Raw genomic sequence first — 72089 nt, forward strand, 5'->3', positions numbered from 1 at the left:
AGGCACCCCCACCCCATAGCAATGACACGCCTTGATGGCAGCAGCCATCCCCAGCAGGATGCAGCCTGACACAGGCACACACACAAAAACGTTTTAGGAACAACTAAAACAAACGTGAAAAACAGCACAAGGTGTTGACCTGGCCTCCAATTTCACTATATCCCAAACAGATCAAGTATGATAAATGTTTATTTGATGGATGAGTAGGGCATTAACATATGCCATAACATAACATATAGCAGATATTTTCAAAGATGGATTTTCTCATTGCAGGTGGCAGTGGATTTTTGTCTGGAAACACATGAAGGGTAAGGTGATTCATACAAAAGTTGCCTTTGATGAACTATAAGCACGTGTGTGTGTGCGTCTGCATTCACCACGATACCTTTTTATTTTACATTGCAAACCGACAGCACGGAGAAAGATATTTTGGCTCGCATCTGCTACGATATCCCGGCACAAGAGAAAGAGTACCTGCAGAAGAGGAAGGCTGTAGTGGTGAAGGCTGTGGAGAAGCTTTTAGGCCTCAACACTCGACTGGAACCCAACAAGGTAGGACGAGGAGTGTGGCTCTTTAAAACCATGAATTAAAGGGTATAACATTAACAAAGATCACACCTTAATTGCTGCAAGGGAGTTTATAAGTAGACAGGAGGGGGGGACTTCAGATACAGAGGGACCCAGCAACTGAGAGCTATGTCTCAGATAGCTTCGGCTCTCTGTCCTCCTGGTCTTTGTAAAAAAGATGGAAGAGGGAGAGAAGAAAGGAGAGGGATGGGGAGGGTGTGGTTGAGAACTGAGACGAACAGAGAAGGAGAGGGTTAAGACACACCTTTATAGGTAAGAGCAGTAGAAGGACATGGGGCATGGTCTTGCTCCTGGACTTAAGATATAATAACTTCATAATATGTCATTTGTAAACCTTTGCTACAGTAGATTTTAACTCAACAACAAGGGGTTTTACCTGGATTAGATGTGAAAAGACAAAGCTTGGTGTCAAGTAAGAGGAAAATCAGTGGCTTTCAGATTTGTGAACACCCTAACAGGACTTTCTGATTTGCTGTACTGAGCTGAAATAATAAAGATATTGCATCCCAGTGTGTGCGTCCTTTGCTGTGCTCTGTGTCCAGGTGCCAACTGTAGCAGTGGTGGCTTCAGGTGGAGGCTCTAGAGCAATGACGAGCCTGTTTGGCAGTCTGAAGGGCCTGAAGGAACTCGGCGTCCTGGATGCTGTCACGTACATCACTGGAGTGTCTGGATCCACCTGGTCAGACAAATATCTGGGTTCCTACACTTTTCAAACATGAACAGGACCAATGATTTCACAGCGAAATAACAGTATTGTCTCCCACTGTCAACAGGGCTATGTCTACTTTGTATCAGGAAGCTAACTGGTCACAGCAGGACATCAACACCTTCATCTCAGCAGTAAGGGAACATCTTGACAGGCCGGTGCTGAGCCTTTTGTGTCGTAAAAAATTACACTATTACTGTGAAGAGCTGAAACAGAAAGCTGATGACGGCTACTCTGTGTCGGCCGTCGATTTGTTCGGTCTGATCTGTGAGCAACTCGTCTTTCAGAAGGTGAGCAGATAAGTACTCAACTATTTCAAACGTTTTGAAAGAAATCAAAAATAAAGCACAAAGCCAATAATCATAATAATGTGTTTGGAAACTGCAGAAACTGACCAGTACCCTGTCAGACCAGCAGATGACAGTGAATGAAGGTCAAAACCCTCTCCCTATATACACTGCTGTCAACATAAAGGACCATACGGGCTGTGAAACAGAAGCAGGTAAATATCCTGGAGACATTAATCCAACTCAGATGAATGTACATGTGAAAACTACTCGATTATTTACACAGGATTGCTTCGCTTTGTGCCTTGTGATTAAAACTGCTGCCTTGAGAGAGGACTCTGACGTGGACTTAGCCAATTACACCTGCTGCGTATTTTTCTATGTCAGCACATTAGTACCACCAAACACTGCAGAATCTTTCTGAAGGATAAACCTGGGGTCATTGGTGAGATGCTATGTGCTCGCTCAGCTGCATTTGTCTCAGGTGATGCTGACTTCTACAACAAGGCAAGATATGACCTGCGTAGAGAAAAGACAGGACAGGTTGATCATGGAGGAAGATTGCGGCATGGTCTTCACAGTGTATCGACAGAAGACACAACGTCCAGTAAAAACTCCCTCCCAGATAAACTTAATAACACTGCACAGATAACATCCTAGTGCGTGTACTCTTTTTTTCACAGACATCTTTAATATGTCCCTTGCTCAGTCCTCAGTGTCAACCTGTTTTTAAGTCTACAATTATTCTGCACCTCCCAAAGAACCTGCCTGAATGAGAACCATCCCATTGCACTCGTCCCAAATTGTTGTGAAGTGCTTTGAGAGGATAGTTATGTTGTACATAATCTAAAATAAAAATGACCTTCCCAGATACTGTGGACACATTACAGTTACAGTACAACTGATGATACTGTCAGCGCTGCTCTCACACACTTGGAGGGTAAGGACACGTATGTCAGAACGCTATTCATTCATTCATTCATATTTAAACTTAAAAAACTTCTGACCCTTGGACTGACTCCCTCTGTAACTGGATGTTGACAGACAGACCTCAGTCAGTCAGTCAAAGTAAGAAACCAGATATTAGACAGCAGGACTGTGAGCATCCGAACCCTTTAGGGGTGTGTGCTCAGTCTGCCACTGTGCACTCTCTTCACCCATGACTGTGTAGCCTCCAACACCAGTATAATAAAGATTGCAGAAGACACCTTGTACATCGGTGAGACTGGTGGGTGAAAACCATTTCTTGGAGTATACAGTACATCAGCAAGGACCTCAGAACACTCAGCAGCTGCTAAAGAAATCCCAATGATGACAACAATGAAATACAGCTTCATTCATTCATTCATACTTAGACTTAAAAAGCTTCTGACCCTTGGACTGACTCCATCTGTAACTGGATGTTGACAGACAGACCTCAGTCAGAGTGGGAAACCAGATATCGGATAGCAGGACTGTGAGCATCGGGACCCCTCAGGAGTGTGTGCTCAGTCTGCTCGGTCACCCATAACTGTGTAGCCTCCCAGACCAACACCAGTATCATAAAGATTGCAGAAGAAACCTTGTACATCAGTAAGACGGAGGTGGAGAGGGTGAAAACCATTTCTCAGACTATACAGTACATCAGCAAGGACACTCAGCAGCTGCTAAAGAAATCCCAATGATGACAACAATGAAATACAGCTGAGAGTGTCATCTGCACCTCGCTCACAGTGTGGTTTGGGGAACTGCACTACTTAGGACAGGAATGCTGCCAATAAAAAAACTGCACAATTCATTATTTTTTTCTTAATTTAACTGATCTTGTTTACAGAGTGGTGTGAGTTCACCCCCTACGAGGTGGGTCTTCAAAAATATGGGGCTTTCATCCAAAGCAAGGACTTAGGAAGCCAGTTCTCCCTGGCCGTGAGACCGTGGAGCTCTCACAGCTCCGCCTCCCTTACCTGATTGGTGAGAACGCTTACCCAGTAAAAAATAAAATGTGTCAACATCCCAGTGGGATAAAAATCCAGTATTTGTGGTGACAGTATCTTTTATTTTATTTTATTTCCATGTCAACCTCATCAGGAATATGGAGCAGTTTCTTCTCTAAAACCATATCTGAGATTTTGCACGAGCACAGTTTGAGCGCCATCATGGAAGAAGATGAGAGCATCACGGGTATTGAATTTAAACATTTAAACACCAACCATGCTCGTAGTTAGTGCACTGTTTTGTATACTGCCATCATTAGTTGCATTTCTTTTTGCAGTGTTGGACTTTGTAGGACTGCGCGTGTGCATGTGCTAGTGTTTAAATAATTTGAAAACAACTGCAGCAAAAAGATGCGACGATTCCCCTCTTAAATCCTGTGCATGTATTCTGTCTTCTTTTGTAGGAGATGACTCAGAACCTACATTTCAAACCAGAAATTTGTTGACAGCATCAGTTTTCAGTTCACTGATCGAGCTCCTCAAGGATCGTCCATTAATCTCTGAGATGCACAATTTCACGCATGGTTTCTTCCTGCGCTCGAACTACGAAGAAAGCAGCTCCTTCCAGGCACATAAAGGTAAAAAAAAAAAAAAAAAAAAAAAAAAGGGCTCATAAAACAGATAGAGCTTAAGCCATATGGCCTCCTCATCATTGACCCATCCTAAAATCATTCTGGTCTCTGCACAGAAAACAACCCGGATGCTTTCCCAAACGAGCTGACCCCCAGTGACACCACTCTGCACATGGTCGATTCTGGCCTTGCCATCAACATCGGCTGTCCACCGATTTTGCGGCCGGAAAGAGACGTGGACGTCATCATAAGCCTGAATTACTCGTGGAATCCGCAGCACATGCTCAATGTAAACAGAAATGTATCCCAAATCCTTAAACCAGGATTAACTCAAAGAGACTTTTCCCATTTTAAACCACAATAACTGAAGCATTTAGTTTAGTGTCAAAGACTGAAAACCTAGTAATGTGAAAAAGTAAGTTAAGTTAGTTGGACACTAACCTCCTTGGTATTCTGGGCCCAATGATTGGTACTTAATAGGAAGTGTCAAATGGAAGCCGCCTTATCTAAACCTCTGACCTCTGGTATCCTCTTTGGTATTGCAGCCTGTATAATCACCATGCCAAGATCTATGGTCTTTAGGGTTAGTGGTTAGGGTTAGGGTTACCTGTGTTTGCAGCCATGTCTGTTAGGAAAAACAACATCAGACCATTTGGGAACATGCTCAGAAGAGATGAATCAAAGATAGGGGTGTTTGGTCACTGTAATATTAGACAGACTGCTTTTCAAAAAGAAAAACCTCACAATGAATTGAGAAGAATGGTCATGGAAAAGTCACGGTATGGGGTTGCTTTGAGTCCCAGAGGACTGGGTAAACCATTCAACACTGAATTCTCCATCCTATAAAAAAGTGCTTAAACATAATAAGGCATTTGGTCTCAAAGTTGAGCTGAAATTGGACCTTTTAACAGGAAAATGGTCCTAAGCATACTGGTAAGTCCACCAAAGAATGAACGAAAAGGAAGAAATGGAGGATTATGGAATGTCATCGTCAAAGGCCCAGATAGGAAATATCTTGCAGCTGAAGGACTTCTGCATGGGTGCTATTAGAGACCAATAAACTATGCACAAGTTATTATTTCTGCTGAATGAGGTTAGTACAAAAGATTATATGACGTTAAAGACCAATTTTCTTGGAGCTTTCTCATATGCATATCACCATAATCTATTGACATGCTTTCAGAGGGTTTGACCATCCAAATACTTCTCCATGGAAGGTTATTACCTTTTCTGTATCCGATTCTGCACTGTAAAAAAAAATATATAACATTCAACAAAAGTCAAATTTAAGTGGAAGAGACTTTAACATTATTCTGTGTAATTTATCAGGTCCTGAAGAAGACGGCAGAATATTGCAAAGAACACAAAATCCCCTTCCCCAATGCTGACTTTGACAGTCTGGAGAAGGAGCCGAAGAAGGAGGTCTACATTTTGGAGGATAAGGAGAATCCCAAGGCCCCCATTGTGATTCACTTCCCACTGGTAAACGTGACGTACAGAGAGTACAAAAGTCCTGGTAAGCTTTTGTTAAATTTACAAAAGTGAGCCAAAATTACATATCAAAGTTGCAAAAGTAAATTCACCTCCAGGATTACAAGTTCTTTCCAAGGCCAAATTAGAGTGCATCTGTTCAGAAGACAAGGATCTCACCCATTCACAACTATGACTGCGTTTACATGGTCTTTAGTATCCCGAATTTAATCGGGATATTGAAGTATCCCGTTTTTGTGTTTGTCCATGTAAACACCATATCCCGAATTCAGAAATCGGGATATGCCCATTTCCCGATTTCAAGAAACCCGGCTTTGCTACCTGGAGTACTCCGATAGAAGCCGGGATACTGAAGCATGTATACACCTTATCCCGATTTCTGACGGCTGCCCACTGTCTGCGCAGGCGCGAGCGACGCCAAGTGACGCACTAGATATACAAACAACATGGCGGCAACGAGAAGGTCTCACTTTTGGAGCGACGAAGAGACAGAATTTTCCCTTAAAGTAATGAAAGAACTAAACATAACGATGTGTTTAGATGGCAGAAAACACCGACATGCTGATGTATTCAAATCTGTTGCGGAAAAGCTACGTGACGCTGGTTTTCCACCTCGCTCCGTTGAACAAGTTAGGTCGCGTTGGAAAACATTGAAAAAGACATAAAACACGCATGCGCAGATAGGATGCAGCGATCGGAAAACGGGATACTGTTATTTATCATGTATACGGGGATATGAATAACCGCGTTTCTCTGTGTTCCATGTAAACACCATATCCCGAATATGCTCAAAGCTGGGATAAGCCTCAAAATTGGGTTACGAAAGACCATGTAAACGCAGTCTATGTGTGTGTTTAATATTTTTTGTAATGCACAGTTAATCCAGCTTTATCATCATCATCATCATCATGCGTCTTTGCAGGCGTGAAACGTGTGACTGAGGAGGAAATAGAAGCCGGGAAGGTGGATGTGGAAAGCCATGATTCTCCATACACCTCCTCCCATCTGTGCTACTCCAAAGAGAATTTCGACGCTCTGGTGGACCTCACCGCTTACAACATCCTGAATAACAGGGACAGCATCCGTGAGGTCCTCCAGAAGGCCCTGAAGAGGAGGAAGTCCAAAGATAGAGAAATAGTTGATATCTGTTCGGTGTGAAACACATCAAGTTACCTTCAAAGCCACCTAGAAAATGGTTGATTGTGAAATCTGAGAGAATCAAGAATCAGGAATCGTTTATTGTCATTATGTGAGGACATAACAAAATTTTGTGCGTTAGCTCCTGGCTTTGACAGTGCAATACAAAGACATGGAATAGAGAAGTTTTTAACCATAAGAATAAAGAATAAAACAAGATAAAAAATAAAAAAAATACAGCTGTACAAATTTATACATAGTAATGAATAGTTAGCAGCAAACCTTGTAAACATAACAGTGCAAACATTGCAATGATTGTAAAGTAACTATGGCGGGGGGTGGGCGGTGTCAGGGGGGGAGGGTTGAGTGTGTGTGTGTGTGCAGGGCGGAAGGGGGGGTGATTGACTTCACAGCTCTGGGGAAGAAGTTGTCTCCCAGTCTGTTGGTTGTGATTTTGATGTTTTTCGTGAAGGAAGAGGTACAAACAGTCCATGGTACGGGTGGGTGGGGTCTGTTGCGATGCCTCTGGCCCTCTTCTGGACTCGTGCAGCATACACAGAGTCCAGATCTGGTAGACGACTGCCCACAGTCCCCTCAGTCCAACAGAAATTGATGTCTTTCTGTGCTTTAACAGATTATTGTTTGTGTGGATAACGGATTAATTTCATTGATTAACCAAATCAAATTCCTTGCAATAAAGTCTTTTCTGATTCTGATTCTATTTAATCTCATCTCTTTATATTGCAACACTGAATCTTCAGTTTATCTATGTATGAGTCTTTGTCGACCAGATGACAGGGAAGAAAACTGTCCTCAGTATTCAGCTTTATTCTTAGAGAATTCTTAAATGAAGGAATGTAATGGTTCACGTTCAAGATTATAATTACTATTATTTTTTAATAAATCGAACACTACGCACATGGAATCTGTGGATTTGGGCAGGCAGTAAAACTGACACAAGGTAAAGGAATAAAAGAATGCACGAGTTACTGCTGACGATTAAAAGGTCTGTAAAGACAGAGGTCTTGGAAGCCAATTAGATTTTAGTTTTCTGTCCTTCCTTTCCTTTTTTTCATGCACAATAAAAGAAAAAGGAATAATCTTATCATATTTAACATAATATACTCTTATGTGTGGGTGCTAGGAGATTACATTTGATATGGAGGGAGTTTTTGATTGGCCCTGGGGCTTGCTGAAACCTTGGAGTCTGATATCAATGCCAAGTCTGCGCTCTAGTGTTCACTACCTGCAAACACATCCTGGAATCATTGCCCTTCATTCAGGAAACAAATCGTATCATGTCAGGTTTAAATGATGGGAAATACGGTGCAACAAAACCTGATTTGTAAAGGTTCACATGCTGGACCACCTGATCAGACAAATATCTGGTTCCTTACACTTTTCAAACATGAAAAGGACCAATGACTTCAGAGTGAAATAACAGTATCATCGTCCACTGTCAACAGGGCTATGTCTACTTTGTATCAGGAAGCTAACTGGTCATGGCAGGATATCAAGACCTTCATCTCAGCAGTGAGGGAACAGATCACCAAGAGCATCCTGAGAAACTCCATTATTACAACACAGAATCAGCAAAGAAAGGCAAGGAGGGCTACTCCGTGTCCCTCATTGATACGTTCAGCCTGTTCTGCGAGCAACTTGTCTTTGGAAAGGTGTGTTTCAGAGATTAAATACTTAAAAATGAAGGAACAGGAAACTAACAAACAAGAAAACATAGAAAATAGAATAAATCTGAAGACAACACTTGAGGCAAGGAAATAGAGCTTAGAACCAAAGAAACAACCAGACAAACTGCCAGAGGACAAAGGGAAAAGGAAGGATTATATATGGACACACTGACTAATGAGACACAGGTGATACTGAAGAAACATTCAAAACAGAAATAGGAAACGCAAGGAAAACCCAAATGGTATCAAAACCATGATGAATTCACAGTTGGTGAAAACACAGCTGTCGATCCAAAGTGGCCATAGACAACCTCACCCCTAATGAACCACCACATGGTTCACTTTGTATTATCTTTCATTCATTCATTCATCTTCTGTAACCCCTTGTACTGTGAAGGGTCGCATGGGGGCTGGAGCCTATCCCAGCTGTCATCGGGCAAGAGGCGGTGTACACCCTGGACAGGTTGCCAGTTTATCGCAGGGCTTATATTATTTTAGCATAAAGTTATATTGACGCACGTACAACTCTCTTGCTGCTTGTTTTGCTGTGTGGATTCCTAGTTAAATTTCATGTATTGCCCATAAACTATAAGGTACATCATGACTAATAATGCTCATTGGTTATAGTTTGTTCAGTAATAATATATATAGAGGTGGGGTAAATCCTGTCTCCACAGGTTTCAGTCAAATTGACAGGGTCAGCTTTGAGATGGGTTGTTTCCCTAATGTGCAAGTCCGTACATTCCTCACTGCACTTAATGGCATAAACTTTTTGTTTTTGAGTAAGTAAGTTAGAATATTTAAGTTTGGAGTATTTTTACAAATAGTACTTTTTAAAAAAAAAAAAATTATTTTTTATTTTTATTTTTTTGTAATGACTTGTTCTGATGCCATGATACTTAATTGATCAACATCTTTAAACTCAAAAAAAAAAATACTGGTTAGTAACCAAAAATATAATTTTACACAGCTCATAAACTACTAATTTTTTAAGTTCAGAATAGTCAAATAATCTTCTTCACACAACAAATGTAGAATATTTCAGTGTTTTTATTCAGATGTCTTTTTCTCCAAACCACTTTGGACACAGCAACAGAACTGTAAGCGTACAAACAACACATACAAACATCTGTATGGGTGTGTTCCTTGCAAACGTGTGTATTACAGATAAGAACAAGAGCACCAGGATCTTCAGTGCTCAATATCAAAAAGTATGGCATCTTAAAATCGTTTATCCATGGCTTACCAACTTCCAAATGACGCTATAAAAGATTTGAATTTTGATTAAACAATAAGGATACCAAAAAATAAAGACTTCAAGTCTATACCATTTGTAAAGACAGGCCAACAAATGCACAATCTGAAAATGTAAACAACCCGTTTGGTTAGCGAAACCTTGCATGTCATGAAAAAGAACCGTAAACACATATACATCCAAGATAAGTCATTGCACATAAATAAAAAAAATAAATTAAATTAATAACCAAAAAGGAAATTTAAAGAATCTATGCCTTTTGAAAAGAGAGGCCAACAAAAACTCAATCAGTTTTTCTCTATGTGAACGAATAAACACACCGTTTATTTCCTGAGTTGCCATGTCAGAAACGTGGAGAACAGTTTGCATCTTGAGGAATAATGAGGAGAGATTATGGCGCAACTGGGCTCTCAACTGGCTGGAGTCACATACACTGTCGTCCTCAGGATTGTCAAATGTGTCTGCATGCTGGGAGAGGGAAATATCTTCACAATAAAGGCCAGCAGCATTTACAGCAGCATTTTCTGTTGAAACGATCTCGTCAGGAAAGTCTGAACTATTTGCATGTATCCTACTTTTGTGTGTATTAAAAGAAGAATACACATTTGTGCTGTAGTTACAGTTTTTAAACGGGCACGTTATCGTCTCACGTTTTTTTTAAACGGCCCCTTAAACGAGTGAACAATGTTTCTTGTGAGAAGGGCTGTTTCAAGTTACACACAGAACATGTAAAAGCTGCCCTTTCTGCTTGTGCTCTGTCACTTGCACTGGGCCCACACACATCTCTGTGAAACCGTGACAAATGACTTTTCAAGGCATTAAAGGACAGAAATGTACAAACACAAGAGTCATGGAGACATGGTCGAGGGCGAACTCGAGAATAATGGCTGCGTTTCAAGCGATAGTGCCGGAATAACTGCGCCCGGGTGTCTGCAGACGCAGTACACAATTTGCACTTCCACTCCATTACTCAAACAAAAGTCGTCTTCAGTGTCTTTCTTTCAAGATCAATGTTTACCATAGAGGTTCTGTGCCATTCACTGGTCTCAGGTGTTTGATCCTGTGGGATGACATAAAATAGTACTCTGAAACCACTCAAATAATGCAGAAAAAACACAGATTGTGAACCCTTTCCAATCTCTTAACAATTAGGGATGACATTTGCCTTCATAGTTATTTCTTTTATCCCTTTAAAGATAGAAAACTGCATTATCGGCATCACCAAGAAACACAGTTAAAAGCAAAGACAGTTATCATCAACATTAAATTTAATGGATACATCTTTAAATTAAAAAATGAATACCTTGTTTGCCAAGGATGCCTTGTGCTGGGTACCAATTCAGCCTGCAGGGAAAGACAAATAATTAGTGATACTTAGTAATACTTCATTAATGCTGGCTCATCATTTTATACAAAATTACTGCAGCATTTTCTCCTTTCATTCTTTATTGCTTCAACTTCATCATCTTCCTTGCACCTGTCTTTTTCCATCTCCTCGTCTCTGACTCCTCCCCTTCTCGTCTCTGACCCCTCCCCTTCCTCGTATCTGACTCCTCCCCTCAACACACAATTCTCTCTCTCTCTCTCTCTCTCTCTCTCTCTCTCTCTCTATCCAAAATAAAGTACACATTTTGACGATCTAATAAAAGGGGTGGGAAGCTCCCCAGGAGAGATAGGAGATAATAACTTACATTTTTAAAGCTGGTTTGTGATTATAACATGAATATGTATCAATTCTGGTTGAAAACTGCATTATCTGGCTCACCAAACAATACAGTTAAAAGCAAAAACAATTATCATCAGCATTCCTGCCCAAACATTAAATTTAATGGATACATCTTACATTAAAAATGAACATAAGCATTACCTTGTTTGCCATGGATGCCTTGTGCTGGGTACCAACTTCAGCCTACAGGGAAAGACAAATAATTAGTATGGAGGTAGGAGAAGTGTGTGTCATTAAAAGGACAATTCCAGGCAAATTCAACCTGGGCCTATAGTTTACTAATATTTTAGGCCTTGTGCAGTGGTTATGTCTGTCCCCGCATCGCCACAGCAGCATATAATGAGAGATCTTAGGACATTTCCATCCCACAAAACCGCATTTATTTCCATAGACAACGTCAGATGGCTCCAAACATACACCAAGGGGGTTTGTTTACTTCAAGAAAGCGGGCATGTTTGGAAACGGAGCTGAACATTACCAGCAGAAAGACATTTATAAAGAACAACAATACCGTCGACTGAAAATACAAACACAAAAAGTACGATTTCGTTGTGGCATTTATGCAATTAAACAACACGCTGATGAGTTTTAGAAGACCTTACCCTTATACTTACAAGCTTTCTTAACTTCAGCAACCGACCGCCACGTTGTTTTGATTTTGCCAACGTAGTGACGCACCGACGTCATTACGTTGCACGCCCACGTGCAGTCAAAGGTTTTGCGTAAGACAGTGATGACTACTCAGTTTACAGGGTTTACAGTGTGCATTGCTCCACCAGAGTTGGTTTCCATAGAAGTCCACAAGTGGTTTAGTTTCCTTGGAACTAACAACACCCTCTTAATACATAGGAAAAAACAGCACAGAGAATGTGTAAGAAATTGACTGAGTACTTGCTTTTGCAATTTTACTCGGTAATATTCATTCATTCATTCATCATCTGTACCAGCTTACTCCTGTTAAGGGTCGCGGGGGTCTGCTGGAGCCTATCCCAGCTGTCATCGGGCGAGCTGTCATCGGGTGAGAGGCGGGGTACACCCTGGACAGGTTGCCGGTCTATCGCAGGGCTAACACAGAGAGACAGACAACCATTCACACTCACACCCACATGTCTTTGGATGGTGGGATGAAGCTGGAGTACCTGGAGGCACAGGGAGAACATGCAAACTCCACACAGAAAGACCCAGTCGGCCCATGGGTTCGATCCTGGGACATTCTCGCTGTGAGGCATCAGTGCTAACCACCTCGCCACTGTGCCGCCCCTACAAGATAATAATATAAGATAAAACCATATAATTGATAAGATCACTAACTCGTTGGATAAAAAGTTTGGTACGGTTGTATGAACTCTCCGAGTGTGTTAGTTTGAATCCTTGTAAATGCTTTTATGAAAACTGAGATGTATATGAAATTTGAAATTTCAAAGAAGAAATCTTTCTTTTGAAATTGTGGTGAATGTACCTTTGCACTCATGTTGCACTGTTCTTTTAGAGGCTGCGGAAGGTTTGTAAAAAAGATCCCGGAGGCAGGGGCACTGATCTAGACCTATTGCTTCCTCTTTGCTCAACTACAGTCCAATCACATGTCATATTTACCAAGTCAGGTGGGATGGAAAGACTGGTCTGTCACTGCTCTGTCACTCTGACACTGTCCATTGACACTGTCCATGTCAAATAATTGGTGTGTTTATTGGGCTACATACCAAGTGTACGTGGCCCTGCCTATAGTATTTTCTGGGTGATTACATGCTATTAAGGTTACAAGGCTATAAGACACAATAATAAAATATAGTTAAAATATAACCATGTAAATGATAAAACAATTAACTAGCAGCAATGAACAACTTAGAAGGATACACACCTGTAACTTTTTTAAATGACTTTCTGCTGTTGCAATGAGCCGGATTCTCCTGCGTCAAAACATGCTGACAAAGTTTTTATTGCATCAGGTCATTTCCCAAGAATTTTTTTTTTCCACTACCTTCATAACAACTGACATACTAATTCCTTGTAATAACAGGTTACCCTCTATAAAAGCAATCACAGCTCAAGCTGAGTACTGTCTAGGACTCATTTGTGAAGAGGACTTAAAGAAAAGGAAAACCTCAAGGAGGTTGGTTTACATTTGCTTTATTTAAGCTTGCTAAAAAATAAGAGATTTTAAGTAATAATGTGATAACTGTCTAATTATTAAGCGTGTTTTAAAATATGCTACAACTTCAGATTTAACGTGTGATTAATCTCATGTAAAAGACTGTAACTCAGTTAGTCTTCATCTATGACAACTTCTCTTGTATCCTGAATATACATTTGGGTTCTTTAAGCCAGATACTACATTGAAATTAAAGGCTGCGGCAGATGAAATGTGACAAACTGCATTTAAAAACAGAAGTCAACACTGCCTGTGTTGTTAGTTGAATACTAATCCACAAACCTAACAGTAATTCCAGTAATTAGTGTTGAGGCAATCTGTAGATCCATCTCAGTTACTGCATGAATTTTGTGACTTCTTCAGTCAGTTATAGTTAAATGTTGCTTTGTGACTTTGATCTCCTCTTTTAATGTTTTCCTTTCATGCTAAAACACCATGTTTTTATTTAAAAGAAATTCATTTAAAAAGCATTTTCTTTTCAGGAAGAAAGGATAGCAAGAGGAATCATCTCAAAGGAGTCATGTTGGGGGTAAAATTTCCAATGTCGTGTCAGAGTTTTAACGGTTGATTACTGTGTCGAGTCCTTTAAAATATTTTGTTGTTAATTCCATTTTAAAATAGTTCAACCAGTGTTGACATGCAGTGCTACTAATGTCAGAACGTCCACATTTTAAATAAAGATTCTCTGTGACAGCAAGCAGCAGAGGTAAAGAAGCAGATTTCTTATTTTTCTAAAACTCGATTTCGTACGTTGGTTCATTCAGCAGAAGGAAACCATCTCCTACTTGACCCTGAACGTCACCATACTGAGGGCCAAAATCAAGTCTCGACATTACTGTGAGTATTGTCTTTAAAAGATAATTAAGAAATTCTCTGTGCATTTCAGTTTTTTCAAACTGCAATCCTTTTTTCTTTTTTTCCTCTTCCTTGGTTTAGTCTCAAAATCTGACTGCTATGTCACTCTCTCGCTGCCTACGGTGTCAACGAGGACCTGGCGCACAAAAACTATTTCAAATGAAAACAACCCTGAGTGGAATGAAACCTTTACCTTTAGGGTCCCCAGCCAATTGAAAGTGAGTCCATTTATATAATGACTTTCCTTATTTTCAAAGTAATCCCAATGGACCAGAACCACAGGCTACTCTGAACATTTGTTTTAATTTTTCTGTGGTAATCTGATGTCAGCTTATCGTAAATTCCTTCGTACAGGCATGTCCTGTCAGTTCTCAACAATAGTGATGTGTTTATTTACACTATGCCACTCTGTCGTTTACACAGAATATTCTGGAGATGAACCTGTTTGATAAGGATACTTTTAGTGCTGATGACCTGATCTCCACGGTTTACTTTGACGTCACAGAGCTCCCTGAAGGGAAGAAGGAGACCAAGTTGTTTCCTTTAAAACCTGAGGTAAAACACTGTAAAACACCAAAGAGCTAAAACAACGCTGGTTACACTGTAAAATTAATTGTGTAAGTAAGGTCAGTGACTCTCTGCTCTTTATATAGCCCATAAATGTGCATTAAGACACAATGACATCGCCTAACCTCAGGCTTACTGACAGCTCTGGAGGCAGAGAGATGCCATCTCTGAAAGTCTGCCTGCAGGTGGAAGATTAGCCATAGCAACACTGTGTAGACACTGGAGATGCTTGCAGACTTTAGGAAGAACCCAGCCCCAACAGTCCCATCATCTTTCAACTTCCTGGGAATCATCATCATTACCCAGGACATCAATTGCGAGCTGTACATCAGCTCTCTGAACAAAAAAACGTACTGCCAAAGACAAAAGACTACATCTCCACCTTTCAAATCATCTCCAATAACCATCTGTTACTGACAATGCCAAAGACCAAGATTGCAGTACGTCATTTATTCAGCTGATAAGGTGATTGGCTGCAATCCCCAGTTCCTCCGGAACATTTATGCTTCCCTTACCCTGAGTTGGACAGGACAGACTTAACAAGAACAGTTCTGTTATTGTAGTTGTTGCAGCATATTTTAACCTCACGTCTTACTGATTGTCTTGTTCACTCTCTTCTAGACCACGGGTGAACTTGTGGTTGAGTTTGAGCTGCTCCCAAGGTATGAGTCACTGAGTTTAGTGTAGTCTATTACGAGTATCTAGCATAAAATATTTCATGTGTCGACCAATACCCAGGCTCAGTAAGGATGATATATTTTCCCCCTCTTGCAGTAAGGAGACCCCATATGACTATGGCACCAACGGCATCCTGATGGTAGGGTTTTCGTCATTTTTTTCTCCCTTGATCACGTATTAAATTTTTCTTTCTCAGCATAATGTTTTTAACTCATATACATATATTAGATATATCTGTGGTTTGTGCATCATTATGCTCCAAGCAATTTTAGTTGTTGGACATCAAAGACAAGTTGAATGTACAGTGTGATTTCATGTAAATTGGTTGACCATAATGAATGTCTTTCTCTCTCTTGGTGTCCCCCAGGCTGGCCCATTCTCTGCCTTGCACATCAAAGTTGACAAGTCACCAAGCTTTGACTGTATGTTGTCAGTTAGACAGAACTATGAAGATTTATTTATTTTAGACATGACATAGCTCCACATTTATTATCATTTTATTTCCCACCAGTGCTTAAAGGAAAGGTGCTGAAAATAAAGGGCGCCAACCCGGAAAACCAGACAATAGAGTCAGAGGACCAGAGCCTGTGTTTTTACATCAATAGAGACTTGGAGACTGAACTTGAACTGGCAGTGAGTTTTAAATATTCTATATAACCAGTAAAACTGATGGAGGAAAAGCAGAAACCAATTAAGTAATTCACAGCAGCTACTGTATCTTCTAAACACTTATTTCAACCAATGCAAACCCCTCATCAAAATCAAATACCACGTATAACACGGTGTGTTATTTCTCTCTTTTGTCTGTCAGTCTTCTGCTGATGCAGACCCTGTTGCTTCCATCAAGCTGCCTCCACTACAGGCCCAACATACAGGAAAAGTTTCTCTTGTCATTGATGAGGTAGGAACTCAGTTTGTGTGCAGTATACATTTTGTAAGCTATATTTTTTCCATTGCTTTGCCAAAAGCTGAATGGATGATTACATACCACAACATTATGACCACTGACAGAAGAAGTAAATAACTAACCATCTTGTCTCAATTCAATGTTGTGTTTGGAAACTTTTTGGCATTTGTGTGGATGTTACTTAGACATGTAGCACCCACCTAGACCAGACCAGGCGCCCCCACCCATAGCACTGACTCCTTCATGGCAGCAGCCATCCCCAGCAGGATGCAGCCTGACACAGGCACACACACAAAAACGGTTTAGGAACAACTAAAAAAAACATGGAAAACAGCACAAGGTGTTGACCTGGCCTCCAATTTCACAAAATCCCAAACCGATCAAGTATGATAAATGTTTATTTGTTGAATGGGTTGGGCATTAACATTGGCAGATGTTTTCAAAGATGCGTTTTCTCATTGCAGGAGACTGTGGATTTTGGTCTGGAAACACATAAAGGGTAAGGTGATACATACAAAACTCGCCTTTGATGACTTATGAGCATATGTGTGTGTGTGTGTGTATTCACCACGATACCTTTTTATTTTATTTTGCAAACTGACAGCACAGAGAAAGATTTTTTCACTCGCATTGGCTATGACATCCCGGCACAAGAGAAAGAGTACCTGCAGAAGAGGAAGGCTGTAGTGGTGAAGGCTGTGGAGAAGCTTTTAGGCCTCAACACTCAACTCAAACCCAACAAGGTAGGACGATGAGTATGGCTCTTTAAAAACATGAATTAAGAAAGATCACGCCTTAATTGCTGCAAGGGAGTATATAGGTAGACAGGATGGAGGGACTTCAGATGCAGAGGGACCCAGCGAGTGAGAGCTATGTCTCAGGTAGCTTCGGCTCTCTGTCCTCCTGGTCCCTTTATAGAAAGATGGAAGAGGAAGAGAAGAAAGGAGAGGGATGGGAACGGTATGGTTGAGAACTGAGACGAACAGAGAAGGAGAGGGTTAAGACACACCTTTATAGGTAAGAGCAGTAGAAGGACATGGGACATGGTCTTGCTCCTGGACTTAAGATATAATAACTTCATAATATGTCATTTGTAAACCTTTGCTACAGTAGATTTCAATTCAACAACAAGGGATTAGATGAGAAAAAAGAAAGCTTGGTGTCAAGTAAGAGGAAAATCAGTGGCTTTCAGATTTGTGAACACCCGAACAGGACTTTCTGATTTGCTGTACTGAGCTGAAATAATAAAATATAAATAATTGATCATGCCTTTTTTGACAATAGCAGTACCGTTCAACACACTCCCAGTATGTAAATCCTTTGCTGTGCTCTGTGTCCAGGTGCCAACTGTCGCAGTGGTGGCTTCAGGTGGAGGCTCTAGAGCAATGACAGGCCTGTTTGGCAGTCTGAAGGGCCTGAAGGAACTCGGCGTCCTGGATGCTGTCACGTACATCACTGGAGTGTCTGGATCCACCTGGTCAGACAAATATCTGGGTCCTTACACTTTTCAAACATGAACAGGACCAATGATTTCACAGTGAAATAACAGTATTATCTCCCACAGGGCTATGTCTAGCTTGTATCAGGAAGCTAACTGGTCACAGCAGGACATCAACACCTTCATCTCAGCAGTCAGGGAACATCTTGACAGGCGGGAGCTGAGCCTTTTCAGTTTGAAAGAATTACAATATTACTGTGAAGAGCTGAAACAGAAAGCTGATGACGGCTATTCTGTGTCGGCCGTCGATTTGTTCGGTCTGATCTGTGAGCAACTCGTCTTTCAGAAGGTGAGCAGATAAGTACTCAACTATTTCAAACCTTTCGAAAGAAATCAAAAATAAAGCACAAAGCCAATAATCATAATAATGTGTTTGGAAACTGCAGAAACTGACCAGTACCCTGTCAGACCAGCAGATGACAGTGAATGAAGGTCAAAACCCTCTCCCTATATACACTGCTGTCAACATAAAGGACCATACGGGCTGTGAAACAGAAAGCGGTAAATATCCTGGAGACATTAATCCAACTCAGATGAATGTACATGTGAAAACTACTTGATTATTTACACAGGACTGCAGCGTGTTGTGCTTTGTGTTTAAAACTGCTGCCTTGAGAGAGGACTCTGACGTGGACTTAGCCATTTACTCCTGCTGCGTATTCTTCTATGTCAGCACGTTAGTCCCACCTAACACTGCAGGATCTTTCTGAAGGATAAACCTAGGTTCATTGGTGAGATACGCTCCATGCTATGTGCTCGCTCAGCTGTATTTGTCTCAGGTGATGATGAATTCTACAACAAGGCAAGATATGACCTGCGTAGAGAAAAGACAGGACAGGTTGATCTTGGAGGGAGATTGCAGCATGGTCTTCAGCGCGTCACAGTGTATCGACAGAAGACAACGTCCAGTAAAACTCCCTCCCAGATAACCTTAATGAGTCTTGTGCTCGCTTTGAGACCTTCAACACCGACCAGCGGACATAGTGGACCCTCTCCATGTCTTTGGGGTAGAAGTGCAGAGGAGAACATAACCAAGGAAGCAACCTCGCTCACAGATAACATCCTCGGGCGTATACTCTTTTTTCAAAGACATCTTTAATATGTCCCTTGCCCAGTGCTCAGTGTCAAACTGTTTTTAAGTCTACAATTATTCTGCACATCCCAAAGAACCTGCCTGAATGAGGACTGTCCCATTGCACTCGTCCCAAATTGAATGAAGTGCTTTGAGAGGATAGTTATGTTGCACATAACCTCAAATAAAAAGACCTTCCCAGATACTGTGGACACATTACAGTTACAGCACAACTGATGATACTGTCAGCGCTACTCTCACACACTTGGAGGGTAAGGACACGTATGTCAGAACGCTATTCATTCATTCATTCATACTTAGACTTAAAAATTGTCTGACCCTTGGACTGACTCCCTCTGTAACTGGATGTTGACCGACAGACAGACCTCAGTCAGTCAGTCAGTCAGTCAAAGTAGGAAATCAGATATAAGACAGCAAGACAGTGAGCATCGGGACCTCCCATGGGTGTATGCTCAATCTGCCACTGTGCACTCTCTTCACTCATGACTGTGTAGCCTCCAACACCAGTATCATAAAGATTGCAAAAGACACCTTGTACATCGGTGAGACTGGTGGGTGAAAACCATTTCTTGGAGTATACAGTACATCAGCAAGGACCTCAGAACACTCAGCAGCTGCTAAAGAAATCCCAATGATGACAACAATGAAATACAGCTGAGAGTGTCATCTGCACCTCGCTCACAGTGTGGTTTGGAGAACTGCACTACTTAGGACAGGAATGATGCTAAAAAACTGCACAATTCATTAATTTTTTCTTAATTTAACTGATCTTGTTTACAGAGTGGTGTGAGTTCACCCCCTACGAGGTGGGTCTTCAAAAATATGGGGCTTTCATCCCAAGCGAGGACTTAGGAAGCCAGTTCCTCCTTGGCCGTGAGACCGTGGAGCTCTCACAGCTCCGCCTCCCTTACCTGATTGGTGAGAACACTTACCCAGTAAAAAATTAAATAATAATAATAATAATAATAATAACTTTATTTATATAGCACTTTTAAAAACAGGGTTTACAAAGTGCTTTGACAAACAAAGCAGAACAAATAAAAGGAACACAGTTAAAATAAAACTCAAAACTTAAAAATTAATGAGTAAAACGAAGACGACATCACAAAAAGGCGAGTCTATAAAATTGAGTTTTAAGAAGTGATTTAAAAGAGGTTACTGATTCTGCAAGCCTTATCTCCTCAGGTAGGTCGTTCCAAAGCCGAGGGGCAATAACAGAAAAAGCTCGGTCACCTTTAGATTTAAGCCTTGACTTTGGAACCACCAGGAGGCCCCCACCCGAGGATCTAAGGCTGCGAACTGGCTCATATGGGATCAACATTTCTGTTATATAGCGTAAATGTGTCAACATCCCAGTGGGATAAAAATCCAGTATTTGTGGTGACAATATCTTTTATTTTAATTTATTTCCATGTCAACCTCATCAGGAATATGGAGCAGTTTCTTCTCTGCAAGCATATCTGAGTTTTTGCACGTGCTCGGTTTGAGCACCATCATGGAAGAACATGAGAGCATCACAGGTATTGAATTTAAACACCAACCATGCTTGTAGTTAGTGCACTGTTTTGTATCCTGCCATCATTAGTTGCATTTCTTTTTGCAGAGTTGGACTTTGTAGGACTGCGCGTGTGCATGTGCTGTTCCTATTTAAATAATTTGAAAACAACTGCAGTAAAATGATTTGACAATTCCCCTCTTAAATCCTGTGCATGTATTCTGTCTTCTTTTGTAGGAGATGACTCAGAACCTACACTTCAAACCAGAAATTTGTCGATAGCATCAATTGTCAGTTCACTGATCGAACTCCTCAAGGATCGTCCATTAATCTCTGAGATGCACAATTTCGTGCATGGTTTCTTCCTGCGCTCGAACTACGAAGAAAGCAGCTCCTTCCAGGCACATAAAGGTAAAAAAAAAAAAAAAGGGCTCACAAAACAGATAGAGCTTAAGCCATATGGCCTCCTCATCATTGCCGCATCCTAAAATCATTCTGGTCTCTGCACAGAAAACCACCCGGATGCCTTCCCAAACGAGCTGACCCCCAGTGACACCACTCTGCATATGATCGATTCTGGCCTTGCCATCAACATTGGCTGTCCACCGATCTTGCGGCCGGAGAGAGACGTGGACATCATCATAAGCCTGAATTACTCCTGGGAACCACAGCACATGCTCAATGTAAACAGAAATGTATCCTAAATCTTTAAACCAGGATTAACTCAAAGAGACTTTTCCCATTTTAAACCATAATAACTGAAGCATTTAGTTTAGTGTCAAAGACTGAAAACCTAGTAATGTGAAAAAGTAGGTTAATTTCGTGGAAACTAACCTCCTTGGCATTCTGGGCCCAATGATTGGTACTTAATAGGAAGTGACAAATGGAAGCTGCCTTATCTAAACCTCTGACCTCTGGTATCCTCTTTAGTATCGCATCATGTATCATCATCATGCCAAGATCTATGGCCTTTAGGGTTAGTGGTTAGGGTTACCTGTGTTTGCAGCCATGTCTGTTAGGAAAAAGAAGATAAGACCATTTGGGACCATGCTCAGAAGAGATGAATCAAAGATGGGGTTGTTTGGTCACTGTAATATTAGACAGATTGCTTTTCAAAAAGAAGAACCTCACACCGAATTGAGAAGAGTGGTGATGGAAAAGTCACGGTATGGGGTTGCTTTGAGTCCCAGAGGACTGGGTAAACCATTCAACACTGAATTCTGCATCCTTTAAAAAAGTGCTTAAACATAATGAGGCATTTCGTCTCAAAGTTGAGCTGTAATTGGACCTTTTAAAAGGAAAATGGTCCTAAGCATACTGGTAAATCCACGAAGGAATGAACCAAAAGGAAGAAATGAAGGATTATGGAATGTCATAGTCAAAGGCCCAGATAGGAAATATCTTGCAGCTGAAGGACTTCTGCATGGGTGCTATTAGAGACCAATAAACTATGCACAAGTTATTATTTCTGCTGAATGAGGTTAGTACCAGTTTCTAGGACCAGAAAAAAATGATATGACGTTAAACACCAACTTTCTTGGTGCTTTCTCATATGCATATCACCATTATCTATTGGCATGCTTTCAGAGGGTTTGAGCATCCAAATAGTTCTCCATGGGAGGTTATTACCTTTTCTGTATCTGATTCTGCACTGTAAAAAAATATATATGTAACATTCAACAAAAGTCAAATTTAAGTGGAAGAGACTTTAACATTATTCTGTGTAATTTATCAGGTCATGAAGAAGACAGCAGAATATTGCCAAGAACACAACATCCCCTTCCCCAATGCCGACTTTGACAGTCTGGAGAAGGAGCCGAAGAAGGAGGTCTACATTTTGGAGGATAAGGAGAATCCCAAGGCCCCCATTGTGATTCACTTCCCGCTGTCCAACGTGACGTACAGAGACTACAAAAGTCCTGGTAAGCTTTTGTTTAATGTAGAAAAGTGAGCCAATATTACATATAAGAAAGTTGCAAAAGTAAATTCACCTCCAGGATTACAAGTTCTTTCCAAGGCCAAATTAGAGTGCATCTGTTCAGAAGACAAGGATCTCACTCATTCACAACAATGTGTGTGTGTTTAATATATTTTGTAATGTACAGTTAATCCAGCTTTATCATCATGCATATTTGCAGGCGTGAAACGTGTGACTGAGGAGGAAATAGAAGCCGGGAAGGTGGACGTGGAGAGCCATGATTCTCCATACACCTCCTCCCATCTGTGCTACTCCAAAGAGAATTTCGACGCTCTGGTGGACCTCACCGCTTACAACATCCTGAATAACAGGGAGAGCATCTGTGAGGTCCTCCAGAAGGCCCTGCAGAGGAGGAAGTCCAAAGATAGATTTCACAATCAACCATTTTCTAAGTGGCTCTGAATGTAACTTGATGTGCTTCACTTGATATCGACTATTTCTCTGAGAGCGTCTCAGTCCAACAGAAATTGATGTCTTTTTGTGCTTTAACAGATTATTGTTTGTGTGGATAACAGATTAATTTATTTAATTTATTGTGAGCAACAACACCAAAGCAAATTCCTTGTATGTACAAACATACTTGGCAATAAAGTCTTTTCTGATTCTCATTTCCATTTGATGTTTTATTTAAAGTCTCATATTTGTATTGCGACACTGAATCTATCTATCTATTATCTATGAGTCTTTGTTGACCAGATGACTGGGGAAGAAAACTGTCCTCAATATTCAGCTTTATTCTTGGAGAATTCTTAAATGTAAGAATGTAATGGTTCACATTCAAGATTATTATTATTATAATTATTGTTATTATTATTTTAATAAATTAAAAACTACGCACAGTGAATCTGGGGATTTGGGTAAGAAGTAAAACTCGCACAAGGTAAAGGATCAGTTTCAAAATAAAAATAAAAGTGACGAGACACTGAGCTCTTTCAAAATCAAAGAAGACACAATGAGTTACTGCTGACGAATAAAAGGTCTGTAAAAAGAGAGGTCTTGGCAGCCAATTAAATGTTTTCTGTCTACCCGTTTATCAGGCACAGTATAAAAAGGAATGATTCTATCATATTTCACGTAATGTGCTCTTATGTGTGGCTGCTGGGATATTACATTTGATATGGAGGGAGATTTTGATTGGCCCTGGGGCTTGCTGAAACCTTGGAGTCTGCTATCAATGCCAAGTCTGCACTCTAGTGTTCACTACCTGAAAACATCCTGGAATCATTGCTCTTCATTCAGGAAACAAATCAAAACATGACAGTTTTTATTGAAGGTTTAAATGGTGGGAAAGACTTCAACGCTGCAACAAAAGCTAATTTCTAAAGGTTCACATCCCAGACCACCTGGTTAGACTAATATCTGGGTCTTTAGACTTTTCAAACATGAAAAGGACCAATGACTTCAGAGTGAAATAACAGTATCATCTCTCACTGTCAACAGGGCTATGTCTACTTTGTATCAGGAAGCTAACTGGTCACAGCAGGCCATCAACACCTGACAGTGAATGAAGGACAAAACTCTTTCCCCATATACACTGCTGTCAACATGAAGGACTGGATAAAGAGCTGTTGAAGTGAAGCTGGTAAATATTGATTGCTTGATGCTGCAAGGACCTGCAACACTGTTGTTTCATGTGATTCCATGAAACTTTGAGAGACTGACTTGTTAATCAATGTAACTGCCGCTTTGATTGGTTTCAATGAACCAACCTGTTACTTCATCTGTAACAGTGGATCATGGACAGCCATGAGAGTCTCTCTCTTTGCTGAGTGTGGATCAATAATGTAAATAATAATCATACACTCAGCAGTTTTTTAAGTGAAAAGGTAGCGAGAAAGAAAGTCAGACTCAAACGAAGACACAAGAGGAGGCAGGAACTGGAAACTAGCAAACAAGAAAACATAGCAGAATAAATCTAAAGAAAATAACAACCAGACAAACTGCCACATGACAAAGGGGAAAGGCAGGAGTATATATAAACACACTGACTAATAAGGAGGCACTACAGGTTCATAAAGCTTCTGTTGCATCAGGTTAATTCTGAGGCATGGCTACCTGTTTTTTTCCCCACTCCCTTTACCGCAACAACCTAACTCACAATTGACATAACAGATACTTCCTTGTAATAGGGATAGGTTGCCTTCTATAAAAGCAAACACAACTCAAGCTGAGTACTGTCTCGGACACATTTGTGAAGAGGACTTAAAGAAGAGGAAAACCCCAAGGAGGTTGGTTTACATTTCATTTATATAAGCTTGCTAAAAAATAAGAGATTTTAAGTAATAATGTAATGACTGTGTTTAATTACTATATAATTGTTATATTATATTTTAAAATATTCTACAGATTCAGACTTAATGTGTGAATAAACTAATCTAAAAGGCTGTAATCCAGTTAGTCTTAATCTATGACAAATTCTCTTGTATCCTGAATATACATGTGGGTTCTTTAATATATCAAAATTAAAGGCTGCGGCAGATGAAATATGAAAAACTGCACTTAAAAACAGAAGTCAACACTGCCTGTGTTGTAAATTGAATACTAATCCACAAGCCTAACAGTAATTCCAGTAATTAGTATTGAGGCAATCTGTGAGGCAATCCATCTCAATTACTGCTCACTCAAGAACAGAACAACATCAACCTTATGTCCTCTTCTTCACAGCCCTGCAGAAATTTTGGGACTTCTTCAGTTGGTAAGTTAAATGTTGCTTTGTGACTTTGATTTCCTCTTTTAATTTTTTGTTTTGATGCTAAAATGCACTATTTTTATTTAAAATAAATTAATTTAAAAAGCATTTGCTTTTCAGGAAGGAAGGATAGCAGACGGGATCGTCTGAAAGGAGTCATGTTGGAGGTAAAATTTCCAGTGTTGTGTTATTAATTTTAAACCAGTTCAACCAGTTTGGATATGCAGTGCTATTTTAAATAAAGATTCTCTGTGACAGCAAGCAGCAGAGGTAAAGAAGCAGATTTCTCATTTTTCTTGAACTCGATTTCGTACGTTGGTTCATTCAGCAGAAGGAAACCGTCTCCTACTTGACCCTTAACGTCACCATACTGAGGGCCAAAACCAAGTCTTACGATTACTGTGAGTATTGTCTTTAAAAGATATTTAAGAAATCCTCTGTGCATTTCAGTTTTTTCAAACTGCAAACCTTTTTTCCTCTTCCTTTGGTTTAGTCTCTGAATCTGACTGCTATGTCACTCTCTCGCTGCCTACGGTGTCGAAGAGGACCTGTCGCACAGAAACTATTTGGAACAATAATAAACCTGAGTGGAATGAAACATTTACCTTTAGGGTCCCCAGCCAATTGAAAGTGAGTCCATTTATATTATGACTGTCCTTATTTTCAAAGTAATCCCACTGGACCAGAACCACAGGCTACTCTGAACATTTGTTTACCTTTTTTTTCTGTGGTAATCTGATGTCAGCTTTTTGTGAACAACTGTTTTATTGAAATTATGCTTTCACATGACAAGGTCAAATAGCACAAACATTTCTAACATATCCCTCCCTCCCTCCCTCCCTCCCCCCCTCCCCCTGGCGGCATCCCCCCTCCCTCCCACCTCCCCTCTCGGTCTAGTGTCTGACCATCCTATTGAGCGCTTTTATTCCGAACTGAGCAGGCCCGTTATAGCCGAAGGTGCTCCCTTCCATGAGTCCAGTGTAGATCTTTTGGCTTTGTTCACCTGCTGTACACAGTTCTAACATGACCACATCCTGAAAGTATTCCAGCCATTTCCTAGCGTACAGTTTGTGAGAGGGTAGCCAGCGTTGTACGATCAGTTTTTTGGCAGCCTTCAAGCCAGCCAACCAAACCTTGCGTTGTTTCTCATTCAGCCCCAAATGTGAATCGTCATTGAGCAAAAGGAGAGTCGGCTCCAGAGGTACAGGCTTGTCAATCATATTAGATAAAGTCACTGTTACCTTCCTCCAAAAGCCATAAACCTCTGGGCAGTCCCATACCATGTGCTTAAATGTTCCTGGTGTGTTCAGGGAGCACAAGTCACAGTTCGGGCTGGTTGACAGCTTCATATGAAATCTCAGAAGTGGTGTCAGATCGGTCTTCTGACACAACTTATAGTGAATCAACTGGTGGTTGGGGTTCTTGGACGCGTGAAATGTGTTCTCCCAGACAGTTTCCTAGTTTATGTCCTCCTCTGCAACCTCCAGGTCTCTAGACCATGCCTTGGCCAGGGGAAGCTCTTTCTGTGTGTGTGTTTGAAGTTGTGAATACACAACTGATACCAGTCCTCTAGTGTTCGTTGTGGATAGCCAGTCTACGACAGGATGTGTCTGCAGCTTAGAGTTCGTCCGCACACCATAGGCGCGAAGAGCTGACCATAGTCGGAGGTACAGAAAGTGATATGTCATTGGCAGATTGAAACGAGAACACAATGTCTGGAAGCTAAGCATACCCCCTGGGTCAAATACATCTCCGAGATTGTATACTCCCTTTGAGGACCATGATGCTGATTCAAACGGCTTATTCCCTGAGATAATATTCTTGTTCCCCCACAGTGGAGTATTCAGATGCCATTTCCAATTCCCCCCCAGACTTTTCTCAACCACCTTGAAATTTCGTATCGAATTTGTCATAACAGGCCCGAAGTGTAACATACATTGGTTGATAGTTCGTCCAGAAAATAAGACCCCTTCAAGTTTATATGGAAGCACTAGCACATCTTCTATATCTCTCCAGGCTACCTGAGAAGAGCGGTCAAGCCATGTCTTAAAAGGGCGCAGCTGAAAGGCCTGATGGTACCTCATAAAATTTGGGAAGGCCAGCCCACCCTCTCTGATGTCAGCTTATTGTAAATTCCTTTGTACAAGCATGTCCTGTTGGTCCTCAATAACAGTCATGTGTTTATTTACACTGTGCAACTCTCTCTTGCGCAGAATATTCTGGAGATGAACCTGTTTGATCAGGATTCTTTTAGTGCCGATGACCTGATCTCTACGATTTACTTTGACGTCATAGAGCTCCCTGTAGGGAAGAAGGAGACCAAAGTGTTCCCCTTAAATCCTGAGGTAAGACACTGTAAAACACTAAAGAGCTAAAATAATACTGGTTCCCCAATAAAATTAATTGTGTGAGTAAGGTCCTTAATTTTCTGCTATTTACATAGCCCATAAATGTGCATTAATACACAATGACTCCTCCAGCTTTGCTGTAAAAGTACATACAGCGGCCAAGTCAAAGAGACAGAGGCGCAGTTTAAGACGGAACAAATACTCCTGATGATCCCAAGATTGACAGCCACAAGTGGCAGCAAAGGCTTCGAAGGATACCAAGTTTGATGTATGTAAAGAGATGAGAGACGACTTGGTTTGTGATCCATAAGCAATCCAAGCATGTCATGGCCTAACCTCAGGCTTACTGACAGCTATGGAGGCAGAGACATGCCTTCTCAGTCATGCTAGCTTATGATTCCCAGGAAGAAATGAATGTGCTAGATCACCTTCTTTGGTTGGACCTCGTTTTAGACTAATCTCGATTCGATAAAGGTCTGAGTGCAGGTGGAAGATTAGCCATAGCAACACTGTGTAGACACTGGAGATGCTTGCAGACTTTAGGAAGAACCCAGCCCCAACAGTCCCATCATCTTTCAGCTTCCTGGGAATCATCTTCATTACCCAGGACATCAATTGCGAGCTGTACATCAGCTCTCTGAAAAAAAAAAAAAAAAGTACTGTAGATGAACTTCCTGCAGAAGCTGGAAAAGCTAAACCTGCCAAAGACAAAAGACTACATCTCCACCTTTCAACTCATCTTCAATAACCATCTGTTACTGACAATGCCAAAGACTAAGACTGCAGTACATCATTTATTCGGCTGATAAGGTGATTGGCTACATTCCCCAATCCCTCCAGAACATTTATGCTTCCCATATCCTGAGTTGGGCAGGAAAGACTTCACAAGAACAGTTCTGTTATTGTAGTTGTTGCAGCATATTTTAACCTCACATCTTACTGATTGTCTTGTTCATTTTCTTCTAGACCACAGGTGAACTTGTGGTTGAGTTTGAGCTGCTCCCAAGGTACGAGTCACTGAGTGTAGTCTATTACTAGTATCTAGCATAAAATATTTCATGTGTCAACCAATACCCAGGCTCAATAAGGAGCATATGTTTTCCCCCTTTTACAGTAAGGAGACCCCATATGACTATGGCACCAACGGCATCCTTATGGTAGGGCTTTCGTCATTTTTTTCTCCCTTGATCACGTATTAAATTTTTCTTTCTCAGCGTGATGATATGCTAACATTACTCTGCTTATTATGGATATGCAATTTTAGTTGTTGGACATCAAAGACAAGTTTAACGTACAATGTGATTTGGTTTAAATGGGTTGACCATTATGAATGTCTTTCTCTCTCTTGGTGTCCCCCAGGCTGGCCCATTCTCTGCCTTGCACATCAAAGTTGACAAGCCACCAAGCTTTGACTGTACGTTGTCAGTTAGACAAAATTATTAAGATTTATTCATTTTAGGCATGACAAACTGTAGCTCCACATGTATTTTACTTTTTCCCCACCAGTGCAAGGGCAGGTGCTGAAAATAAAGGGCGCCTACCCGGAAAGCCAGACAATAGTTTCAGAAGACCAGAGCCTGTGTTTCTATATCAACAGAGACTTGGAGACTGATCTTGAACTGGCAGTGAGTTTTAAATATTCTATACAACCAATAAAACTGATGGAGGAAAAGCAGAAACCAATTAAGTAATTCACAGCAGCTACTGTATCTTCTAAACACTTATTTCAACCAATGCAAACCCCTCGTCAAAATCAAATACCACGTATAACACGGTGTGTTATTTCTCTCTTTTGTCTGTCAGCCTTATGCCGATGCAGACTCTGTTGCTTCCATCAAGCTGCCTCCACTACAGGCCAAACATACAGGAAATGTTTCTCTTGTCGTTGATGAGGTAGGAACTCAGTTTGTGGGCAGTATACATTTTGTAAGCTATATTGACCCTTTTTTCCATTGCATTACCAAAAGCTCGGTCCAAAGAATGGCTGAGTGGTGGCACCAGATCAGCTCTATTAATATCTTTATGGCTGAAGAATTAACAACTGGTCATATTGAAGACCAACCCTGGTCTAGAGGAAATGTGACCAAGACACCCAACAAGGGTGTAACATGGATGTATGTGCAGCATTTGCAGCTGTTAAATGAAAAAAAAAATATATATATATATATGTGCATGACAATTATTACATAAGGGCGGCACAGTGGCGAGGTGGTTAGCACTGATGCCTCACAGCGAGAAGGTCCCAGGTTCAAATACATCAGCCGACTGAGCCTTTCTGTGTGGAGTTTGCATGTTCTCCCTGTGTCTGCATGGGTTTACTCCGGGTACTCAGGCTTCCTCCCACCATCCAAAGACATGTTTGTTAGTTTAATTGGCGATTCTAAATTGGCCGTAGGTGTGAATGTGAATGGTTGCCTGTCTCTCTGTGTTAGCCCTGAGATAGACTGGCGACCTGTCCAGGGTATACCCCGCCTCTTGCCCGATGACAGCTGGGATAGGCTCCAGCAGACCCCGCGACACTTAACAGGACGAGCGGTTATAGAAGATGAATATATGAATGAATTATTACATACACTGATCAGCCACAACATGACCACTGACAGAAGAAGTAAATAACATTAACCATCTTGTCTCAATTCAGTGTTCTTTTTGGAAACTTTTGGACCTGTGTGGATGTTACTTAGACATGTAGCACCCACCTAGACCATATCAGGCAACCCACACCCAATAGCACTGACACTCCTTTATGGCAGCAGCCATCCACAGCAGGATGCAACCTGACACAGGCACACACACAAAAATGGTTTAGGAACAACTAAAAAAAAACATGAAAAAAAGCACAAGGTGTTGAACGGGACTTCAATTTCACTAGATTCCAAACCGATGAAGTATGATAAATGTTTATTTGTTGAATGAGTTGGGCATTAACATTGGCAGATGTTTTCAAAGATTCGTTTTCTCATTGCAGGAGACTGTGGATTTTAGTCTGGAAATTAATGAAGGGTAAGGTGATTTATACAAAGGTTTCCTTTGATGAATTATGAGCATATGTGTGTGTGAATTCACCATGATACTTTTTTCTTTTTAAATTTTTTTTAATTTTACAAACCGGCAGCACAGAGAAAGATTTTTTCACTCGCATTGGCTACGACATCCCGGCACAAGAGAAAGAGTACCTGCAGAAGAGGAAGGCTGTAGTGGCGCAGGCTGTGGAGAAGCTTTTAGGCCTCAACACTCAACTCAAACCCAACAAGGTAGGACGAGGAGTGTGGCTCTTTAAAACCATGAATTAAAGGGTATAACATTAACAAAGATCACACCTTAATTGCTGCAAGGGAGTTTATAAGTAGACAGGATGGAGGGACTTCAGATGCAGAGGGACCCAGTGAGTGAGAGCTATGTCTCAGGAAGTTTCGGCTCTCTGTCCTCCTGGTCCTTGGAAGAGGAAAAGGAAGAGAAGAAAGGAGAGGGATGAGGAGGGTGGGGTTGAGAACTGAGATGAACAGAAAGGGAGAGGGTTAAGACACACCTTTATAGGCAAGAATAACTTCATAATATGTCATTTGTATACCTTTGCTAGAGTAGATTTCAATTCAACAACAAGGGATTAGATGAGAAAAAGACAAACCTTGGTGACGAGTAAGAGGAAAATCAGTGGCTTTCAGATTTGTGAACACCCAAACAGGACTTTCTGATTTGCTGTACTGAGCTGAAATAATAAAAATATAAATAATTGATCATGCCTTTTTTGACAATAGCAGTACCGTTCAACACACTCCCAGTATGTAAATCCTTTGCTGTGTTCTGTGTCCAGGTGCCAACTGTAGCAGTGGTGGCTTCAGGTGGAGGCTCTAGAGCAATGACAGGCACGTTTGGCAGTCTGAAGGGTCTGAAGGAACTCGGCGTCCTGGATGCTGTCACGTACATCACTGGAGTGTCTGGATCCACCTGGTCAGACAAATATCTGGATCCTTACACTTTTCAAACATCAAAAGGACCAATGATTTCACAATGAAATAACAGTATTATCTCCCATGGTCAACAGGGCTATGTCGAGCTTGTATCAGGAAGCTAACTGGTCGCAGCAGGACATCAACACCTTCATCTCAGCAGTAAGGGAACATCTTGACAGGCCGAGCCTTTTCTATTGGAATGAATTATACTATTACTATAACGAGCTGACACAGAAAGCCAATGACGGCTACTCTGTTTCGGCCGTTGATTTGTTCGGTCTGGTCTGTGAGCAACTCATATTTCAGAAGGTGAGCAGATAAGTACTTAACTATTTCAAACCCTTTGAAAGAAATCAAAAATAAAGCACAAAGCCAATAATCATAATAATGTGTTTGGAAACTGCAGAAACTGACCAGTACCCTGTCAGACCAGCAGATGACAGTGAATGAAGGTCAAAACCCTCTCCCTATATACACTGCTGTCAACATAAAGGACCATACGGGCTGTGAAACAGAAAGCGGTAAATATCCTGGAGACATTAATCTAACTCAGATGAATGTACATGTGAAAACTACTCAATTATTTACACAGGATTGCAACGCGTTGTGCTTTGTGTTTAAAACTGCTGCCTTGAGAGAGGACTCTGACGTGGACTTAGCCATTTACACCTGCTGCGTATTTTTCTATGTCAGCACATTATTCCCACCTAACACTGCAGGATCTTTCTGGAGGATAAACCTAGGTTCATTGGTGAGATACGCTCCCTGCTATGTGCTCGCTCAGCTGCATTTGTCCCAGGTGATGCTGGGGTAGATGTGCATGGTCCTGAGGAGAACATAACCAAGGAAGCAACCACGCTTACAAATAACATCCTGGGGTGTATACTCTTTTTTCACAGACATCTTTAATATGTCCCTTGTCTGAAAACCTAGTGATGTGAAAAAGTAAGTTAATTCCATGGAAACTAACCTCCTTGGTATTCTGGGCCCAATGATTGGTACATGATAGGAAGTGACAAGTGGAAGCTGCCTTATCTAAACCTCTGACCTCTGGTATTCTCTTTGGTATTGCAGCCTGTATCATCATCATGCCAAGATCTATGGCCTTAAGGGTTAGGTTTGTGGACAAGGAAGTAACCTTCCTCCCAAAGAGAAGGCTACTTATGCGCAGGCACAGGTTGTCCCATTGCACTCGTCCCAAATTGAATGAAGTGCTTTGATAGGATAGTTATGTTGTACATAACCTAAAATAAAAAAGACCTTCCCAGATACTGTGGACACATTACAGTTACAGCACAACTGATGATACTGTCAGCGCTGCTCTCACACACTCGGAGGGTAAGGACACGTACGTCAGAATGCTATTCATTCATTCATACTTAGACTTAAAAAGCTTCTGACCCTTGGACTGACTCCCTCTGTGACTGGATGTTGACAGACAGACCTCAGTCAGTCAGTCAGTAAGAGTAGGAAACCAGATATCAGACAGCAAGACTGTGAGCATCAGGACCCCTCAGGGGTGTATGCTCAGTCTGCCACTGTGCACTCTCTTCACCCATGACTGTGTAGCCTCCAACATCAGTATCATAAAGATTGCAGAAGACACCTTGTACATCGGTGTGACTGCAGTGGAGAGGGTGAAAACCATTTCTTGGAGTATACAGTACATCAGCAAGGACCTCAGAACACTCAGCAGCTGCTAAAGAAATCCCAATGATGACAACAATGAAATACAGCTGAGAGTGTCATCTGCACCTCGCTCACAGTGTGGTTTGGGGAACTGCACTACTTAGGACAGAAAGGCTGCTAATAAAGAACTGCCCAATTCATTTATTTTTTCTTAATTTAACTGATCTTGTTTACAGAGTGGTGTGAGTTCACCCCCTACGAGGTGGGTCTTCAAAAATATGGGGCTTTCATCCCAAGCGAGGACTTTGGAAGCCAGTTCCTCCTTGGCCGTAAGACCGTGGAGCTCTCACAGCTCCGCCTCCCTTACCTGATTGGTGAGAACACTTACCCAGTAAAAAGTAAAATGTGTCAACATCCCAGTGGGATAAAAATCCAGTATTTGTGGTGACAGTATCTTTTATTTTATTTTATTTCCATGTCAACCTCATCAGGAATATGGAGCAGTTTCTTCTCTGCAAGCACATCTGAGTTTTTGCACGAGCTCGGTTTGAGCGCCATCATGGAAGAACATGAGAGCATCACAGGTATTGAATTTAAACATTTAAACACCAACCATGCTCGTAGTTAGTGCACTGTTTTGTATACTGCCATCATTAGTTGCATTTCTTTTTGCAGAGTTGGACTTTGTAGGACTGCGCGTGTGCATGTGCTGCTACTGTTTAAATAATTTGAAAACAACTGCAGTAAAAAGATTTGACAAGTCCCTTCTTAAATCCTGTGCATGTATTCTGTCTTCTTTTGTAGGAGATGACTCAGAACCTGCATTTCAAACCAAAAATTTGTTGATAGCATCAGTTTTCAGTTCACTGATAGAGCTCCTCAAGGATCGTCCATTAATCTCTGAGATGCACAATTTCGTGCATGGTTTCTTCCTGCACTCGAACTACGAAGAAAGCAGCTCCTTCCAGGCACATAAAGGTAAAAAAAAAAGGGCTCACAAAACAGATTAAACTTAAGCCATATGGCCTCCTCATCATTGACCCATCCTAAAATCATTCTGGTCTCTGCACAGAAAACCACCCGGATGCTTTCCCAAACGAGCTGACCCCCAGTGACACCACTCTGCACATGGTCGATTCTGGCCACGCCATCAACATTGGCTGTCCACCGATCTTGCGGCCGGAGAGAGACGTGGACATCATCATAAGCCTGAATTACTCTTGGGAACCAGAGCACATGCTCAATGTAAACAGAAATGTATCCCAAATTCTTAAACCAGGATTAACTCAAAGAGACTTTTCCTATTTTAAACCATAATAACTGAAGCATTTAGTTTAGTGTCAAAGTCTGAAAACCTAGTGATGTGAAAAATTAAGTTCATTCCATGGAAACTAACCTCCGTGGTATTCTGGGCCCAATGATTGGTACATGATAGGAAGTGTCAAATGGAAGCTGCCTTATCTAAACCTCTGACCTCTGGTATCCTCTTTAGTATTGCAGCCTGTATCATCATCATGCCAAGCTCTATGGCCTTTAGGGTTAGTGGTTAGGGTTAGGGTTACCTGTGTTTGTAGCCATGTCTGTTAGGAAAAAGAACATAAGACCATTTGGGACCATGCTCAGAAGAGATGAAATCAAAGATAGGGTTGTTTGGTCACTGTAATATTAAACAGACTGCTTACTCCTAAAGAGAAGGCTACTTATGCGCAGGCACAGGTTGTATCTTCTACAAGTTGGACCCGGATTGTTAAATTTGCACCTTTTTCTCTAAGTAAATAATAAATAAAAAAGCGTTTCTTTAAAAAAAAAAAAAAGAAAAGAAATTAAAATAATCTGAACAATATTAATCAAAATAACAAAAACAAATACCAAATTATATTCAATATAGGGACCCTCGGGAAGAGTCCAACACAACAGCAGTTAATTAAATCAGTCATAGGGTTCCCAGTATTGGTTAAGGTTAGGTGTAAAGTTCAAAGTCTCGGTTAGGGTTAGGCATATGGTTCGAAATGGTTAGGGTTAGGGTTAGGGTTACCTGTGTTTGCAGCCATGTCTGTTAGGAAAAGGAACATAAGACCATTTGGGACCATGTTCAGAAGAGATGAATCAAAGATAGGGTTGTTTGGTCACTGTAATATTCGTCAGACTGCTTTTCAAAAAGAAGAACCTCACACCGAATTGAGAAGAATGGTGATGGAAAAGTCACGGTATGGGGTTGCTTTGAGTCCCAGAGGACTGGGTGAACCATTCAACACTGAATTCTGCATCCTATCAAAAAGTGCTTAAACATAATGAGGCATTTCGTCTCAAAGTTGAGCTGAAATTGGACCTTTTAACAGGAAAATGGTCCGAAGCATACTAGTAAGTCCACCAAGGAATGAACCACAAGGAAGAAATGGAGGACTAATGAATGTCATAGTCAAAGGCCCAGATAGGAAATATCTTGCAGCTGAAGGACTTCTGCATGGGTGCTATTAGAGACCAATAAACTATGCACAAGTTATTATTTCTGCTGAATGAGGTTAGTACCAGTTTCCAGGACCAGAAAGAAATGATATGACGTTAAACATCAATTTTCTTGGAGCTTTCTCATATGCATATCACCATTATCTATTGGCATGCTTTCAGAGGGTTGGAGCATCCAAATAGTTCTCCATGGGAGGTTTTTACCTTTTCTGTATCTGACTCTGCACTGTAAAAATATACATGTAACATTCAATAAAAGTCAAATTTAAGTGGAAGAGACTTTAACACAATTCTGTGCAATGTCTCAGGTCCTGAAGAAGACGGCAGAATATTGCAAAGAACACAACATCCCCTTCCCCAATGCTGACTGTGACAGTCTGGAGACGGAGCCGAAGAAGGAGGTCTACATTTTGGAGGATAAGGAGAATCCCAAGGCCCCCATTGTGATTCACTTCCCATTAGCAAACGTGACGTACAGAGAGTACAAAAGTCCTGGTAAGCTTTTCTTTAATTTAGAAAAGTGAACCAAAATTACATCTCAGAAAATTGCAAAAGTAAATCCACCTCCAGGATTACAAGTTCTTTCCAAGGCCAAATTAGAGTGCATCTGTTCAGAAGACAAGGACCTCACCTATTCACAACAATGTGTGTGTGTTTAATATATTTTGTAATGTACAGTTAATCCAACTTTATCATCATCATCATCGTCATGCATCTTTGCAGGCGTGAAACGTGTGACTGAGGAGGAAATAGAAGCCGGGAAGGTGGACGTAGAGAGCCATGAATCTCCATACACCTCCCCCCATATGTGCTACTCCAAAGAGAAGTTCGACGTTCTGGTGGACCTCACCGCTTACAACATCCTGAATAACAGGGAGAGCATCTGTGAGGTCCTCCAGAAGGCCCTGCAGAGGAGGGAGTCCGAAGATATATTTCACAATCAACCATTTTCTAAGTGGCTTTGAAGGTAACTTGATGTGCTTCACACCGAGCAGATATCGACTATTTCTCTGAGAGCATCTCAGTCCAACAGAAATTGATGTCTTTTTGTGCTTTAACAGATTATTATTTGTGTGGATAACAGATTAATTTATTTAATTTATTGTGTGCAACAACACCAAAGCAAATTCCTTGTATGTACAAACATACTTGGCAATAAAATCGTTTCTGATTCTGATTCTATTTAATCTCATCTCTTTATATTGCAACACTGAATCTTCAGTTTATGTATGTATGAGTCTTTGTTGACCAGATGACTGGGGAAGAAAACTGTCCTCAGTATTCAGCTTTATTGTTGGAGGATTCTAAAATGAAGGAATGTAATGGTTCACGTTTAAGATTATTATTATTATTATTTTTTAATAAATCGAAAACTACGCACATGGAATCTGTGGATTTGGGCAGGAAGTAAAACTGACACAAGGTAAAGGATAAGTTTCAAAATAGAAATAAACATGACAGGACACAGGGACCTTTTTCCAAATAAAAGAACGCACAATGAGTTACTGCTGATGAAAAGAAGGTCTGTAAAGACAGAGGTCTTGGAAGCCAGTTAGATTTTAGTTATCTGTCTTCCCGTTTATCATGCACAGTATAAAAAGGAATAATTTTATCATATTTAACATAATGTGCTCTTATGTGTGGCTGCTTGGATATTACATTTGATATTGAGGGAGATTTTGATTGGCCCAAGGGCTTGCTGAAACCTTGGAGTCTTATATCAATGCCAAGTCTGCGCTCTAGTGTTCACTACCTGAAAACACATCCTGGAATCATTGCTCTTCATTCAGGAAACAAATCAAAACATGTCAGTTATTATTGAAGGTTTAAATGGTGGGAAAGACTTCAACGCTGCAACAAAAGCTAATTTCTAAAGGTTCACATGCCCGACCACCTGGTTAGACTAATATCTGGGTCTTTAGAGTTTTCAAACATGAAAAGGACCAATGATTTCAGAGTGAAATAACAGTATCATCTCTCACTGTCAACAGGGCTATGTCTACTTTGTATCAGGAAGCTAACTGGTCACAGCAGGCCATCAACACCTGACAGTGAATGAAGGACAAAACTCTTTCCCCATATACACTGCTGTCAGCATGGATAAAGAGCTGTTGAAGTGAAGCTGGTAAATATTGATTGCTTGATGCTCCAAGTTGATGCTCAATAATGTAAATAACAATCATACACTCAGCAGTTTTTTAAGTGAAAAGGTAGCGAGAAAGAAAGTCAGACTCAAATGCAGACACAAGAGGAGGCAGGAACTGGAAACTAGCAAACAAGAAAACATAGTAGAATAAATTTAAAGAAAATAACAACCAGACAAACTGCCAGATGACAAAGGGGAAAGGCAGGAGTATATATGAACACACTGACTAATAATGAGACACAGGTGAGACTGAGGGTGGAGTACACAAGGTGAGACCAATTAAATAATCAGTGGAGGGAAAACAGAGGAAGGAAAGACACCAGGGAAGAAACATTCAAAACAGAAACAGGAAACGCAAGGAAAACCCAAATGGTATCAACACCATGATGAATTCACAGTTAATATGTTGGTGAAAACACAGCTGTGGATCCTAAGTGGCCATAGACAACCCACCCCTAATGATGTTTCTCACCTTTTTCCTCACTTCAACTGATCCCGTCAACAGAGTGGTGTGAGTTTACCCCCTAACGAGGTGGGCCTCCAAAAATTCAGGCATATTGCACTTACTACCTTGTAAGCCCTCTTCTTGTTTTCCCTCCTCCCTTCCCATCTCCATGTCTTGTTGTTTTTATTGAATTGTGCTTTCTAGTGCACAAGAAATCAACCTTTATCATCTTCAGGCGTAAAACGAGAGACCAAGGAGTAAATAGAAGCTGGGAAGGTGGATGTGAGCAGCAGCAAATCTCCATACACCAAAAGAGGGTTTTGACGCTCTGGTGGACCTCGCCACTTATAACGTTCTTGAACAACAAGGAGAGCATCCACAAGGTCCTCCAGAAGGCTCTGCAGAGGAAGGAGTCCAAGATAAAGCAATAGGAATGACATTTGCCCAACTCACTAAGTGACCTAAGTTAATATCTGGTCTCTCTTGAACATTTCAAGTTACCCCCAAGTGACTTTGAAAACGCCACATGTAAAGGCTGAAAACCCTTATAGGATGGCAACCAGGCCCTGTGCAGACAATTGCAAACCGAAATGTAGCAACAAAGAAATTTATACATTTGTTAAATAGCAAAAAACTGAATCAGGGGTTCCTATTAAATCATGAATAAATGTTGATTTAATAGTTCATTTTCAACAATGTTACTTCTTTAATACATCTGCAAATCGTATCAGTTTAACTATTATATTATCTTACTAATAGTGCTTACTGGTTGTAGTTTATTCAGTAATGACATAGAATGGTGTGGTAAACCCTTTTCAAGTATTTTAATGTAATAAATTAAATGAATGATAAGTATTCTGGCTCATTTTCATTTGAGTCCCTCAATCAGTTGTATTACTGTCTCTCAAAGGTGTACATAGAAGCACTTTCCAAATATGTCTCTACAGGTTTCAGTCAAATTGAAGACAGGGCCAGTTTTGATTCCTGTTCAAGAGCCCAGAACCAAAATCAGCTGGAGGTGGTGAATTCAGACCCCTTATTACCAATCAATCGTGGTTTGAATGCCAGGGCGTACACTATATTGCTCTGCCAGAGTTGCTTTCCATGGAATTCCACAAGTTGTTTATTTTCCTTGAAACTAACTACACACTCTTGATATGTGGTCCTTTGCATGCACATTCTATGTGGCCCTGCTTATAGTTTTTTTCTGGGTGCTTACATGCTATTAAGGTTACAAGGCCATAAGACACAATAACAAAATATAGTTAAAATATAACCATGTAAATGACAATGAACTCGCAGCAGTGAACAACTTAGGAGGATACACATTTGTAACTTTTTTAAATGACTTTCTGCTATTGCAAGGAGTTGGATTCTCCTGCTTTGCTTGACTCCAGAGTGTGTCAATCGAAAAAATCCCAAGTGGCTTTGTAGCGCGTTCGTAGAAAGAAAGCTTCTATTATTAGAAGTAATGCTACGCACTATGTAACGCAACTGACTGACTTCAGAGTCAAAACCTGTCACTACAGGTTCATAAAGCTTCTGTTGTACCAGGTGAATTCCGAGGCATGATTACCTGTTTTTTTTTTCTCCACTCCCTTCACCGCAACAATCTAAATCACAATTGACATAACAGATACTTCCTTGTTACAGGGATGCGTTGTCCTCTATAAAAGCAAACACAACTCAAGCTGAGTACTGTCTCGGACACATTTGTGAAGAGGACTTAAAGAAGGAAACCCCAAGGAGGTTGGTTTACATTTGATTTATTTAAGCTTGCTAAAAAATAAGAGATTTTAAGTAATAATGTAATGACTGTGTTTAATTACTATATAATTGTTATATTTTAAGATATGCTACAGATTCAGACTTGATGTGTGAATAAGCTAATCTAAAATGCTGTAACCCAGTTACTGTTAATCTATGACAAATTCTCTTGTGTCCTGAATATACCTTTGGATTCTTTAATCCAGATATTATATCAAAATTAAAGGCTGCGGCAGATGAAATGTGAAAAACTGCACTTAAAAACAGAAGTCAAAACTGCCTGTGTTGTAAGTTGAATACTAATCCACAAATGAACAGTAATTCCAGTAATTAGTATTGAGGCAATCTGTGAGGCAATCCATTTCGAGAACTGCTCACTGCTGAACAGAACAACATAAACCTTATGTCCTCTTCTTCACAGCCCTGCAGAAATTTTGGGACTTCTTCAATTGGTAAGTTAAATGTTGCTTTGTGACTTTGATTTCCTCTTTTATTTTTTTGTTTTGATGCTAAAATGCAGTGTTTTTATTTAAAATAAAATAATTTAAAAAGCATTTTCTTTTCAGGAAGGAAGGATAGCAAACTGGATCATCTCAAAGGAGTCATGTTGGGGGTAAAATTTCCAATATTGTGTTATTAATTTTAAACCAGTTCAACCAGTTTGGACATGCAGCACTACTAATGTCAGAACATCCACATTTTAAATAAAGATTCTCTGTAACATCAAGCAGCAGATGTAAAGAAGCAGATTTCTTATTTTTCTTAAACTCGATTTCGTACGTTGGTTCATTCAGCAGAAGGAAACCGTCTCCTACTTGACCCTGAATGTCACCATACTGAGGGCCAAAACCAAGTCTTACGATTACTGTGAGTATTTTCTTTAAAAGATATTTAAGAAATCCTCTGTGCATTTCAGTTTTTCAAACTGCAAACCTTTTTTCTTTTTTTCCTCTTCCTTGGTTTAGTCTCTAAATCTGACTGCTATGTCACTCTCTCACTGCCTACGTCGTCAACGAGGACCTGGCGCACAAAAACTATTTCAAATGAAAACAAACCTGAGTGGAATGAAACATTTACCTTTAGGGTCCCCAGCCAATTGAAAGTGAGTCCATTTATATAATGACTGTCCTTATTTTCAAAGTAATCCCACTGGACCAGAACCACAGGCTACTCTGAACATTTGTTTACCTTTTTTTTTCTGTGGTAATCTGATGTCAGCTTATTGTAAATTCCTTCATGCAGGCATGTCCTGATAGTCCTCAACAGTCATGTGTTGATTTACATTGTGCAACTCTCTCTCTTGCGCAGAATATCCTGGAGATGAACCTGTTTGATCAGGATTCTTATAGTGCTGATGATCTGATCTCCACAGTTTACTTTAATGTCACAGAGCTCCCTGTAGGGAAGAAGGAGACCAAGGTGTTTCCTTTAAAACCTGAGGTAAGACACTGTAAAACACCAAAGAGCTAAAATAATACCGGTTCCCCAATAAAATTAATTGTGTGGGTAAGGTCCTTAATTCTCTGCTCTTTACATAGCCCATAAATGTGCATTGATACACAATGACTCTTCCAGCTTTGTTGTAAAAGTACATACAGCGGCCAAGTCAAAGAGACAGAGGTGCAGTTTAAGTCAGCCAATGATGGAACAAATAATCCTGATTGACCGAGATTGACAGCCACAAGTGGCAGCAAAGGCTCCGAAGGATACCAAGTTCGATGTATGTAAAGAGATGAGAGATGACTTGGTTTGTGATCCATAAGCAATCCAAGCATGTCATGGCCTAACCTCAGGCTTACTGACAGCTATGGAGGCAGAGAGATGCCTTCTCAGACTGGCATGCTTGCTTATGATTCCCAGGAAGAAATGTCCTTGATAACCTGATGTTGATTTCTTTGGTTGGACCTCGTTTTAGGCTAATCTCGATTCGATAAAGGTCTGAGTGCAGGTGGAAGATTAGCCATAGCAACACTGTGTAGACACTGGAGATGCTTGCAGAACCCAGCCCCAAGAGTCCCATCATCCTTCAGCTTCCTGGGAATCATCTTCATTACCCAGGACATCAATTGGGAGCTGCACATCAGCTCTCTGAACAAAAAAAAAGTACTGGAGATGAACTTCCTGCAGAAGCTGAAAAAGCTAAACCTGCCAAAAACAAAAGACTACATCTCCACCTTTCAACTCATCTTCAATAACCATCTGTTACTGACAATGCCAAAGACTAAGACTGCAGTACATCATTTATTCGGCTGATAAGGTGATTGGCTGCATTCCCCAATCCCTCCAGAACATTTATGCTTCCCATATCCTGAGTTGGGCAGGAAAGACTTCACAAGAACAGTTCTGTTATTGTAGTTGTTGCGGCATATTTTAACCTCACATGTTACCAATTGTCTTGTTCATTTTCTTCTAGACCACGGGTGAACTTATGGTTGAGTTTGAGCTGCTCCCAAGGTACGACTCACTGAGTGTATTCTATTACTAGTATCCAGCATAAAATATTTCATGTGTCGACCAGTACCTGGCCTCAATAAGGATCATATGTTTTCCCCCTTTTGCAGTAAGGAGACCCCATATGACTATGGCACCAACGGCATCCTGATGGTAGGGTTTTCGTAATTTTTTTCTCCCTTGATCACGTGTTAAATTTTTCTTTCTCAGCGTGATGATATGCTAACATTACTCTACTGTGTCCTTGGTAAAAATGGATGTTTTAAGCTCATATACATATATTAGATATATCTGTGATTTGTGCATGTGTGATGTAAATTGGTTGACCATAATGAATGTCTTTTTTTTTCTCTTGGTGTCCCCCAGGCTGGCCCATTCTCTGCCTTGCATATCAAACTTGACAAGCCACCAAGCTTCGACTGTATGTTGTCAGTTAGACAAAATTATTAAGATTTATTCATTTTAGACATGACAAACTGTAGCTCCACATGTTTTTTATTTTTTCCCCACCAGTGCAAGGGCAGGTGCTGAAAATAAAGGGCGCCTACCCGGAAAGCCAGACAATAGATTCAGAAGACCAGAGCCTGTGTTTCTATATCAACAGAGACTTGGAGACTGAACTTGAACTGGCAGTGAGTTTTAAATATTCTATACAACCAATAAAACTGATGGAGGAAAAGCAGAAACCAATTAAGTAATTCACAGCAGCTACTGTATCTTCTAAACACTTATTTCAACCAATGCAAACCCCTCATCAAAATCAAATACCACGTATAACACGGTGTGTTATTTCTCTCTTTTGTCTGTCAGCCTTATGCCGATGCCGACCCTGTTGCTTCCATCAAGCTGCCTCCACTACAGGCCAAACATACAGGAAACGTTTCTCTTGTTGTTGATGAGGTAGGAACTCAGTTTGTGTGCAGTATCAATTTTCTAAGCTATATTGACCCTTTTTTTCCATTGCATTACCAAAAGCCCGGTCCAAAGAATGGCTGAGTGGTGGCACCAGATCAGCTCTTTTAATATCTTTATGGCTGAAGAATTAACAACTGGTCATATTGAAGACCGACCCTGGTCAAGAGGAAATGTGACAAAGACGCCCAACAAGGGTGTAACGCCTAGACCACACCAGGCACCCCCACACCCCGTAGCACTGACACTCCTTTATGGCAGCAGCCATCCACAGCAGGATGCAGCCTGACACAGGCACACACACAAAAATGGTTTAGGAACAACTAAAAAAAAAACATGAAAAACAGCACAAGGTGTTGACCTGGCCTTCAATTTCACTAGATCCCAAACCGATCAAGTATGATAAATGTTTATTTGTTGAATGAGTAGGGCATTAACATTGGCAGATGTTTTCAAAGATTCATTTTCTCATTGCAGGAGACTGTGGATTTTGGCCTGGAAACACATGAAGGGTAAGGTGGTTTCTACAAAAGTTCCCTTTGATGAACTATGAGCGTGTGTGTGTGCATTCACCATGATACCTTTTTATTTTACTTTGCAAATCGACAGCACGGAGAAAGATTTTTTCATTCGCATTGGCTACGACATCCCGGCACAAGAGAAAGAGTACCTGCAGAAGAGGAAGGTTGTAGTGGCGCAGGCTGTGGAGAAGCTTTTAGGCCTCAACACTCGACTCAAACCCAACAAGGTAGGACGAGGAGTGTGGCTCTTTAAACCATGAATTAAAGGGTATAACATTAACAAAGATCACACCTTAATTGCTGCAAGGGAGTTTATAAGTAGACAGAGTGGAGGGACTTCAGATGCTGAGGGACCCAGCGAGTGAGAGCTATGTCTGAGAAAGCTTCGGCTCTCTGTCCTCCTGGTCCTTGGAAGAGGAAAAGGAAGAGAAAAAAGAAGAGGGATGTGGAGGGTGGGGTTGAGAACTGAGACGAACAGAGAAGGAGATGGTTAAGACACACCTTTGTTGGTGACACACCTTTGCAGGGGCGTGGTCTTTCTCCTGGACTTAAGATATAATAACTTCATAATATGTCATTTGTATACCTTTGCTAAAGTAGATTCCAAGTAAACAACAAGTGATTAGATGAGAAAAAGACAAACCTTGGTGTCAAGTAAGAGGAAAATCAGTGGCTTTCAAATTTGTGAACACCCCAACAGGACTTTCTGATTCGCTGTACCTCTCCAAATTAAAATAAATAAATAAATATAAATAATTGATTGTGCCTTTTTAGAAAACAGTAGTACCGTTCAACACACTCCTAGTATGTGTGCTGTGCTCTGTGTCCAGGTGCCAACTGTAGCAGTGGTGGCTTCAGGTGGAGGGACTAGAGCAATGACAGGCACGTTTGGCAGTCTGAAGGGCCTGAAGGAACTCGGCGTCCTGGATGCTGTCACGTACATCACTGGAGTGTCTGGATCCACCTGGTCAGACAAATATCTGGATCCTTACACTTTTCAAACATCAAAAGGACCAATGATTTCACAATGAAATAACAGTATTATCTCCCATGGTCAACAGGGCTATGTCGAGCTTGTATCAGGAAGCTAACTGGTCACAGCAGGACATCAACACCTTCATCTCAGCAGTAAGGGAACATCTTGACAGGCCAAGCCTTTTCTACTGTGATGAATTATACTATTACTATAACGAGCTGACACAGAAAGCTAATGATGGCTACTCTGTGTCGGCCGTTGATTTGTTCGGCCTGGTCTGTGAGCAGCTCGTCTTTCGGAAGGTGAGCAGATAAGTACTCAACTATTTTCAAACGTTTTGAAAGAAATCATACATAAAACACGAAGCCAATTATCATAATAATGTGTTTTGAATTGCAGAAACTGGAAAGTACCCTGTCAGACCAGCAGATGACAGTGAATGAAGGTCAAAACCCTTTCCCAATATACACTGCTGTCAACATAAAGGACCTTACGGGCTGTGAAACAGAAGCAGGTAAATATCCTGGAGACATTTATCCAACTCAGATTAATGTAAATGTGAAAACTCCTTGACAGTTTATACAGGATTACATCATGTTGTGCCTCAAAGGGTATTTCATAAAGGACACAATGACAGTTGAAGTTTTTAATACAATCTTTAAAGCTCGTCTTTACTTTACTTTCGTTTTGGACAATCACAACACATCTCAGTGTTTTTCTAAGCAGCCTACAGACAACTCCTCAAACAAGTTCCCCCAGTTTTAATTAAGGTGTGGACTGAGGAAACTGTACTGGTGCGTCAGGACTTCATTGAAAGCAAAACCTGGGGCGTGTTTAAAACTGCTGCCTAGAGATAGGACTCTGACGTGGACTTCGAAGAATACACTACGCAGCAGGTGTAACTGGCTATGTCACCACATTATTCCCAGCACGTGAGGTGCGCTTTATGCTATGTACTCACTCGGCTGCATTTGTCTGAGGTGATCCTGACTTACAAGAAGGCAAGATACAACCTGCGTAGAGAAAATATAGGACAGGCTGATCATGGAGGGAGATTGTACTAACGTAGATTCCAGGGGCATGCGGCATGGTTTCAGCACGTCACAGCATACCGTCAAAAGACACAACAACCAGTTAAAACTCCTTCCCAGATAAACTGAATGAGTTCTGTGCTCGCTTTGAGACCTTCAACACCGACCAGAGGACGTACTGGACCCTCTCCGTGTCTTTGGGGTAGGTATGCATGGTTCTGAGGAGAAGCAACCTAGCTCACAGATAACATCCTTGGGCGTATACTCTGTTTTCACTTTAATATGTCCCTCGCCTAGTCCTCAGTGCCAACCCATTTTTAAGTCCACTATTATTGTGCACCTCCCAAAGAACCTGCCTGAATGAGTCCCATTGCACTCGCCCCAAATTGTGGTGAAGCGCTTGAGAGGATAGTTATGATTCACATAGCATAAAACAAAAGACCTTCCCTGATAATGTTGACACATTACAGTTACAGTACAACTGATGATACTGTCAGTGCTGCTCTCACACACTTGGAGGGGAAGGACACATACGTCAGAATGTTATTCGCTGATTAAAGCTCTACTTTTAATACAGTCATACCATACAGACTTAGAATTAAAAAGTTTCTGACCATCCTACTGACACTCTCTTAACTGGATGTTGACAGACAGACCTCAATTAGTCAGTCAGTCACAGAAGGAAACCAGATACCAGGAAGCAGGACTGTGAGCATTGGGACCCCTCATGGGTGTGTGCTCAGTCTGCTGCTGTGCACTTTCAGCCATGACTGTGTGGCCTCCCAGACCAACACCAGTATCATAAAGATTGCAGAAGACACCTTGTACATCGTTGAGACTGAGGTGGAGAGGGTGAAAACCATTTCTCGGAGTATACAGTACTCAGAACACTCAGCTGTATTTCATCGTTGTCATCGTTTCTTTAGCAGTTGCTGAGAGTGTCATCTGCACCGCGCTCACAGTGTGGTTTGGGAAAGTGCACTACTTAGGAGAGGAAAACTGCTAATAAAAAACTGCACAGTTCATTCATTTTTTCTTAATTTAACTGCTCTTGTTGACAGAGTGGTGCGAGTTCACCCCCTACGAGGTGGGTCTCCAAAAATATGGGGCTTTCATCCAAAGCAAGGACTTAGGAAGTCAGTTCCTCCTCGGCCATAAGACCACGGACCACTCACAGCTCCGCCTCCCTTACCTGATTGGTGAGAACGCTTACCCAATAAAAAAATTTGTCGACATCCCAGTGGGATAAAAAGCCAGTATTTGTGGTGACAATATTTTTTTTTATTTTTTATTTTCATGTCAACCTCATCAGGAATATGGAGCAGTTTCTTCTCTGCAAGCATAACTGAGATTTATAACACTGTTGTACAAAATCCGGCCGATTTGAGAGCCTCCATGGAAGAAGATGAGAGCACCTCAGGTAAACATTTAAACACCCACCATGCTTGTTGTTCATGCTTGTAGTGCAATCATCCTCCTTCTGACCTGCACTGTTTTGTATATTGCCATCATTAGTTGCATTTCTTTCTGCAGAGTTGGAGTTTGCAGGACTGTGCGAGTGCATGCACTGCCAGTAAAAAAGATTTGACTATTCCCCTCTTAAATCCTGTGCATGTATGTTGTCTTCTTTTGTAGGAGATGATTCAGAACCTACACTTCAAACCAGAAATTTGTCGACAGAAACTTGCACTTCACTGACCGAACTCCTCAAGGATCGTCCATTAATCTCTGAGATGCACAATTTCACGCATGGTTTCTTCCTGCACTCAAACTACGATGAATACAGCTACTTCAATGCAAAGAAAGGTAAAAGAAAAAAAGAGAGCTTAAGCCATATGGCCTCCTAATCATTGACCCATCCTAACATTCGCCATTTCCTTCTGTTCTCTGCACAGAAAACCACCCGGATGCCTTCCCAAACAAGCTGACCCCCAGTGACACTACTCTGCACATGGTCGATTCTGCCCACGCCATTAACATCGGCTGTCCACCGATCCTGCGGCCTGAGAGAGATGTGGACGTCATCATAAGCCTGAATTACTCTTGGGAACCACAGCGCATGCTCAATGTAAACAGAAAGATGGTCTGAAGGTTTCATTAATAGCAAAGAACTCATCCAGGCTTTTTGTTTTTCTCTTTGTTTGATGTACATGGGTAGAAACTCTAGGTATCCACACCTACTCCTACTTCAGACTTTCCACATCACACTTGTGAGATGCCTTTTGCACCAGGTCTTGTCTCCAGTATCCCAAATCCTTAAACCAGGATTCTAGATTAACTCAAAGAGACTTTCTCCATTTTAAACCATAATAATCAAAGCATTTGGTTTGGCGTCAAAGTCTGAAAACATAGTAATGCGAAACAGTAAGTTAATTCCGTGGAAACTAACCTTCTTGACATTCTTGGTACACAAAAGGAAGTGACAAGTGGAAGCTGCCTCATCTAAACCTCTGACCTCTGGTATCCTCTTTGGTATTGAAGCCTGTATCATCATCATCATCATGGCCTTTAGGGTAAGGGTTAGGGTTACCTGTGTTTGCAGCCAGGATGACATTGCACAAACTTGACCAGCATGAGAGGTCTGTTAGGAAAAAGAACATAAGACCATTTGGGACCATGCTCAGGACAGATCAACCAAAAGATAGGGATGTTTGGTCACTGTAATATTAGACAGACTGTTTTTCAAAAAGAAGAACCTCACCCTGAATTGAGAAGAATGGTAACAATTCAATTCAACACAGAATTCTGCATCCTATCAAAAAATGCTTTAATAATAATAATAATAATAATAATACATTTTATTTATAGGCGCCTTTCACGACACTCAAGGTCACCGTACAAATTGTTTAAAATAAAACACAATTTAATACACAAAATAGTTAAAATAAAACACAATTAAAGTACACATAAGCATAATATAGAACATATAGTTACATACAAATGACAGATAGAATGGGAGATAGAAGTGAGACTATGGAATGGAGTAGGCCTGTCTGAATAAATAAGTTTTGAGCTGAGATTTGAAGGTGGTGACTGAGTCTGAAGTTTTTAAGTGTTCCGGGAGGGCGTTCCACAGGCAGGGGGCTGAATGGGAGAAAGCTCTGAAACCCATGGTGGTCAAGCGAGCAGGTGGGATGGTGAGTTGTTGTGATGAGGATGACCTAAGAGTGCGGGCAGGAATGTTTATTTGGAGCAGGTTAGCAGGTTACTTTAAACATAATGTGACATTTCGTCTCAAAGTTGAGCTGAAATTCAACCTTTTAACAGGAAAATTATCCTGAGAATACTAGTAAATCCACCAAGGAATGACCCAAAAGGAAGAAATGGAGGATTACGGAATGTCATAGTAAAAGGCCCAGATAGGGAACGGTGTCAGAAGATGTATAAATGTCACTTATGGCAAGAAAACTGTTAAACAGCAGCTGAAGGACTTCTGCATGGGTGCTATTAGAGACCAATAAACGTTGCGATGCACAAGTTATTAGTTCGGCTGAAGGAGGTTAGTACCAGAAAAAAATTACATGACAGGAAAGACCAGTTTTCCTGGAGCTCATACGCATATCCCCATTATCTATTGGCATGCTTTTAAAGAGGAAGTTTGAGCATCCAAATAGTTCTCCATGGGAGGTTATTACCTTTTCTGTATCTGATTCTGCACTGTAAAAAATTAAACATTCAAGAAAAGTAAAATTTAACATAATTCTGCTTAATTTATCAGGTCCTGAAGAAGACGGCAGAATACTGCGAAGAACACAACATCCCCTTTCCCAATGCTGACTTTGACAGTCTGGAGAAGGAGACGAAGAAGGAAGTCTACATTTTCGAGGATAAGGAGAATCCCAAGGCCCCCATTGTGATTCACTTCCCACTGTTCAACGTAACTTACAGAGACTACAAAAGTCCTGGTAAGCGTTTGTTTAATGCAGAAAAGTGGGCCAAAAACAGTGATTACATGTCAGAAAAAACTTGTAATCCTGGAGGTGGACTTATTATTGCAACTTTCTAAGGCCAAATTAGAGTGCATCTGTTCAGAAGAGAAGGATATCACCCATTCACAACAAAGTGTGTGTGTGTGTGATTAATATTTTGCGCAATGTACAACTAATCCAGTTTCATAATCATCATCATCATGCATCTTTGCAGGCGTGAAACGTGTGACTAAGGAAGAAATAAAAGCCGGGAAGGTGGACGTGGAAACCGATGAATCTCCATACACCACTCCCAACCTGGTCTACTCCAAAGAGAATTTCGACGCTCTGGTGGACCTCACCGCTTACAACATCCTGAATAACAGGGAGAGCATCTGTGAGGTCCTCCAGAAGGCCCTGCAGAGGAAGGAGTCAAAGATAAAGAAATAGTCATTATATGCTTGGTGTGAAACACATCAAGTTACCTTCAAAGCCAGTTAGAAAACGGTTGATTGAGAAATCTGAGAGCATCTCAGTCCGACAGAAATTGATGTCTTTTTGTGTTTTAATGGATTATTGTTTGTGTAGATAACAGATTAATTTAATTCCAAGTCTTAGATTTATATTGCAACACTGAATCTACAGTTTATTTATATATGAGTCTTTGTTGACCAGATGACTGGGGAAGGAAACTGTCCTCAATATGTAGCGTTATTCTTAAAACAAGAATAGTTGAACTGTTTAACGTGATGAAGGTGGAACTCCAAGATGCCTCAAAAAAAAAAAAAGAAAAAAGAAAAAAAAAGAACGCACAACGAGTTACAAAAGTCCTGACCACACTAAAAAATAATGTCTCCGGCAAATAAAAGGTGTGGATGATTTGAAGTTGATCTCAATCGGTCTGCAGGCAGCTTTCAGCCAATTAGATTTTAATTTTCAGTCTTCCCGTTTATCATGCACCATAAAAAAAAGAATAATTTTATCATATTTAACATAGTATGCTCTTGTGTGAGGCTGCTCGGACATAAAATTTGATATGGAGGGAGATTTGATTGGCCCTTGGGGTCGCTGCAACCTTGCACTCTGATATCAATGCCAAGTCTGCCCTCTAGTGTTCGCTACCATTTATATCCACCCAACTCATAGGAAACCAAGGTGGAACTAATGGGAAGGAGCCAGGTGAATAGCAATCACTATGAAGGGAAAATGCTGACCAGAAATAAAACAGCAAGCAGAAAGAAACCCAAACAGGATTACTGAAAGTGTTCAAAACCCAGTATCAACAGAATAATATAGTGAGCATGACCAGAAAGCTTATACTGTGATTAAACATGTACTATCCTACAGAGCCTTATTGCAAACAACCATTTACAACCACATGATGTAAAATGTCACGTTAAGAAGAAAAACAATTACAAAGAAATGGAAAAGGAGTGACAAAGCCACCACAAAGTGATGCAAAATGACCGCAAAAAGATGCAAAACAACCAAAATGAGATGCATAATCTCCCTGAAGACTTGTAAAACAACCACAAAGAGTGAAATTACCAAATTGAGATGCCAAACATCCAAATCAGCTGAGATGGGGAGCTCAGTGCAATGACATTGGATGTGGACATTTGTATTTGAACAGCAACACACAGCTTTCAGCTACAAATCCCCTTCGTTTATCTGCTAAGGTGTTATTCAAACGCAGCCCAAAATAGGCTGTTTTAAAAACATGATGCTTTTGAAATAATCAGGATTTACAGCTTTTTGCATTTGGGTCTGCCTGTTAGCAGTTGTTCCTCAGTTGGTTGTGCGAACACAGGGCTTTTTTACCCGCTTTCATTGTCTGCATGTGTTTTTAGAGGCCAGTTGTCCTTTACTAGCAAGAAATGGGAAGTTCAAAGATTCTGTTACACAGTTATAAAACAAAACATGTTGGACAATATATTGTGGCCATGCATTCATGTGGCATTCTTGTCTAATGGAATGTCTGTTGCTCACTTATTTAATAGGATTTACCCAGCTAAACTTGTCTAACTGAAACCCTAATCAGTAATAAATATACCTGCCTATTGTCATGAAGGGGTGTATGCAGTCTGCAACAATTCCTAAGATTCAAGATGCAAGTCATGTTTACCACTGCCACGATACGTTAATAAAAACATACAGAGGTGTGAAATACTGTAGCTCCTCCTGCAGTGCTACATACTGTATATGCTGACAAGACACACACAATAACTATTATAATTGCAACTACTGCTGCACTACTCTTTCTACTACTCATACACCGATCAGCCACAACATTAAAACCAGTGACAGGAGAAGTAAATAGCTTTGACCATCTTCTGACAATTCATTGTTCTGGTGGGAAACTTTTGGACCTGACGTTCATTGGTGTGGTTCATGTTACTTATTCATGTACCACCCACCTAGACCAGACCAGGCACCCCACCCCATACCAATGACACTTCTTGATGGCAGCAGCCATCCCAAACAGTGCCTCCAAAATAGTTGTGGGTCATCAGAGAATGGACATAGGCTTTTTGAGTGTGTCCGGTGTTTTCTGATAACTGAATGTTATTAGTGAGGGGCCTTTGGCTCTTATGGGTTGAGGGGAGGGACCTCATCCTACAGATACTTGACTAGCTTCTGTTTTCTACAACACAAATGACTATTCTGCAGCACTGCACAGCATCTGAGTCTCTTTCCATCCTAACTATACCAAAGGTAAAGCAGCTAACATTAGCTCTCATACGAAGAAAGTAAATATGTATTAAATTGATTACGCATTCACAATAAATGGCTTTTTACACAAAAAGCTTTTCTAAGTTACTGTTATGTCTAATAAAAAACCCTCCTCACATATTTGCATCAGTGTTAATTCTTACCTGTGTCTTTTAAATCCTCGAGTATGTCCACGAGGGCTCCAGCTGACTTCAATGATTTAATTTTAAGTGGGGTAGTCTGGGCAGTCCACGGAGCCAACATCATATTAACCTCGTCCACAGTTGTGAAGGAGCCAATCAGAGAAATTGCGCCAAAATTAGCCATGTGTATCAGAAATGGGTATAAAAGTGCAATACTCAAAAAATGGGTAGAGTGCGCTGTTGTATACACTGAGATACACTGGAAATCAGGTCAAGTGCTACCAAAGCACTTTCAAAGAAAAAGAAATTGTTATTTAGACTTAAACAAATAGGAATATGCTGTTTGAAATCTGAGTTGTCCTCAGATTCCTCTAGGTCCTTGGATTGTTGGTGTGTATTCAGGTGAAATGTCCGCCAATACAACAAATACCAACACACATAAACACAGCCTTCCTCCCATGCTTCTGTGTTCGGAGCTGCCACATCCCAACCCCCACCTCCCTGCAACCCTTCTAACTTCCTCCTCCTCCACCTCCACCTCCTCCAATCCCCCTCCCTCCCGGTGGCCAGTTTCCATGGAAGCTGATTGAGAGGGCTGTCTCTGATGTACGTTGGAGCTCCATTCCTGCCGGGAGAAAACAAAGCAATCCAGAGACATAAACTTTAAAAAACAAGTCACTCTGACTCCCACCTTACATGAGACCAATTAATGTATTCATCCTCTATTATCGACCACATTGAAAGACAACATAAATTATTCCTTAATAATGAGTATTTTTGAGGAGGTCCACATTTCTTCCCGTGTTGCATTCGGAGAAGAGAACCTGACAAACCTGAATCTCTTGGATACAACCCTCTGTCCATCCTCGCACGACTATAACGTGAAGACAGAACATTCAGGTTTGAGCATTGCTATAGAAACTATGTCTAGAGGCTTGATAGTGGGGGGTTGGGTGGTTAATCACATATTTTCCAAAGAATCTTTTCTGTATATTGATGTTAACTTTTAGTTTTACATGCTTTTTTTTTTTCACAACATGGAATTGACTGAAAACAAAAAGGTTGTAGGCGGTGTCAAAAGAGCCTACAGCCAGATCAAATGATGTCGAAATTACTATAACAATGGTTGGCAATGTCCAAAAAAAAATGTCTTATTTTTGGGTTAGAGGTTATGCAGCTTCCCAAATTTCTAACATTTTCAATTTCATATTAATAAAAAAATATATATAAAAAAGAGTAGGTACTGGAAATTTTTCATGAGCTCACATGATGACCTCCTAAAGTAAATCGTGTCCATGTAGCATTCAACATTTGTCCCTTTAAAGTTATTTCACTGACAGTATCTTCTACAACAAATGTAATAATTAAGTCTAAGTAGCCCAATTCTCCAATAGCAGATGTTAGATGTTGTGTATGACTAATTGCTGTCACTGTTCTGTCCATCGCTGCATAAAGCCCCGCCCAGATGATTTGATTGGTCCCCCAGATATTTGCTGTTGCATGATTAGATCCCAACAGAGAGACTGCAGACCAACTTCCCTCGACAAAATCTGTGGGTGGTGTTGTTTCCTGTCTAATTCAGCATGTCTATTGACTGTTCATCTATGCAAATCCAAAATGCGGTAACTAGAGGTCACCGAGGCAAGCTAACAGTCTAGCAAGATACAAATACAAAGGCGTAATGAAGGCATGAGGCAAATGAGAATATCAACATTTTCCTCAATATAGCTAAATTAATAAGTGTTACTAGTCTTATTAACCAGGTGTAGCCACTTTGTTGAGAACAAATTCAACTCCATGGTGCTCGTAAGACTAATAACTATGCTCTTGCTATTTTACTAGGTAGCTGCAAGACTATAAGACTCAAAAACAAGATAAGGTAAAACCATATAATTGATAAGATTATTAACTCGGTGGATACACAAAGTTTTGTACGGTTGTATAAACTCTCAAAGTGTGACAGTTTGAAACCTAGTAAATGCTCTTATGAAAACTGGGGTGCACCATCTATTGACACTGGCTATGCCAAATAAATGACACAAATAAAAGATAGGCTTTTTGGCTTATTGTAGGCAACGCAGCAAATCTTGTAAATAGCATTGTGTATTGGACTACACACCAAGTGTACGTGGCCCTGCTAGTTTTTCCGGGTGCTCACGTGTACAGAGGCTTAAGGATACAAGGCCATGAGACACAATAATAAAATATAGTTAAAATATAACCATGTAAATGATTAGACAATTAACGAGCAGGAGTGAATAACTTAAGAAGGATACACATTTGTAACTAAATGACTTTCTGCTGTTGCAAGGAGTTGGATTCTCCTGCTTTGTTTGACTCCAGAGTGTGTCAATCGAAAAGAGCCCAAGTGGTTTCATGAGGGCCAGAGAGTCAAAACCTGTCACTGCAGGTTCATAAAGAATCTGTTGCACCAGGATATTTCCGAGGCATGGCTACCTGCTTTTTTCCCCCACTCCTTTTACTACAACAACCTAAATAGCAGACATAATAAATACTTCCTGTAATAGGGATAGGTTGCACTCTATAAAAGCAAACACAGCTCAAGCTGAATACTGTCTAGGGCACATTTGTGAAGAAGACTTAAAGAAGGAAGGAGGTTGGTTTGCATTTGATTTCTTTAAGCTTCCTACAAAATAAGAGATTTTAAGTAATAATGCAATGACTGTCTAATTATTATATAATTATATTAGATTTTGAAATAAGCTACAAATTCAAACTTAATTTGTGAATAAGCTAATCTAAAAGTCTGTTTACCAGTTAGTCTTCATCTGTGACAACTTCTCTTGTATCCCGAATATACATTTGGGTTCTTTAATCCAGATATTATATCAAAATTAAAGGCTGTGTCAGATGAAATGAAAAACTGCATTTAAAAACAGAAGTCAACACTGCCTATGTTGTTAGTTGAACACTAATCCACAAACCTAACAGTAATTCCAGTAATTAGTATTGAGGCAATCTGTAAATACATCTCAGTTACTGCTCACTGCTGAACAGAACAGCATCAACCTCATGTCCTCTTCTTCACAGCCCTGCAGAAATTTTGGGACTTCCTCAATTGGTAAGTTAAAAGTTGCTTTGTGACTTTGATTTCCGCTTTTAATTTTTTCCTTTCACATCATTTTCATTTTAAAGAAATTAATTTAAAAACCATTTTCTTTTCAGGAAGTAAGGATAGCAGAAGGGACCATCTCAAAAGAGTCATGTTGGGGGTAAAATTTCCAATGTCTTGTTAGAGTTTTAACGGTGGATGACTGTGTGCAGTCCTTTACAACATTTAATTGCTGTTAATTTCATTTTATACTAGTTCAACCAGTTTGGACATGCAGCGCTACTAATGTTAGAACATCCACATTTTAAATAAAGATTCTTTGTGACAGCAAGCAGCAGAGGTAAAGAAGCAGATTTCTTATTTTTCTTAAACTCAGTTTTGTACATTGGTTCAATCAGCAGAAGGAAACCGTCTACTACTTGACCCTGAACGTCACCATACTGAGCGCCAAAATCAAGTCTCGACATTACTGTGAGTATTGTCTTTAAAAGATATTTAAGAAATCCTCTTTGCATTTCTGTTTTTTCAAAATGCAAACCTTTTTTCTTTTTTTCCTGCTCATTCGGTTCAGTCTATAAATCTGACTGCTATGTCACTCTCTCGCTGCCTACGGCGTCGAAGAGGACCTGTCGCACGAAAACTATTTTGAACAATAACAAACCTGAGTGGAATGAAACCTTTACCTTTAGGGTCCCCAGCCAATTGAAAGTGAGTCCATTTATATAATGACTGTCTTTATTTTCAAAGTAATCCCACTGGACCAGAACTCTGAACATTTGTTTTCTTGTTTTCTGTGGTAATCTGATGTCAGCTTATCGTAAATTCCTTCATACAGGCATGTCCTGTCAGTCCTCAACAATAGTGATGTATTTACACTGTGCAACTCTCTCTCGCTTACGCAGAATATTCTGGAGATGAACCTGTTTGATCAGAGTTATTTTATTGCTGATGAGCTGATCTCCACGGTTTACTTTGACATCACAAAACTCCCTGTAGGAGAGAAGGAGACCAAGGTGTTTCCTTTAGAACCTGAGGTAAGACACTGTAGAACACCAAAGAGCTAAAGCAATACTGGTGTATTATAAAATTAATTGTGTAACGTCAGTGATTCTCTGCTCTTTACATAGCCCATAAATGTGCATTAAGACACACCGACTCTTCCAGCTTTGCTGCAAAAGTACATACAATGGCCAACTCAAAGAGACAGAGATGCAGTTTAAGTCAGCCATGACAGAACAAATCAGACTGGCATGCTAGCTTATGATTCCCAGGAAGAAATGTGTCAGATAACCTGATGTTGAAGACGAGCCATAGCAACACTGTGTAGACACTGGAGATGCTTGCAGACTTTAGGAAGAACCCAGCCCCAACAGTCCCATCATCCTTCAGCTTCCTGGGAATCGTCATCATTACCCAGGACATCAATTGGGAGCTGTACATCAGATCTCTGAACAAAAAAAGTACTGGAGATGAACTTCCTGCAGAAGCTGAAGAGGCTAAATGTGCCAAAGACAAAAAACTACATCTCCACCATTCAATCCATCTTCAATAACTGTCTATTACTGACAATGCCAAAGACCAAGATTGCAGTACGTCATTTATTCGGCTAATAAGGTGATTGGCTGCAATCGCTAATACCTCCAGAACATTTATGCTTCCCTTACCCTGAGTTGGGCAGGAAAGACATAACAAGAACAGTTCTGTTATTGTAGTTGTTGCAGCATATTTTAACCTCACATTTTACCAACTGTCTTGTACACTTTCTTCTAGACCACGGGTGAACTTGTGGTTGAGTTTGAGCTGTTTCCAAGGTATGAGTCACTGAGTTTAGTGTATTCTATTACGAGTGTCTAGCATAAAATATTTCAAGTGTCGACCAATACCCAGGCTCAGTAAGGATGATATGTTTTCCCCCTCTTGCAGGGATGAGATCCCTTATGATTATGACACTAATGGCATCCTGATGGTATGGTCGATTTTTCTTTCTCAGCATGGTGATATGCCAACATTAATTATTATGGATAGTTTTTGAGGAAAAATATTTAAAAGAAAAAACTGTGTCCTTGGTAAAATTGGATGTTTTTAGCTCATTTACACATATTAGATATGTCTGTGGTTTGTGCATCATTATGCTCCATGCAGTTTTAGTTGTTGCACACAGACAAGTTTAATGTACAGTGTGATTTGGTTTAAATGGGCCACAATGAATGTCTTTCTCTCTCTTGGTGTCCCCCAGGGTGGCCCATTCTCTGCCTTACAAGTCAAAGTTGACAAGTCACCAAGCTTTGACTGTATGTTGTCAGTTAGACAGAATTATGAAGATTTATTCATTTTAGACATGACATAGCTCCGCATTTATTATCATTTTATTTCCCACCAGTGCTTAAAGGAAAGGTGCTGAAAATAAAGGGCGCCAACCCGGAAAACCAGACAATAAAATCAGAAGACCAGAAACTGTGTTTCCATATCAACAGAGACTTGGAGACTGAACTTGAACTGGCAGTGAGTTTTATATAGTCTATACAACCAATAAAACTGATGGAGGAAAAGCAGAAACCAATTAAGTAATTCACAGCAGTTACTGTATCTTCTAAACACTTATTTCAACCAATGCAAACACCTCATCAAAATCAAATACCACGTATAACACAGTGTGTTATTTGTCTCTTTTGTCTGTCAGCCTTGTGCCGAAGCAGACCCTGTTGCTTCCATCAGGCTGCCTCCACTACAGGCCCAACATACAGGAATCGTTTCTCTTGTCGTTGATGAGGTAGGAACTCAGTTTGTGTGTAGTATATTTTTATCTAAGCTATATTCGCCTTTTTTCCATTGCACAACCAAAAGTCTGGTCCAAAGTGGTGGCACCAGATCAGCTCTATTTCTACCTTTATGGCTGAACAATGAATGAACAACCGGTCATATTGAGGACCAACCCTGGTCTATAGAAAATGTGACAAAGACGCACAACAACGATATAACAAGGACGTATTTGCAGCTGTTAAGTGAAAACTGAATTGTCATAGAAAGTAAAACAAAAAAAAAATAAATGACAATTATTACATACACTGATCAGCCACAATATTATGACAGAAGAAGTAAATAACTTTAACTATCTTGTCTCAATTCATTTGTTCTGTTTGGAAACTTTTGGACCTGGCATTCATGTGGATGTTACTTAGACATGTAGCACCCACCTCGTCCAGACCAGGCACTCCCACCCCATAGCACTGACACTCCTTGATGGCAGCAGCTGAGACAGGCACACACACACACACAAACGGCTTAGGAACACCTAAAAAAAAACATGAAAAACAGCACAAGGTGTTGACCTGGGCTCCAATTTAACTAGATCCCAAACCGATTAAGTATGATAAATGTTTATTTGATGGATGAGTAGGGCATTAACATTGGCAGATGTTTTCAAATATGGATTTTCCTCATTGCAGGTGACAGTGAATTTTTGTCTGGAAACACATGAAGGGTAAGGTGATTCATACAAGAGTTGTCTTTGATGAACTATGAGCATGTGTGTGTGTGTGTCTGCATTCATCATGATACCTTTTTATTTTACTTTGCAAACTAACAGCACAGAGAAAGATATTTTTGCTCGCATCTGCTATGACATCCCGGCACAAGAGAAAGAGTACCTGCAAAAGAGGAAGGCTGTAGTGGTGAAGGCTGTGGAGAAGGTTTTAGGCCTCAACATTCAACTCGAACCCAACAAGGTAGGACGAGGAGTGTGGCTCTTTAAAACCATGAATTAAAGGGTATAACATTAACAAAGATCACGCTTTAATTGCTGGAAGGGAGTTTATAAGTAGACAGGATGGAGGGACTTCAGATGCAGAGGGACTCAGTGAGTGAGAGCTATGTCTCAGGATGCTTCGGCTCTCTGTCCTCCTGGTCCTTGGAAGAGGAAAAGGAAGAGAAAACAAGAAGAGAAAAAAGGAGAGGGATGGGGAGGGTGTGGTTGAGAACTGAGACAAACAGAGAAGGAGAGGGTTAAGACACACCTTTATAGGTAAGAGCAGTAGAAGGACATGGGCCATAGTCTTGATTCTGGACTTAAGATGTAATAACTTCATAATGTGTCATTTGTAAACCTTTGCTACAGTAGATTTCAATTCAACAACAAGGAGTTTTACCTGGATTAGATGAGAAAAGACAAAGCATGGTGTCAAGAGGAAAATCAGTGGCTTTCAGATTTGTGAACACCCTAACAGGACTTTTTGATTTGCTGAGCTGAAATAATAAAAATATAAATAATTGATCATGCCCACACTCCCATTATGTGCATCCTTTGCTGTGTTCTGTGTCCAGGTGCCAACTGTAGCAGTGGTGGCTTCAGGTGGAGGCTCTAGAGCAATGACAGGCCTGTTTGGCAGTCTGAAGGGTCTGAAGGAACTCGGCGTCCTGGATGCTGTCACGTACATCACTGGAGTGTCTGGATCCACCTGGTCAGACAAATATCTGGGTCCTTACACTTTTCAAACATGAACAGGACCAATGATTTCACAGTGAAATAACAGTATCATTTCCCACTGTCAACAGGGCTATGTCTACTTTGTATCAAGAAGCTAACTGGTCACAGCAGGACATCAACACCTTCATCTCAGCAGTAAGGGAACATCTTGACAGGTCGGCGTGGAGCCTTTTGTGTTGTAAAAAATTAAAATATTACTATGAAGAGCTGAAACACAAAGCTAAAGATGGCTACTCTGTGTCGGCCGTCGATTTGTTCGGTCTGATCTGTGAGCAACTCGTCTTTCAGAAGGTGAGCAGATAAGTACTCCACTATTTCAAACCTTTTAAAAGATATCAAACATAAAGCACAAAGCCAATAATCATAATAATGTGTTTGGAAACTGCAGAAACTGACCAGCACCCTGTCAGACCAGCAGATGACAGTGAATGAAGGTCAAAACCCTTTCCCTATATACACTGCTGTTAACATGAAGGACCTTAAGGGCTGTGAAACTGAAGCAGGTAAATATCCTGGAGACATTAATCCAACTCAGATAAGTCTAAGTATCTGAAGGTTAAAGCTAGGTTCATTGGTGAGATACGCTCCATGCTATGTGCTGGCTCGGCTGCATTTGTCTCAGGTGATGCTGACTTCTACAAGAAGGCAAGATACGACCTGCGTAGAGAAAAGACAGGACAGACTGATCATGGAGGGAGATTGCGGCATGGTCTTCAGCACGTCACAGCGTACTGACAGAAGACACAACAACCAGTAAAAACTCCCTCCCAGATAAACTGAATGAGTTCTGTGCTCGCTTTGAGACCTTCAACACTGACCAGAGGACATAGTGGACCCTCTACATGTCTTTGGGGTAGATGTGTATGGTTCTGAGGAGAACATAACCAAGGAAGCAACCACGCTCACAGATAACATCCTAGGGCGTATACTCTTTTTTCACAGACATCTTTAATATGTCCCTTGCTCAATCCTCAGTGTCAACTTGTTTTTAAGTCTGCAATTATTCTGCACCTCCCAAAGAACCTGCCTGAATGAGGACCGTATCATTGCACTCGTCCCAAATTGTTATTTAGTGCTTTGAGAGGATAGTTATGTTGCACATAACCTAAAATAAAAAAAGACCTTCCCAGATACTGTGGACACATTACAGTTACAGTACAACTGATGATACTGTCAGCGCTGCTCTCACACATTTGGAGGGTAAGGACACGTACGTCAGAATGCTTTTTGTTCATTCATTCATACTAAGACTTAAAAAGCTTCTGACCATTGAATCGACTCCCTCTGTAACTGGATGTTGACAGACAGACAGCAGGACTGTGAGCATCAGGACCCCTCAGGGGTGTGTGCTCAGTCTGCCACTGCCACTCTCTTCACCCATGACTGTGTAGCCTCCAACACCAGTATCATAAAGATTGCAGAAGACACCTTGTACATCAGTAAGATGGAGGAGGAGAGGGGGGAAAAAACATTTCTTGGAGTATACAGTACATCAGCAAGGACCTCAGAACACTCAGCAGCTGCTAAAGAAATCCCAATGATGACAACAATGAAATACAGCTGAGAGTGTCATCTGCACCTCGCTCACAGTGTGGTTTGGGGAACTGCACTACTTAGGACAGGAATGCTGCTAATAAAAAACTGCACAATTCATTCATTCTTTCTTAATTTAACTGATCTTGTTTACAGAGTGGTGTGAGTTCACCCCCTACGAGGTGGGTCTCCAAAAATATGGGGCTTTCATCCAAAGCAAGGACTTAGGAAGTCAGTTCCTCCTTGGCCGTGAGATCGAGAAACTGCCAGAACTCCGCCTCCCTTTCCTGATGGGTGAGAACGCTTACCCAGTAAAAAATAAAATGTGTCAACATCCCAGTGGGATGCAAATAGTTTTTCTGGTGACAATATCTTCTATTTCATTTTAGTTTACTTTCATGTCAACCTCATCAGGAATATGGAGCAGTTTCTTCTCTAAAAAAATAACCAAGGTTTTGCACAAGCTTGTCCAAAATCCGGCCAGTTTGGGCGCCACCATGGAAACACATAAGAGCATCACAGGTATTGAATTTGAAACATTTGAACACACAGCATGCTTGTATGTACCTACACCTGAAACCAGAAATTTGTCGACAGAAACTTGCTCTTCACTGATCAAGCTCCTCGAGTATCATCCACTCACCTCTGAGATGCACAATTTCATGCATGGTTTTTTCCTGCGCTTGAACTACGATGAAAGCAGCCACTTCCAGGCACATAAAGGTAAAACAAAAAAGGGGGGGGGGGGGGGGGGGGGGGGGCTCACCAAACAGGTAGAGCTTAAGCCATATGGCCTCCTCATCATTAACCCATCCTAACATTCGCCATGTCCTTCTGTTTTCTGCACAGAAAACCACCCGGATGCCTTCCCAAACGAGCTGACCCCCAGTGACACATCTCTGCACATGGTTGATTCTGGCCACGCCATCAACATCGGCTGTCCACCAATCCTGCGGCCTGAGAGAGACGTGGACGTCATCATAAGCCTGAATTACTCGTGGGAACCGCAGCACATGCTCAATGTAAACAGAAAGATGATCTGAAGGTTTCGTTTATAGGCATTTTGTTTTTCTTTTTGTTTGATGTACATGGGTAGAAACTCTAGGTATCCACACCTACTCCTATTTCAGACTATCCACATCACACTTGTGAGGTGATAACTGAAACAGACTTTCTCCATTTTAAACCATAATAATCAAAGCATTTAGTTTAGTGTAAAAGTCTGACAACAAAGTAATGTAAAAAGCTTGTATCATCACCATGCCAAGATCTATGGCCTTTAGGGTTAGGGTTAGGGCTACCTGTGTTTGCAGCCAGGATCACATTGCACAAACTTGACCAGCATGAGAGGTCTGTTAGGAAAAAGAACATAAGACCATTTGGGACCATGCTCAGGACAGATGAACCAAAGACAGGGTTGTTTGGTCACTGTAATATTAGACAGACTGTTTTTCAAAATGAAGAACGTCACACTGAATTGAGAAGAATGGTGACAATACAATTCAACACTGAATTCTGCATCCTATCAAAAAGTGCTTTAAACATAATGAGGCATTTCGTCTCAAAGTTGAGCTGAAATTCAACCTTTTAACAGGAAAATTATCCTAAGAATACTAGTAAATCCACCAAGGAATGACCCAAAAGGAAGAAATGGAGGATTATGGAATGTCATAGTCAAAGGCCCAGATAGGAAACGGTGTCAGAAGATGTATAAATGTCACTTATGGCAAGAAAACTGTTAAACATCTTACAGTTGAAGGACTTCTACATGGGTGCTATTAGAGACCAATAAACGTTACTATGTACAAGTTATTAGTTCAGCTGAAGGAGGTTAGTACCAGAAAAAAATTATATGACGGAAAAGATCAATTTTCCTGAAGCTCATACGCATATCACCATTATCTATTGGCATGCTTTCAAAGAGGAAGTTTGAGCATCCAAATAGTTCTCCATGGGAGGTTATTACCTTTTCTACATCGGATTTTGCACTGTAAAAAATTAAACATTTAAGAAAAGTAAAATTTAACATAATTCTGTGTAATTTATCAGGTCCTGAAGAAGACGGCAGAATACTGCAAAGAACATAACATTCCCTTCCCCAATGCTGACTTTGACAGTCTGGAGAAGGAGCCGAAGAAGGAGGTCTACATTTTTGAGGATAAGGAGAATCCTAAGGCCCCCATTGTGATTCACTTCCCACTGTTCAACGTGACGTACAGAGAGTACAAAAGTCCTGGTAAGCTTTTGTTTAATGCAGAAAAGTTATATTACATATCAGAAAGTTGCAAAAAGTAAATCCACCTCCAAGATTACAAGTTCCCTCCGATGCCAAATTACAGTGCATCTGTTCAGAAGGCAAGGATCTCACTTGTTCACAACAATGTGTGTGTGTTCAATATTTTTTGTAATGCACAATTAATCCAGCTTTATCATCATCATCATCATCATCATCATGCGTCTTTGCAGGTGTGAAACGTGTGACTAAGGAAGAAATAGAAGCCGGGAAGGTGGACGTGGAGAGCCATGAATCTCCGTACACCTCCTCCCATCTGTGCTACTCCAAAGAGAATTTCGACGCTCTGGTGGACCTCACCGCTTACAACATCCTGAATAACAGGGAGAGCATCTGTGAGGTCCTCCAGAAGGCCCTGCAGAGGAGGGAGTCAAAGATGAAGAAATAGTCGATGTCTGCTTGGTGTGAAACACATCAAGTTACCTTCAAAAGTCTAGACCACACAAAAAAAATAAAAGCTGTACTGTGGAATGTACTGTGTGCAAAATTATACAGAATGTAATTCTACCTGCTCACTTTCTAGATATTAGAGGCAGCAAGGATTACATGACAGCAACACTACTCCAGTTACTGACGTTTTACTTCCTGTCTCATCTTTATTAGAACATAGAAAGCTATCAGACAGTGCCAGAGGACGTGACACTGTAGGGACAGAGGTCTTTTAAGGTGAGGCTGTGTAGGACTGCCATTTTCTAGTAGTTAAAGTTAATCACCTAATGTTGTTGTATTGTATATGGGATAAATATTCTCTTAAACAAGTCAAATAATTCCAAGAAGAGTGGGTCATGATTTGAAGTTGAGAGAAAGGACTGAATCTTTATCTAGATCGGCGTGCAGGCAGCTTTCATCCAATTAGATTTTATTTTCCCGTCTTCCCGTTTATAATGCAGAATAAAAAATAATAATTTTATCATATTTAACATAATATGCTGTTATGTGTGGCTGCTTGTACATTATCTTTGATATGTAGGGAGTTTTTGATTGGCCCTTGGGTTCTTTGCAACCTTGCAGTCTGATATCAATGTCAAGTCTGCCCTCTAGTGTTCACTACCTGAAAACACATCCTGGAATCATTGCCCTTCATTCAAGAAACAAATCAAATCATGTCAGTTTTTATTGAAGGTTGAAATGGTGGGAAAGACTTAAACGCTGCAACAAAAGCTAATTTCTAAAGGTTCACATCAGTGGTAAACACTGCGTATGCACACAGGTGTTGATTCATTGCCTGAAATCATGTTAAAATTGAAATCTAATAAAAGATTTGTTCAACCAGGCTTTTAAAAATAAATTACAGGAATTATCAGGGCATGTCTCACTGGCAGAGACGCTGGAAGACATTACTGGAGCTGCTAACGGACAATTAAAAGGGAGATTAGAAGCAAATTGGCTTCAGTGTTGTCCTTTTAGCGAGTTAATGAGGCTCTGATTTACACCTGTGGTAACAAGCGAGTGCCGTTGCTGTAACTGAACAGCTACCGTGAAACTGAAGCTCAGTTTCACTTACAATTTAAATTGTCTCGAGATGTTTTGCAGACGCGAGAGGGAGCACAGAGGTGACAGGAAACAAGAGCAACAAGTTCGTTCAGGACTAAGGACCCAAACAAGTGTGAAACAGGAGAGTAAGCGAGGGGAAGGTATCAAGAAAATGCAAAAGAAAGGCACTAGAAAACAGTAAAGGAAAAATCAGAGAGAAAAGCACAACAGGTACATTCATGATCAACTGAACATGCAACCTAAAAGACGCAGAGGCAGAACTATATATACCCACCCAACTGATTGGAAACCAAGGTGGAACTAATGAGGAAAGGAGCCAGGTGAGAGCAATCACTATGGAGGGACCAGAAATAAAACAGGAAGCAGAAAGAAACCCAAACAGGGTTACAGAAAGTGTACAAAACCCAACATCACTAAGAAACAGAAAGGTTTAAAACCCGGTATCAGGACATCGGTGGCCAGAAACAAGATGTTAAGACGGGATTTTAAATTGATGGCAGATTATATCTCAGTCCCCCTCCCCATGTTCAGAGAAGAGGGTTTACCAATTTAACATTTATGCCATAACTGATGTTAAAACAAGCAGAGAATCCCCACACTTGTCAGCTTAACTGGAAATAAATAAATGGCTATTCAGTTTCTGACGATATGACCTGATAAATGATGGGTTTTCTGGCTCCTATAAGGTGGCACACATGCTTCATGTCCTGTATTTACTGTAATTCATCCCACAAAGGCAGACAGCAGTCAGTACAGAAAAAGAGAAGGTGAGTTAAAAGGGATCACATCTTGTTCTTGGAGGAATTAACTGGATGGAAATGGTAAAACAGAAACGATGCATTTCAGATAATTTATTCTTTGCCTTCCCCTTCTCCACGTCTGCCACACTCACCCACATAAACAGGTCTGTGGGTCGAAAGGCAGCCAGACAGCTGAGACATTCATCTGAGTCCCCGGGGAAGCAATTACACCAGGCCAGGCAGCAGAGCAGGACAGGGGCTAGGAATTAATGATGGGCACGTGACCGGAGCCGAAAGAGCATCGCTGTCCAAGAACACCCTCTGCTGGTCACTGACTCCATGGGAAGTAAAAAATAATGACTGCCACAGTCATTTATATATGATATATAAATTTATTTAACATCATAAGTGACTACTGCAACTATAAAGAAATATCATCAGAATAATGTAGTGACCATGTGGATGGAATTAAAGAGCTTATACTGTGATTAAACGTGTACTATTCTACAGAGCTTTATTGCATTAACAACCAAAAATTGTAAAATGGCAAGATAAGAGGAAAAACAATTACAAAGAAATGGAAAATGAGTCACAAAACCACCACAAAGTGATGGAAAATGACCACAAATAGATACAAAACAACCAAAATAAGATGCATAATCTCTGTGAAGACTTGCAAAACAACCACAGAGAGTAAAAATACCAAATCGAGATGCAAATCCCCCCCAAAGTGATGCAAAATGACCGCAAAATGATGCAAAACAGCCTAAGAAACACGCATAAGCAGAATTAAAACATGGAAAACTACCATTAATACAGGTAAAACGACCAAACTGTAATGCAAAACATCCACAAAGAGATGTAAAACAACCAAACTGAGATGCAATACAACTGCAGAGTGATGCAAAAAGATTAGAAAAACATGCAAAACAACGAAAATGAGGCACATAATCACAATGAAGACACCCAAAACAACCACAAAGAGATTTAAAACAACCAAACTGAGTTTCTATACTAAGTTCATCATCTTTGGTCGGTTACTGGAGGAGGATGATGAGTTTGAAGAATTCCCAGCTGAGGACTGGACGGGGCTGGACCAAGATGAAGGACGAGGACAACACAGAGGACGACCTCTCGAAAAAACATGATTACAAGACTGAGGCATGACAGCGGCTGAGAAGGGCTTCCACTAACGCAGTGACATTGGATGTGGATGTTTATATTTGAATACCTTAAGAGCCGGCAGCAGCCATCAGATTTTAATGGAACAGTTTAGGATTTACACTGTTATTTACTGTAAATGTTACATCTTCCATTTTTGTAAAGAGACAATCCTGTGATAAAAAGGAAGAAAGCATGTTCACATCTTTGCTGCAGACTCTTATTTTAATGTCAAATCTTTCCTCGGCTGAAGCCATTGTTCAGATTTCCAAGCACACACACACACACACCGTCTTCAAAAAACCAGACCTCTTCCAGCCTTCCTCCTATGCTTCAGCGTTAGGAGCTGCCACATCCCAGCCCCCACCTCCCTGCAACCCCTCTAACTTCCTCCTCCTCCTCCTCCTCCACCTCCTCCAATCCCCCTCCCTCCCGGTGGCCAGTTGCCATGGAAGCTGATTGGGAGGACTGTCTCTGATGTACGTTGGCGCTCCATCCTCGCCGGGAGAAATCCAGAGACATAAACTTTAAAAAACAAGTCACTCTGACTCCCACCTTACACGAGACCAATTCATTTAATCATCCTCCATTATCTACCACATTGAAAGTCAACACAAATTATTCCTCAACAATGAGTATTTTTGAGGAGGCACGTCCACGTTGCTTCCCGTGCTGCGTTCGGAGAAGAGAACCTGACAAACCCTGAATCTCTCGGATACAACCGTCCATCCATCTGTGTTTTCCGTGCGTACAAACTCAAGGCTGAGGCTCTTTGCTCGATATTTTTGAACCCCGCACGACTATAACGTGAAGACAGAACATTCAGGGTCTAGCATTGCTATAGCAACTATGTTTAGAGGCTTGAGAGTGGGGGGTTGGGCGGTTAATCACATATTTTCCAAAGAATCTCTTCTGTGTATTGATGGTAACTTTTAGTTTTACATGCTTTTTTTTTATATAACATGGAACTGACTGAAAACAAAAAGTCTGTAGGCACCTTTGACAATGCCTATGATCAAATTATGTCAAAATTTCTGCAACAACGGTTGGCAATGTTCAAAAAAATGTCTTATTTTTGTGCTAGAGGTTATGCAGCTACCCAGTGGCTCCGTTGTTAAGTGCAAATTCTTTCTAACATTTTCAATTTCATATAAATAAAAGTAAAAGTAATAACAATCATAAAAAAGAGTAGGTAAAGGAAATTTGTCGTGGGCTCACATGATGACCTCTTCTACAACAGATGCAATAGTTGAGTCTAAACAGCCCGATTCTCCAACTGCAGATGTTGTCAGATGACGTGTATGACTAATTGCTGTTCTGTCCATCAATGCGTTAAGCCCCGCCCAAATGATTTGATTGGTCCACCAGATATTTGCTGTAGCATGATTAGTTCCCAACAGAGACTCCAGACCAGCTTCCCTACATAAAATCTGTAGGCAGGGAAGTCGGTGTTGATTCCTGTCTAATTCAGCAACTCTATTGACTGTTTATCTATGCAAATCCAAAATGCGGCAACTAGAAGCCAAAGAGGCTAGCTAACAGTTTAGCAAGATACAAAGGCGTAATGAAGGCCAATGAGAATATCAACATTTTCCTCAATATAGCTAAATTAAGAAGTGTTGCTAGTCTTACTAACCTGGTGTAGCCACTTTGTTGTGAACAAATTCAACTCCACGGCGCTCCGATCATTGGTATGACTATGTAGCCATTACTCTTCTGTCCATCGACGCATAAAGCCCCGCCCGACTGATTTGATTGGTCCGCCAGATCTTCTCCAGAGCATAATCAGTTCCCAACGGAGAAACTCCAGACCAACTTCCCAACACAAAAGCTGTCGGCGGGGAAGTTGGTGTTGCTTCCTGTATCATTGAGCTAAGTCTAATGACTGTTCATCTATGCAAATCCAAAATGCGGTAACTAGAAGCCACCTAGGCTAGCTAACAGTTTAGCAAGATACAAAGGCGTAATGAAGGCCAATAAGAATATCATCATTTTCCCCAATATAGCTAAATTAAGAAGTGTTAGCTTACTAACCTGGTGTAGCGTTACTCTTCTGTCCGTCGACGCCTAAAGCCCCGCCCAAATGATTTGATTGGTCCACCAGATATTTGCTGTAGCATGATTATTTCCCAACGGAGAGACTCCAGACCAACTTCCCAAAAACCATTGCAGGACTTAGGTGACTTTACAGTATAGTGTACATATACATATGAGAATCAGAATCTTTATTGCCATTATACAAAAAGTACAACAACATTATATCCCATCTCATTCAGTGCAAAGAGCAATCTAAACTCTTTCCTAGCTGGATTTCATTGTTAGTAATGGCTGAATTTATGGTATTTAAATAGGGAAAATGTAAAGGACTCTAGATATAAACTGTTAAAATGGCTAAGAAACTTTAAATAACATAAGCTGTTAGTGGATTGTGCCATTTTCCATTTGAGTTATCCAAAAAAAAGGCTGAAACAAAGCCAATTGGACTTGTTTCTTGGGTTTCTTGGCTCCACTCATCCAAGCGTCTTCGGTTCCAAATGACTGGAGAGGAGTTTAGGCTTTTTCAGAGCAGGAGAAGCTTCTTCACCAAACACCAGTTGTTTCAGCTTTGCTTTTTTAGTTTTTTTAGATATACCGTGACCTGGATGACTGAGAACCGTCTCGGACTTATCCCTCTCTCCACACGTCCAGTATTTTCTTTTTTTTTTTTCACTGCACAGACGAGCAGCGAAAATAAATGGTTTTCCCGCTCATTGTCTCCGTTTCCTCCCGTCCTCTCTGATCCGTTTGTCTCTGCTGTCAATTTAAAATTCAAATGAGCTTTACAGAAACAAAAAAGGAGGCGCGCCACAAAGCATTCAGAGCATCCTCGTGAAAGTAATTATTTTGGGTTGCTGGTGAAAATCCTGATATATGTGAAGGTATATGGGGGGGAAAAAATCTTTGTTGAGCGGAAACAAATGGATTTATTGCACATGATGTAGTCTTTGCATGAATCGTGAAGAAAAAAAAAAATTATTTGCCACAGCAGAATCCACACTTTCCTCCCCCTACCCCATCACATCCACCGTCACCACCACCACCACCACCACTACAACCCCCCCTTTCTCTCTGTGATCTCGTAGGGCTGGCTTCACCTCAGTCAAGCTCCAGCGCTTCCAGCCGGCAGCAGCGCCGAGCTAACAAGTCTTTGTGAGGAGAGGGAGCGAGCGAGAGAGAGAGAGAGAGAGAGAGCAGGAGAGAGAGAGGAGGGGGGGTGAGGAGCATTAGAGAAGCAGACAGTGCCAGAGCTGACAGTATGAGACTCAAATGAGGGTGCAGCCAGAGAAGGAATAAGATAGTGACAGAGGCAGAGGTGCTCAGTGCTGCACAATAGTGCCAGAGGCTGCTGGAAAGAAAGAGAGAGAGAAAGAAAGAGGGAGAGAGAGAGAGAGCAGGCATCATGGCAGCGCTCACTGCATCATCACGACACATGGGGATGTTTGGCTGCTGCTGGTGAGCACCGTGTGATGCAGAGGAGAGAGTCGAGGAGGACTTCCTGGAAACCAAAGGCAAGAAAACAGGTCAGTGACGGCCGGCCACATCCACATTTGGAGTTTTTTTTGTCAAAAGGGATTCCCACGTCGGTGTCCGTGGACATGTATGTGGAGTGGGAGGCTGCACACGCACACACGCATGCATGCAGGCATGTGTGTGTGCAGCCTGGTTCTGTATTATGCACCGGTTACTAGAGCCCGGCAGATATTTCGGCGGAAGGCAGCACATGAAAAATAACTGCAACACCTTCTGGGGCTGCAGATACATAGAAAGACGCGGTGTAGTCCCATCTGCTCAGTGTCTTCCAGAGATATCACTGGTTTTAGTGGCTTTTTCCCTGAAAGGCAGTGAATCGGAGGAGAGGTCTGTGTAACAGGGAGGCTGGGGATAGAAAGGGACATTTTAAGGGACAATAAGGGAGGGAATTCTTTAAAAAAGAAAAGGTCAGGAATGAGAGTGGAGTATAAGACAAACTGTATAGCAGAAGAGGAAGGAGACAAAGCCTGTCAGAGAAGGGAAAGCTTGGCCCGGCATTCAAGCTCTGCTGCATATGATGTAATCCTCTCCGAGCAGTCCGCTTTCTTTCCATAAATTTCAAATTGAACTGTCAACAAAGTGCAGGAGGCCAGGTAAACGTCCCCTTATCATCTGTTCATGATAAGTGTCGGAGGGCAGGGAGTCACCGTGAGCACAAATCAACTCTTTATCCACAGAAGAATAAGAAAATAGGACATCAGTTAATACAAATCTCAATAGGTTCAACACATACTTTGACATTTCCTTTTATTTTTTCCAAGTCTGCACAAAATTTAGCAAGGCCGCTTCAAAATACCTATTGTCGAGTTGCCAGTTTGAGCATAAAACATCCAAAATTACAAATTTATCGTAAAATGGAAAGCAAGTTTTAAGCTATTTCCCGTGAACATTGATAACAGTTGACCTTCCACACTTAACAGCGCAAATACTTGCAATGCTCCGCTGGTGATTTAACCTCAATTCAGCGCTTTGCTTTGTTAAAATGCTTCGGATGTTCAGCAT

General features: G+C 40.9%; 6 protein-coding genes across 6 annotated transcripts in view; all 6 read left to right on the top strand.

Moving 5' to 3' along the window:
• LOC311509507 (cytosolic phospholipase A2 delta-like) overlaps window positions 1–591 on the top strand; it is a gene marked incomplete at both ends in the record, with an annotated part of 3447 nt that extends 2856 nt beyond the window's left edge. Inside the window, 2 exons of the mRNA XM_084574746.1 lie at window positions 274–308; window positions 414–591. Coding sequence (XP_084430872.1) covers window positions 274–308; window positions 414–591 — 213 coding nt within the window. The remainder of the gene's footprint in view (window positions 1–273; window positions 309–413) is intronic.
• A 7665-nt stretch (window positions 592–8256) lies between these two features.
• LOC311509542 (cytosolic phospholipase A2 delta-like) lies at window positions 8257–17082 on the top strand (the record flags this gene model as incomplete). Its single annotated transcript, XM_084574780.1, has 8 exons — window positions 8257–8427; window positions 14851–14982; window positions 15616–15656; window positions 15769–15811; window positions 16040–16094; window positions 16184–16305; window positions 16484–16573; window positions 17044–17082. 8 exons carry the CDS (start codon window positions 8257–8259, stop codon window positions 17080–17082), a joined length of 693 nt encoding a protein of 230 aa, XP_084430906.1.
• On the top strand, window positions 16663–23045 carry LOC311509544 (cytosolic phospholipase A2 zeta-like; the record flags this gene model as incomplete). The annotated part of the gene is made up of 9 exons (XM_084574781.1): window positions 16663–17322; window positions 17920–18056; window positions 18144–18366; window positions 18464–18578; window positions 19951–20088; window positions 20903–21076; window positions 21176–21348; window positions 22401–22587; window positions 22804–23045. The coding sequence occupies exons 1-9, from the start codon at window positions 17116–17118 to the stop codon at window positions 23043–23045; spliced, it is 1596 nt and encodes a 531-aa protein (XP_084430907.1). The 5' UTR covers window positions 16663–17115.
• A 2445-nt stretch (window positions 23046–25490) lies between these two features.
• LOC311509545 (cytosolic phospholipase A2 zeta-like) lies at window positions 25491–34544 on the top strand (the record flags this gene model as incomplete). Its single annotated transcript, XM_084574782.1, has 15 exons — window positions 25491–25499; window positions 25661–25733; window positions 27349–27407; window positions 27546–27677; window positions 28647–28687; window positions 28795–28837; window positions 29040–29094; window positions 29187–29305; window positions 29484–29573; window positions 30649–30683; window positions 30796–30934; window positions 31495–31631; window positions 31726–31942; window positions 32040–32154; window positions 33499–34544. 15 exons carry the CDS (start codon window positions 25491–25493, stop codon window positions 33708–33710), a joined length of 1476 nt encoding a protein of 491 aa, XP_084430908.1. The 3' UTR covers window positions 33711–34544.
• Window positions 34545–40044: 5500 nt separating this feature from the next.
• Window positions 40045–52732, top strand: LOC311509183 (cytosolic phospholipase A2 epsilon-like). Its single transcript, XM_084574263.1, has 22 exons — window positions 40045–40068; window positions 40508–40538; window positions 40653–40699; window positions 40881–40953; window positions 41052–41188; window positions 41395–41526; window positions 42500–42540; window positions 42648–42690; window positions 42904–42958; window positions 43051–43169; window positions 43348–43437; window positions 43927–43961; window positions 44059–44197; window positions 44801–44937; window positions 45032–45248; window positions 45346–45460; window positions 47039–47176; window positions 47290–47397; window positions 47613–47783; window positions 47873–48045; window positions 49696–49882; window positions 50121–52732. The coding sequence occupies exons 3-22, from the start codon at window positions 40691–40693 to the stop codon at window positions 50333–50335; spliced, it is 2334 nt and encodes a 777-aa protein (XP_084430389.1). The 5' UTR covers window positions 40045–40068; window positions 40508–40538; window positions 40653–40690; the 3' UTR covers window positions 50336–52732.
• A 6615-nt stretch (window positions 52733–59347) lies between these two features.
• Window positions 59348–65080, top strand: LOC311509546 (cytosolic phospholipase A2 zeta-like). Its single transcript, XM_084574783.1, has 8 exons — window positions 59348–59538; window positions 60134–60270; window positions 60365–60587; window positions 60685–60799; window positions 61986–62123; window positions 62646–62851; window positions 63879–64065; window positions 64296–65080. Exons 1-8 carry the CDS (start codon window positions 59365–59367, stop codon window positions 64508–64510), a joined length of 1395 nt encoding a protein of 464 aa, XP_084430909.1. The 5' UTR covers window positions 59348–59364; the 3' UTR covers window positions 64511–65080.
• Window positions 65081–72089: the final 7009 nt, after the last annotated feature.

Source organism: Chelon labrosus (genome assembly GCF_963514085.1).
Source record: "Chelon labrosus genome assembly, chromosome: 24".
Lineage (NCBI taxonomy): Eukaryota > Metazoa > Chordata > Actinopteri > Mugiliformes > Mugilidae > Chelon > Chelon labrosus.

Excerpts from the sequence above, each read along its gene's own strand:
- LOC311509546 (XM_084574783.1), top strand. The coding sequence starts at position 59,365 with ATGATACCTTTTTATTTTACTTTGCAAACTAACAGCACAGAGAAAGAT. Across the intron at positions 59,539-60,133 it reads TTCAACTCGAACCCAACAAG|GTGCCAACTGTAGCAGTGGT; the intron begins GTAGGACGAGGA and ends TTCTGTGTCCAG. Across the intron at positions 60,271-60,364 it reads GGAGTGTCTGGATCCACCTG|GGCTATGTCTACTTTGTATC; the intron begins GTCAGACAAATA and ends CACTGTCAACAG.
- LOC311509183 (XM_084574263.1), top strand. Across the intron at positions 41,189-41,394 it reads GGGTCCCCAGCCAATTGAAA|AATATCCTGGAGATGAACCT; the intron begins GTGAGTCCATTT and ends TCTCTTGCGCAG. Across the intron at positions 44,198-44,800 it reads CTCGACTCAAACCCAACAAG|GTGCCAACTGTAGCAGTGGT; the intron begins GTAGGACGAGGA and ends CTCTGTGTCCAG.